The sequence below is a fragment of the Thalassophryne amazonica genome, unplaced genomic scaffold, assembly GCF_902500255.1.
Source record: "Thalassophryne amazonica unplaced genomic scaffold, fThaAma1.1, whole genome shotgun sequence".
In the NCBI taxonomy this organism is placed as follows: Eukaryota; Metazoa; Chordata; class Actinopteri; order Batrachoidiformes; family Batrachoididae; genus Thalassophryne; species Thalassophryne amazonica.
Window position 1 is genome coordinate 517550 of NW_022986238.1, and position 54364 is coordinate 571913.

Below are 54364 nucleotides of genomic sequence, written 5' to 3' on the forward strand. Positions count from 1 at the left end.
GTTTACCAGAATGTGTCCGTGTGTCTGTCCTGAGCTAAATTCCTAAAAGCGGGAATGATGAATGTCACATCATAACTTTTGGAGATTCCACGTTGCTAATTTTAATGATGTAACATTGTGAATTTCTATATATTATGAATTTGTTTACATCATCTCCAAAGCAACAGTAATCTGTATTAAGATTATTTCAGTGGGCTAAATCTGAGTTAAATTTATTTTGACTGTTTAGTCAAAAAAAAAAATGGTCAGCTGCATTTAAGACTTCATTTAACAAAGCATTTAATTTGAAAATGTCTAACTTTTGGGATTCTTGAATTAGATTTTTTTTTATTTTTACATTTTATACACAAAACACTTTTTAAATAAAAAATCATCAAATTAAGATGATGAAAACTATCTCTTTTTTTTTGGTCAAATCAAAGATTCATCTCATGGTTGGTAACTGCCTTATTTTAGTTCTTTAATTTCATGCAGTTAGATGTAATAATTTCACTAACAAATGATAAACTTGTGTTTCACCTCTGACCTGGAGGAAATGTCTCCGTTGGCTGGAGCTGAGTTGGTCCAGACTCCAGTTCAGCTTTACCGCTACCTACTCAGATGCTGCAGGAAGCTGCCAACCGCCGCCATGCGGCAGCATTATCGGCACTCCATCAGGCAGGTGAGTAACTGAATCAGAACCAGAATCGCCTTTATTCGCTAAGTACCTTCAAAGAATACAGCTCTACTGTCTCTGTACAAGGACGTATAAATTAACACTAAATAATTCACAATAAAAATGTGCAGTAAAAAAATGTGTGCAAAGGAGAAACAAACAGATTGAAGTTGTACATGAGTCTTCGCAGCTTTCTGTCAAGCTAACACCACCTACAGTCGACACGATCTTTTAAAAACTGGAGTTGAGAGGAGTATTAGAGAGGCAGCGGCTCGTTCTTTCAACATGCCGTTACACATAACAAGGGACCCCGGCTCTCTGTGGATCACCGTCCCAACGAGAAGGAAGCGGAGGCGATGCAGGGAGCACAGGCAGAAGCGTGGATGCAGGGTCAGTGGGAGAGCCAGGCTACGTACGCCACCACACAAACCACCGCTTCCCAGCATCTCCCTCTCCAGCGTAAGATCCCTCTCGAATAAAATGGATGGACTGATGCTGCAGGCGGCTTCAGATAACTTCACCACAGACGTCTGTGTCCTAGTCTTTACAAAAACCTGGCTACACTCATCCATCCCAGGCTCGGCTATTGAGTTAGCATGCTGTTCAATGCGGCGCCTCAACGGGACCAGTGACTCCGGTAAGAAGAGCGGAGGAGGGTTCTGTCTATACATCCACCACCACTGGAGTAGGAACACAGCGACGGCAGCCAGCCGCTGTTCCCAGACCTGGACTATTTGACTGTTAAACGCCGACCGTTTTCCTTCCACGGGAGTTTACTGGAGTCTTGCTAACCACTGTTTACATTCTAAAAATTTGCTGTTTACAGCATAAAAATTCAAAAAGAAAAAATAATATAGCACCTTCAACTGCACCACAGACTAAAACAGTTAAATGTGGTCTATTAAACATTAGGTCTCTCTCTTCTAAGTCCCTGTTAGTAAATGATATAATAATTGATCAACATATTGATTTATTCTGCCTTACAGAAACTTGGTTACAGCAGGATGAATATGTTAGTTTAAATGAGTCAACACCCCCGAGTCACACTAACTGTCAGAATGCTCGTAGCACGGGCCGAGGCGGAGGATTAGCAGCAATCTTCCATTCCAGCTTATTAATTAATCCAAAACCCAGACAGAGCTTTAATTCATTTGAAAGCTTGACTCTTAGTCTTGTCCATCCAAATTGGAAGTCCCAAAAACCAGTTTTATTTGTTATTATCTATCGTCCACCTGGTCGTTACTGTGAGTTTCTCTGTGAATTTTCAGACCTTTTGTCTGACTTAGTGCTTAGCTCAGATAAGATAATTATAGTGGGCGATTTTAACATCCACACAGATGCTGAGAATGACAGCCTCAACACTGCATTTAATCTATTATTAGACTCTATTGGCTTTGCTCAAAAAGTAAATGAGTCCACCCACCACTTTAATCATATCTTAGATCTTGTTCTGACTTATGGTATGGAAATAGAAGACTTAACAGTATTCCCTGATAACTCCCTTCTGTCTGATCATTTCTTAATAACATTTACATTTACTCTGGTGGACTACCCAGCAGTGGGGAATAAGTTTCATTACACTAGAAGTCTTTCAGAAAGCACTGTAACTAGGTTTAAGGATATGATTCCTTCTTTATGTTCTCTAATGCCATATACCAACACAGTGCAGAGTAGCTACCTAAACTCTGTAAGTGAGATAGAGTATCTCGTCAATAGTTTTACATCCTCATTGAAGACAATTTTGGATGCTGCAGCTCCTCTGAAAAAGAGAGCTTTAAATCAGAAGTGTCTGACTCCGTGGTATAACTCACAAACTCGTAGCTTAAAGCAGATAACCCGTAAGTTGGAGAGGAAATGGCGTCTCACTAATTTAGAAGATCTTCACTTAGCCTGGAAAAAGAGTCTGTTGCTCTATAAAAAAGCCCTCCGTAAAGCTAGGACATCTTTCTACTCATCACTAATTGAAGAAAATAAGAACAACCCCAGGTTTCTTTTCTGCACTGTAGCCAGGCTGACAAAGAGTCAGAGCTCTATTGAGCCGAGTATTCCATTAACTTTAACTAGTACTGACTTCATGACTTTCTTTGCTAACAAAATTTTAACTATTAGAGAAAAAATTCCTCATAACCATCCCAAAGACGTATCGTTATCTTTGGCTGCTTTCAGTGATGCCGGTATTTGGTTAGACTCTTTCTCTCCGATTGTTCTGTCTGAGTTATTTTCATTAGTTACTTCATCCAAACCATCAACATGTTTATTAGACCCCATTCCTACCAGGCTGCTCAAGGAAGCCCTACCATTATTTAATGCTTCGATCTTAAATATGATCAATCTATGTTTGTCAATTGGCTATGTACCACAGGCTTTTAAGGTGGCAGTAATTAAACCATTACTTAAAAAGCCATCACTTGACCCAGCTATCTTAGCTAATTATAGGCCAATCTCCAACCTTCCTTTTCTCTCAAAAATTCTTGAAAGGGTAGTTGTAAAACAGCTAACTGATCATCTGCAGAGGAATGGTCTATTTGAAGAGTTTCAGTCAGGTTTTAGAATTCATCATAATACAGAAACAGCATTAGTGAAGGTTACAAATGATCTTCTTATGGCCTCGGACAGTGGACTCATCTCTGTGCTTGTTCTGTTAGACCTCAGTGCTGCTTTTGATACTGTTGACCATAAAATTTTATTACAGAGATTAGAGCATGCCATAGGTATTAAAGGCACTGCGCTGCGGTGGTTTGAATCATATTTGTCTAATAGATTACAATTTGTTCATGTAAATGGGGAATCTTCTTCACAGACTAAAGTTAATTATGGAGTTCCACAAGGTTCTGTGCTAGGACCAATTTTATTCACTTTATACATGCTTCCCTTAGGCAGTATTATTAGACGGTATTGCTTAAATTTTCATTGTTACGCAGATGATACCCAGCTTTATCTATCCATGAAGCCAGAGGACACACACCAATTAGCTAAACTGCAGGATTGTCTTACAGACATAAAGACATGGATGACCTCTAATTTCCTGCTTTTAAACTCAGACAAAACTGAAGTTATTGTACTTGGCCCCACAAATCTTAGAAACATGGTGTCTAACCAGATCCTTACTCTGGATGGCATTACCCTGACCTCTAGTAATACTGTGAGAAATCTTGGAGTCATTTTTGATCAGGATATGTCATTCAAAGTGCATATTAAACAAATATGTAGGACTGCTTTTTTGCATTTACGCAATATCTCTAAAATTAGAAAGTGATGCTGAAAAACTAATTCATGCATTTATTTCCTCTAGGCTGGACTATTGTAATTCATTATTATCAGGTTGTCCTAAAAGTTCCCTAAAAAGCCTTCAGTTAATTCAAAATGCTGCAGCTAGAGTACTGACGGGGACTAGAAGGAGAGAGCATATCTCACCCATATTGGCCTCTCTTCATTGGCTTCCTGTTAATTCTAGAATAGAATTTAAAATTCTTCTTCTTACTTATAAGGTTTTGAATAATCAGGTCCCATCTTATCTTAGGGACCTCGTAGTACCATATCACCCCAATAGAGCGCTTCGCTCTCAGACTGCAGGCTTACTTGTAGTTCCTAGGGTTTGTAAGAGTAGAATGGGAGGCAGAGCCTTCAGCTTTCAGGCTCCTCTCCTGTGGAACCAGCTCCCAATTCAGATCAGGGAGACAGACACCCTCTCTACTTTTAAGATTAGGCTTAAAACTTTCCTTTTTGCTAAAGCTTATAGTTAGGGCTGGATCAGGTGACCCTGAACCATCCCTTAGTTATGCTGCTATAGACGTAGACTGCTGGGGGGTTCCCATGATGCACTGTTTCTTTCTCTTTTTGCTCTGTATGCACCACTCTGCATTTAATCATTAGTGATCGATCTCTGCTCCCCTCCACAGCATGTCTTTTTCCTGGTTCTCTCCCTCAGCCCCAACCAGTCCCAGCAGAAGACTGCCCCTCCCTGAGCCTGGTTCTGCTGGAGGTTTCTTCCTGTTAAAAGGGAGTTTTTCCTTCCCACTGTAGCCAAGTGCTTGCTCACAGGGGGTCGTTTTGACCGTTGGGGTTTTACATAATTATTGTATGGCCTTGCCTTACAATATAAAGCGCCTTGGGGCAACTGTTTGTTGTGATTTGGCGCTATATATAAAAAAAAATTGATTGAAATTGAATTGATTGATTCTACCGGATGCTAATGCTAGCTCGGCTTCTGGACTTTTACACAGCAACATCAGCCTCCAGCTGAACTGACACATGGACACTGTGCACATTATCACAGGCGATTTTAATCATGTTGAATTAACTCAGTCAGACTTCATCAACATGTCAAATGTGCCACAAGAGGAGAAAATGCACTGGACAAAGTTTACGCCAACGTTAAGTGATGCTACAGGGCCGGACCTGCGCCACATACAGGACAGTCAGACCACATCTCTCTGCAACTCATCCCTGCAGCTCCCCCTCTGGAAATCCACCCCCACCTCCATTAAGATGGTGAAAACAAGACCAGACGGGGTAGAACAGCTTCAACAGCACCGACTGGGACGTCTTTGAGGATGAGGACCTGGACCTGTTTACAACTGTACTGTGTTACATTAAGAACTGTGGAGATATGTTCACAGTGGAGCAACACATCTGGGTTAGAAACCCCGGATGACCAGCAGCTGCTGAAGGAGAGAATCTCCAGCTTCAGAGCTGGTAACAGGGCTCTCTACAGCACAGCCCGCGCCAACCTGAAGAGAGCCATCACAAAGACCAAGGAGAACTTCAGGAGGAGGCTCCACAACCACATGGACACCAACAACAGCAGGCAGGCATGGATGGAGGTCCAGCACCTCACCAACTACAAACCCGGCATCAGAGCTGCTGAAGGTGACACCGTGTTGGCAGAAGAGTTAAATCTCTTCTTTGCTCGTTTCTACACTGTGACACCAGGAGCAGCCACGTCGCCGCCAGTGGCCGGGAGCAACTTCACGATGGGGGATCATGAGGTGAGGCGCACGCTGAGGGGGGATCAACCAACACAAAAAGGGCCATGACGGGGTCTCTGGACAGGTGCTGACAGACTGTGCAGACCAGCTTGATGGGATTTCCACCAAAATCTTCAACCGGTCCCTGACGCAGTCTGCTGTCCCGTCATGCCTGAAGACCTCCACCGTAGTCCCCCTGCCCAAGAAACCCCTCATAACCAGCCTCAATGACTACCAGTGTCACCGACTGAACGGTCCCCTGCCTTCACTGTGTATGCGTCATTAGCCGCGCTTCACTGATTATCACCTTGTTTCTGCTTCAAACTGCCTCCAGTCATCATCTGTCTCAGCCACAGATATCTGAAGCTTTTCTGCAACAATCATTTCCACATAAATTCACCATTATTTCATCAGAAAAGCTGGAAGAAGTGATCAGAGCGCTGTGGCTACACGGGCTGCTATCTGTTGCGTTCACTGTGCATCTGTCCTTTCAAAGCGTTACTGATTATCACCTTGTTTCTGCTTAAAACTGACTTTAGAATGATTTTAGAGGTTTTACTTTGTCATCTGATGGTTAATAACCACATTAATCCATTTGATGGCTTTGGGTGAAGAGACTCCAATTCAGATGAGTTGCTGAGCTCCAAAATGACACATGTGCATTAGAGGCAGGACAGACCAGTTTTTAGGGGCGGACCGTTTGTTCTGACACTGGCCTGTTGCTTTCACACTGGTGGTGATGAAGTGTTTTGAAAGTCACATCACGTCATTCCTAACTCCCACTTCAGACCCAAACCAGTTCACTTACAAGGTCAACAGAGTACGTCATGACCTCTGCCCTCCACACAACACTGACCCACCTGGACCAACAGGGTAATTATGCCTGGCATCTCTTTGTGGATTATAGTTCAGCATTCAACACCACCCTCCCCCACTGCCTCATGAGGAACCCACTGAACCTCGGTCTCCCACATTCCACATGTCTTTGGATTAAGGACTTTCTGTCAGATGGCTCACAGAGAGTCAGGATTGGCCCCCACATATCCACAGCTCTCACACTCGGCACCGGTTCCTCTCAAGGCTGCGTGCTGAGCCCACTTCTCTTCACCCTCTACACCTTTAACTGCACCCCGTCCACACCAGCAACACCTTAATTAAGTATGCGGATGACCAGCCCAGTCTCAGGTTTTTTTTTTGTTTTTTTTTTCGTGCTCCCGTCACGAAATGAGTCAAATCTTTGTGACAGGGTTTTTTTGAACTCACTATTACTAACCTTACTCCTACCCCCAACCCTAACCTTAACCATAACCTAATCCTACTCCTTCCCCCCACCCAATCCATAACCCCCCCCACTTCACATTTAATTTCGTGCAGCCATCACGGAATGAATTAGAATGAATTTGTGCTGTTGTGATGAAAATGAGGCACTTTTCGTCACAGTATCACAAACCAATAGATTAATATATAAGTCATGCTGCTGAATTACGACTTGCTGTGAGACCAGGTTGGGATGACACCACAGTGGTAGGCAGGGCTGACCTGTGACACTAATTTGGCCCGGGACTTTTTGGTCCAGACTTGACCACCTCTACAATCCGCGTGCAGATACTGTGCCAACTTCGCCCAGGTGAAGTACATATACGAGGTCTGTGAGAAAACTACCCGACCTTTTTATTTTTTTCAAAAACCATATGGATTTGAATCATGTGCGCTTGCATCAGCCAAGCTTGAACCTTCGTGCGCATGCGTGAGTTTTTTCACACCTGTCGGTTGCGTCATTCGCCTGTGGGCAGGCTTTGAGTGAGCACTGGTCCACCCCCCTCGTTGGATTTTTATTGTCAGTGAAATGGCAGAGCAACTGCCGCTTTGCTCCATGAATTTTTTTCAGAAACTGTTAGAGACAGCCAGTTGGAAACCATTCGAAAGATTCTGATGGATTTTGGTGAAGATTCTGTCGGCGTCACACGGATTAAGGAGTGTTAAAACCTTTTTAAAGACGGCCCACAGCGGCGGAGGGTGCGCGGCGCACCGAGCGGCCATCGACAGGCTGAAAAGACCACATCATTTCTAAACTGAACGCTGTGTTGATCCGGGACATCATGTGACTACCACAGAAATGGCAAGAGAGCTGGACATCAGCACTTTTGTGGCACATTCCACTGTTACAGGAGATTTTGTAATGAAAGACGTGCGGAGGATTTCACGCATCGGCACGGAGCCGACGCACTCAACAAAAAAACGCTCAACAAAAAAACACCTCCGTGTTTGAAACCATTCATAAGATTCAGACGGCTTTCGGTGGCTTTTCAGTCGAGTGAGTATCCGAGAAATTGTTTAACAGCTGGGCATGTTCCAGTTTGTCCTGTGAGACTTCCAACACGGAGGTGTTGTTTGTCCCGCGCCTGTGAGCGGCTGCGTCTTGACGCGCGAATCCGTCCGCACGTCTTTCATTACAAAATCTCCTTTAACAGTGGAATGTGCCGATAAAGTGCTGATCCCGACCTCTTCTGAAACTTCTCTGCTAGTCACACGACGTCCTGCATCAACAGAGCCTTAAATTTGGAAGTCATCTGCTCGTTCCAACCTGTCGACGGCCGCTCGGGGCGCGGTGCGCCCTCCACCGCCGTGGGCCATTTTTAATCCAGTTTTAATGGTCCTTAATCCGTGTGATACCGACAGAATCTTCACCGAAAGCCATCTGAATCTTCCAAATGGTTTCCAGCTGGTTGTCTGGCAGAGTTTCTGAAAACATTTTCATGGAATAAAGCCGCAGTTGCTCCGCCATTCCTAAACAATAAAAATCTGACGAGGGGGGTGGACCACTGCTCACTGAAAGCCTGCCCACAGGTGAATGATGCAACCGACAGACGTGAAAAAACTCACGCATGCGCACGAAGGTTCAAGCTTGGCTGATGCAAGCGCACATGATTCAAATCCATATAGCTTTTGAAAAAAATAAAAAGGTCGAATAGTTTTCTCACAGACCTCGTAAACACACAATCCCTTAATAACACTAATATACAGTCACATTTCACAAGGTGGTCCATAAAGTGTTACATGGGCCAAAACTACTATTTTTGAAAAACATAATATGTGATTCACCTTAATAATACCTATTAAAAATAGTATGTTTCAAGCTAAAATCTGTTTTATTCAGACTAAAACCAATAAATTACACATTAAAATACAACATAAATCTGAAATTTTAAAGCTACTTTTCTGTAAAATATCTCCACATCTTAGAGGGTATTTATGCTGTTTGCTTCAAATTTACAGAATTAACTGATAAGTGGATCTACACTTTGTGTGAAAATTATGTTTGTACTTGAAAGCACAAAAAATTGGCATACAGTTACCATAGTACAAATGTTTTAAATCAGCAGTGATTAAACCATTACTTAAGAAATCTAATCTTCAATCAATCAATCAATCAATTTTTTTATATAGCGCCAAATCACAACAAACAGTTGCCCCAAGGCGCTTTATATTGTAAGGCAAGGCCATACAATAATGATGTAAAACCCCAACGGTCAAAACGACCCCCTGTGAGCAAGCACTTGGCTACAGTGGGAAGGAAAAACTCCCTTTTAACAGGAAGAAACCTCCAGCAGAACCAGGCTCAGGGAGGGGCAGTCTTCTGCTGGGACTGGTTGGGGCTGAGGGAGAGAACCAGGAAAAAGACATGCTGTGGAAGAGAACAGAGATCAATCACTAATGATTAAATGCAGAGTGGTGCATACAGAGCAAAAAGAGAAAGAAACAGTGCATCATGGGAACCCCCCAGCAGTCTAAGTCTATAGCAGCATAACTAAGGGGTGGTTCAGGGTCACCTGATCCAGCCCTAACTATAAGCTTTAGCAAAAAGGAAAGTTTTAAGCCTAATCTTAAAAGTAGAGAGGGTGTCTGTCTCCCTGATCTGAATTGGGAGCTGGTTCCACAGGAGAGGAGCCTGAAAGCTGAAGGCTCTGCCTCCCATTCTACTCTTACAAACCCTAGGAACTACAAGTAAGCCTGCAGTCTGAGAGCGAAGCGCTCTATTGGGGTGATATGGTACTACGAGGTCCCTAAGATAAGATGGGACCTGATTATTCAAAACCTTATAAGTAAGAAGAAGAATTTTAAATTCTATTCTAGAATTAACAGGAAGCCAATGAAGAGAGGCCAATATGGGTGAGATATGCTCTCTCCTTCTAGTCTTGACCCTAGTGTTATTGAAAAATTACAGGCCGATATCAAATCTATCATTCTGTTCCAAAATTTTAGAAAAGGTGGTTTCACGGCAGCTCATAGACCACCTCACTGAGAATGATCTTTTTGAACCGCTGCAGTCTGCTTTTAGAAAATATCACTCCACAGAGACAGCGCTCACTAAAGTTGTGAATGATCTGCTGCGAGCAATGGACTCAGACACCACTACGGTTTTGGTGTTGTTAGATCTAAGTGCTGCGTTTGATACCGTGGATCAACATATTTTACTCAGTAGGTTGGAGAATTTTTTTGGGATTACTGGAAGTGCTCTTGCCTGGTTGACATCATATTTGTCCAGTCGTTCTCACTGTGTCTTGTATAATGGCACTACCTCTGACCTTGCTGACATGAGATTTGGGGTTCCACAGGGATCTGTTTTAGGCCCCTTGCTTTTCTCCCTGTATGTGGCACCCCTTGGGCGTATACTGCGGAGTTTTGGGATTGCCTTTCATTGTTATGCTGATGATACTCAGTTGTACATGCCGATAACTGCGGGAAATCTCACTCCCATAAAATCCCTGGAGGACTGTCTTCTATCAGTGAGAAGTTGGATGTCTAGTAACTTCCTACTTTTCAACTTTGATAAGACTGAAACGATGGTTCTTGGTCCAGCGAGACATCGGCATCAGTTTGACCAGCTGGCGCTCAGCCTGGGTTCCTGTGTCATACATCATACGGACAAAATGAGGAACCTTGGGGTAATTTTTGATCCCACATTGTCTTTTGTCTCCACATCAGGGATGTTACTAGGACTGCTTTTTTCCATCTGAGAAATATAGCGAGGAGCCGCCCCATCCTGTCCATGGCTGATGCTGAGACCCTGATTCATGCTTTTGTTTCTTCTAGACTAGATTATTGTAATGTTCTATTTTCAGGGTTACTGCAGTCCAGCATTAGGGGTCTTCAGCTGGTTCAGAACGCTGCCGCCAGACTTCTGACACGTAGCAGAAGGTCTGAACATATCACACCCATTTTGGTATCTTTGCAGTGGCCCCCTGTCTCTGTGAGAGCAGATTTTAAGGTTTTGTTATTGACTTATTAGGTTGTTCATGGACTGGTGCCATCTTATCTGGCTGATCTGGTGGAACTCTACGTGCCGGCCCGGGCTTTCTGGTTGCAGGATGTGGGACTTCTCTGTGTTCCCAGGATGAAGAAGAAGTCAGCAGGTCAAAGAGCCTTTTTGTATCGTGCACCCACCCTATGGAACAGTCTTCCTGCGACAGTGAGGCAGTCAGAGTCTGTGGACATTTTTAAGTCAAGACTCAAAACCTATTTTTATTCTCTTTCTTATGGATAGTTTTTATTTTTATTTGTTTTATTCTTTTACTTTTGTTTTTATTTATGTATTTGAATATTTTATTCATTTTTAATTATTTATTAAACTGTATGTTGACTTGTTTTATGTAAGGCGCCTTGAGACGGCTTTTGCTTTGATTTGGCGCATTATAAGCTAATTAAATTATATTACAAATTTTTTGTCCATTACAGGAAGCCCACCTACAAAAATGTGCATCTGTGACTGTGTTGTAAATTCACTTAATTATACCAAAAAAAAAAAAATCATAAAAAAACAAACACTTTAAAACAACACAGATATTACAGTTGTATGCAAAAGTTTAGGCCCCCTGATAATTTCCATGATTTTCCTTTATAAATCATTGGTTGTCTGGAGGGCAGCACGGCATGGGTTCAATTCCCACCTGTGGCCTTTCTGTGTGGAGTTTGCATGTTCTCTCCGTGTTTGTGTGGGTTTCCTTCGGGTGCTCCGGTTTCCTCCCACATCCAAAGACGTGGGTTAGGTGGATTGGAATCTTTAAATTGTCCGTAGGTGTGCGAGTGGGTGTGACTGTGTTTGTTTGTCTGTTTGTGGCCCTGTGACAGACTGGTATCCTGTCCTGGGTGTACCCCGCCTCACGCTCTGACTGCTGGGATAGGCTCCAGCCCCCCGCGACCCTTAATTGGACTAAGCGGTTGAAGGTGTGTGTGTGTGTGTGTGTGTGTGTGTGTGTGTGTGTGTGTATGTGTGGATCATAAATTTCAGTTAAATATATCATATAGCAGACAAACACACTGATATTTGAGAAGTAAAATGAAGTTTATAGTATTTACAGAAAGTGTACAATAATTCTTTAAACAAAATTAGGTGAATAAATTTGGGCACCCTTGTCATTTTATTGATTTGAAAACATTTAGCACTAATTGTTGAAACACAAAATTGGTTTAGTAAGCTCATTGACCCTTGACCTCCTTACACAGGTGAATCTAATCATGAGAAAGATTATTTAAGGTGGCCATTTACAAATGTTTCCCCTCTATGAACTGCTATTATTTTCTGTTTTTCTTTCTTTGTATGTTTTGTTAATTGCTTGGATCCATGTGTGCCGAAATAAATTCAATAAATAAATTCAATAAATTCTTTGCATCTCTTCTAATGAGTGGCAACATGGGAGCCTCTAAAAAACTCTTACATGACCTGAAAACAAAGATTGTTCAATATCATGGTTTAGGAGAAGGATACAAAAAGCTATCTCAGAGACTTCAGTTGTTAGTTTCCACTGTGAGGAACATAGTGAGGAAATGGAAGACCACAGGCACAGTACTAGTTAAGGCCAGAAGTGGCAGGCCAAGAAAAATCTCAGATAAGTCAACCCACAGACCTGCTCCAAAGACCTACAACATGAGCTTGCTGCAGATAGTGTCTCTGTGCATCGTTCAACTATACAGTGCACTTTGCACTAAAAGATGCTGTATGATGCTGTAATGCAGAGGAAGCCTTTTTCTGCGTACACACCACAACAGTCGCTTGAGGTATGCTAAAGCACATTTGGACAAGCCAGCATCATTTTGGAGTAAGGTGCTGTGGACTGATGAAACTAAAATTGAGTTATTTGGACATAACAAGGGGCGGTATGCATGGCTGAAAAAGAACACAGCATTCCAAGAAAAACACTTGCTACCTACAGTAAAATTTGGAGGTGGTTCCATCATGCTGTGTGGCCAGTGCAGGTACTGGGAATCTTGTTAAAGTTGAGGGTCACATTGATTCCAGTCAATATCAGCAGATTCTTGAGAACAATGTTCATGAATCAGTGACAAAGTTGAAGTTGTGTCGGGGCTGGATCATTCAACAAGACAACGACCCTAAACACTGCTCAAAATCTACTAAGGCATTCATGCAGAGGAACAAGTACAATGTTCTGGAATGACCATCTCAGTCCCCAAACCTGAATATTATTGAAAATCTGTGGTGTGATTTTAAGCGGGCTGTCCATGTTCAGAAACCAACAAACCTGAGATGTTTTGTAAAGAAGAATGGTCCAAAATACCTTCTACTCTCATTGGAAGCTATAGGAAGCATTTAAAGGCTGTTATTTCTGCAAAAAGAGGATCTACTAAATATTGATGTATTTTTCTGTTGGGGTGCCCAAATTTATGCACCTGCCAAATTTTGTTTAAAGAATTATTGCACACTTTCTGTAAATATTATAAACTTCATTTCACTTCTCAAATATCACTGTGTTTGTCTGCTATATGATATATTTAACTGAAATTTCTGATCCAAACAATCAATGATTTATAAAGGAAAATCATGGAAATCATCAGGGGCCCAAACTTTTACATACAACTGTATGTCTTGGTGGTCAACATTCTTTAGAAAGTAATTACATTTCTTTCATCATGAAGTTTATGCCTACATACAGAACAGAGTCCACATGGAAATAAGCTTCTTTAAACTATTTAATTTCTTTAGGATGATTGTGACGGCCCTGCTGTCCTGTAGCGGGGCGGGCCCATAATCAGGGGCACCTGGGCCTGGTGTCCCTGTCTCTTATTTAAGTGGACCCAACTAATTCATTTTGTTCTCTCCCGCTCTCTTTTTAGGACGTCTCGCTGCGCCGACCGGTAACAGAGCGCCTTTGCACATCTTTGCACCTTTTAATTTATTGACTTAAACTATTGTAAATAAATACTTCTAGTTTTCTGATCCTCTTGTTTGTGTCTCCTCCTTGTCACTGTTCTCTGAGCCACGGGCACGTGACAAGAGTGGGGGCTCGTCCTTTAAATTTAATTTTTGTAGTCAGCGCGTTTAGTTTTTGTAAATTTATTTGGTTAAAGTTTGTTTTTAGGCCTGTTTTTTGTGTTGGGGCTTTGCCGCACGCTGATTACATGATTAGAATCTGGTGTGCACCTGCTGATTGCTCGTTCATTTGTTTGTTTGTGGGGACACGTGAGAGGTTTGAAGTTAAATTGTGTGTTTTTTGATCCGAGATGAAGGTAAGTGCTGTCTCGTGCTGCATGGTGTTTCGGAGTCCTTCGTTAGGCTTTAGTGGCTTTTCTCAGAAGGAGATTTGCCTGCTTTTATTTAGCGGTGAACGTGGCTACAAGCTTCGGCTTGGGAGCGCGTCCGTGGTGTTCTGGGGTTTGTCAGCTTGCTGGTTGCTGCTCAGACCCATCGGGATTTAGCACATAAATACCCACCATATGAGACCGCAAGAAGACTAGGTTAAGCAGGTAGATTTGGGTTAAGTAGTTCAGGGCGGGGGACTCTGAGGGACGCGCTGGCCCTCAGCCTCGGTTATGTGAGTTTGGCAGTTTGTATTCAGTTCGGTTCACATTACTTTTTTTTGTAACCATGGTTTCTGTTTCGCATTTTTCTCCACTCCTCCTGAAAGGTTTTTGGAAAACTGTCAAAAGAAACATTTATTGCAGATAGCTAAACACTACGGCATTACAGTGGGAAATAATACACACAAAGATGATGTTAGAGATATAATCACTGCTGCGCTCTTTAATAAAGGCGTCCTGAGAGGGGGAGAGCAACAGTGGGGTTTATATGTCAATTCTAAACCCGAGCTGTCTGTTTCATTTGATGGACTGAGTTTTGAGCAGCGTAAGGAATTAATGTTGCTGCAAATTGAACAAAAGAAAAGCAGAAAAGATGCTGAGCTTCAATTGGAACAAATGAGACTGAGAACTGAAGCTGAAAAAGAGGTTCAATTGGAACGTGTCAGACAAGAGCCTGAAAAAATGATATTGGAATTGAACACTATAAACTGAATTTGATTCGGGATGGTAAGGTTATAGGCGAGGTGAGTGAAGAATCATTTTCCTCTGCTGTTTGTAGGCCTGCTCCTAATGCGTTTGACGTGGGTGCTAGTCTGCACCTAATGCCAAAGTTTAATGAAAAAGATCCAGATACTTTTTTCGTTCTGTTTGAGCGCATTGCAGATGTTAAAAATTGGGCGGATTGTGATAGAGCTTTGTTGTTGCAGTCCGTATTTACAGGCTCTTGCTCAGGAGGAGGTGGATGTGAAGTGGCCTGATGACTCTATGTTGTGTGGTCGACTTAAGAACTCTGAGACCTTGAGTAAGTTGCAGTCGCTGTTCAGTCACTTGTATCCGGAGCAACGTGCTGAACTGACAGAAGTGATCGACTCCTATCCAGAGCTGTTCAGAGATACACCTTCAAGAACACACCTGATAGAGCATGACATAGATGTTGGTGAGAGCACTCCAATCAAACAGCAGTTCTATAGGTGTGCTCCTCAGAAATGTAAGGTAATGGAGGTCCAGTATATGCTGGACAACGGCATAGCTGTCCCCTCATCCTCCAGTTGGGCCTCTCCAAGCCTGTTGGTGGATAAGTCAGACAAATCACCACGTTTTTGTACTGACTATGGAAAAGTAAATAAAGTGACAAAACCAGATTCGTATCCGTTACCATGAACGGAAGATTGCATTGACCAAATTGGTTCTGCTAAATTTGTGAGCAAATTTGATTTACTAAAGGGATATTGGCAGGTTGGGTTGTCTGCCCGTGCAAGAGAGATTTCTGCTTTCGTTACTCCATTTGGTTTATTTGAATACGCTGTGATGAGTTTTGGCCTGTGAAGTGCACCAGCAATGTTTCAAAGGTTAATGAACATGGTGACATCTGGGCTGGAAGGTTGTGCGGTCTATCTTGACGACATAGTAGTGTTTAGTGACACTTGGAATGACCATGTCCAGTGTATTCGTGCCTTATTTGATCGCCTTTCCTCTCGCGCCTGACAGTCAATCTGGCGAAGTGTGAGTTCGCTCGTGCAACTGTTACTTATTTGGGGCATGTAGTGGGGCAGGGGGAAGTGCGGCCAGTTGATGCAAAGGTACAAGCAATTTTGGATTATCTGCCTCCCGACTACTAAGGAGTTGATGCGTTTCTTAGGGTTGGTTGGCTATTATAGAAGTTTTTGTCCAAATTTTTCAACAGTTTTTGCTCCGCTTACAAATTTGTTGAAAAGTACTGTTGGTTTTCAGTGGTCTACCGTTTGTCAGACCGCTTTCAAGAATGTCAAGTTGCTGTTATGTGTTGAGCCAGTTCTGATTGCTTCTGTGATGGATCGGGAGCTGGTGCTGTTTTGCTCCAAGAGCACGATGGAGATGACAAACCAGTCTGTTACTTTTCTAAAAAGTTTAACTCGTATCAGTTAAATTATTCGACAATTGCGAAGGAAACTCTCGCACTTATCTTGGCTCTTCAACATTTTTGAGATTTATGTGACTTGCGGTGATGGTCCTTTAATCATCTATACCGACCATAATCCACTCACGTTCTTAAGTACTCTGAAAAGTCCAAATCAACGTCTAATTCGATGGGCGCTGTTTTTACAGGCGTTCAGTTTAGACATTCGTCATATTAAAGGTTCTGATAACTTGTTGGCTGATGCTTTGTCACGTGCGCCAGTTTAAAAAAGGAAAAAGCAAAGTTGCCTTAATTTTTGTGCCTGTCTCTCTTCTGCCTCTCCTCAGTTTCAGGCGCCGGAACTCAGGAGGTGCAGCAGAGGACATGTGTGCTAAGTTTGTGACTTTACTAATTGGTGTCATCTTTAGCCTTGTATAGCTAAGTCTAATTTGATTCCTTGTAAATGGTAGAATTTCTCTTGTTTGACAATGTAAAATAGAAAAAAAAAAACTTAATCCTATCAGATTTTAAAGTAGTTTGTAAAGAAAAAAATATGGCTTAATATAGGTAAGCTGTAAATAATATTGTAATTTTGGTGCAAAAAAAAAAAAAAAAAAAAAAAAAAAATATATATATATATATATATATATATATATATATATATATATATATATATATATATATATATATATATATATATATATATATATATATATATCTATCATGTAGTACAACTAACAGAAAAAGAAAAAAATTGTGCTGTTTTGCAATTGTTTTGGACAGTCCTTAGGTGGACTTCGGTTTTTGAGGGGGGGTGGGTGTGACTGTCCCTGCTGTCCTGTAGCAGGGTGGGCCCATAATCAGGGGCACCTGGGCCCGGTGTCCCTGTCTCTTATTTAAGTGGGCCCAACTAATTCATTTTGTTCTCTCCCTCTCTTTTTAGGACGTCTCGCTGCGCCGACTGGTAACAGAGCACCTTTTTGCACAGCGGCACATTTTTGCACTTTTTAACTTATTGCTTTAAACTATTGTAAATAAATACTTATATTTTTCTAATCCTCTCATTTGTGTCTCCTCCTTGTCACTGTCCTGTGAGCCACCGGCACGTGACAATAATCAAAAAGTGACCTCTAAACACAGTTGAACCTTTGGAAAATAGTGTCACTGTGTCATCCGTTGCATCATCTCCCTAAAAAGCCTTCAGTTGGTTCAGAATGCTGCAGCTAGAGTACTGATGGGGACTAGCAGGAGAGAGCATATCTCACCCATATTGGCCTCTCTTCATTGGCTTCCTGTTAATTCTAGAATAGAATTTAAAATTCTTCTTCTTACTTATAAGGTTTTGAATAATCAGGTCCCATCTTATCTTAGGGACCTCGTAGTACCATATCACCCTAATAGAGCGCTTCGCTCTCAGACTGCGGGCTTACTTGTAGTTCCTAGGGTTTGTAAGAGTAGAATGGGAGGCAGAGCCTTCAGCTTTCAGGCTCCTCTCCTGTGGAACCAGCTCCCAATTCAGATCAGGGAGACAGATACCCTCTCTACTTTTAAGATTAGGCTTAAAACTTTCCTTTTCGCTAAGGCTTATAGTTAGGGCTGGATCGGGTGACCCTGGACCATCCCTTGGTTATGTTGCTTTACACGTAGACTGTGGGGGGTTCCCATGATGCACTGTTTTTCTTTTTTTGCTCCGTATGCATCACTCTGCATTTAATCATTAGTGATCGATCTCTGCTCCCCTCCACAGCATGTCTTTTTCCTGGTTCTCTCCCTCAGCCCCAACCAGTCTCAGCAGAAGACTGCCCCTCCCTGAGCCTGGTTCTGCTGGAGGTTTCTTCCTGTTAAAAGGGAGTTTTTCCTTCCCACTGTGGCCAAGTGCTTGCTCATAGGGGGTCGTTTTGACCGTTGGGGTTTTTCATGGTTATTGTATGGCCTTGCCTTGCAATATGGAGCGCCTTGGGGCAACCGTTTGTTGTGATTTGGCGCTATATAAGAAAAAAGTTGATTGATTGATTGATCATCTGGCAAGAGAACAGAATGTGCACATGTGACTTTGAACAAGAAACATCGACTTCTTCTTTGTAGGACAAACTCCTATTATACTGTCCTCCATTCCTTCCAGTTAGATCTTTTTTTTTTCTCCCTGTGTCCTCTGACTCTCAGTGGTTTTACTGACTTTCTGAACTTGAGGTTACTTTACATTTGACTGTAGCAGTTTTGGCTTTTGCTTTCTTCGCTCTTACCTTGACTCAACGTTCTTCCTTTTGCTTTTCATAATCCAAGTTGTTCTCTTCCCTCTTTTTTCAGCTTTCATTTGTCTCCACACCTCTATCCTAGATGTCGTAGCACTCATTTTAAATAGATACCCTCAAAAGAATCACAATAACTCGTAAAAAATAAATATTAACTTCAATATTTTACAAAACTACTTTTAGATCTGTATTAAACTGCAGTGTCACAAAAGTTTAAGATTATTTAAGGTACTTAAACTAAGTCTATATTTTATTTCAATCATAACATATTATACACCAAAACAAAGCTTATGTAATGCGCATTTGGCTCACATCCTTGTATGAACCCTAATATGCTTTGTAAAGCAAAGAGGAATTAAAGTAAACTGAAACACTGCTTAAAGTTTGGTAAAGATGTACAGCGTTACACAGGTTTAAGATGAAATGAAGAGCCTGCTGCAGACAGATGCCTTTGCAGAATCCACTACTTCATACATCCATCAAAGCTAACTGCTATGAGCATTTATGCAGTAGAATAAAAAAGCAACACTGTAATTGTATTGTGAATAACAATGACATTAGAATATTTAGTTTTTCAAATAACAAAAACAGGACAGCCGTACCTTGTGTGGTACAGTGAGGCAAATAAGTATTTGAGCCACTTGATTTTTCAAGTTTTCCCACCTACAAAGAATGTAGAGGTCTTTTTATCGTAGGTACACTTCAACTGTGAAAGACAGAATCTAAAAAAAAAAAAAAAAATCCAGAAAATCACATTGTATGATTTTTAAATAATTAATTCATTTTATTGCATGAAATAAGTATTTGACCCCCTACCAACCAGCACGAATTCTGTCTCTCACAGACCTGTTAATTTTTCTTTAAGAAGCCCTCTTATTCTGCACTCTTTACCTGTATTAATTGCACCTGTTTGAACTTGTTACCTGTATAAAAGACACCTGTTCACACACTCAATCAATCACACTCCAACCTGTCCACCATAGCCAAGACCAAAGAGCTGTCTAAGGACACCAGGGACAAAACTGTAGACTGTTAAGATTATTTATTAGAAAGTGGAAGAAACACAAGATGACTGTCAATCTCCCTCGGTCTGGGATTCCATGCAAGATCTGACTTTGTGGGTTAAGGATGATTCTGAGAAAGCTCACAACTACACAGGAGGACCTGGTCAATGACCTGAAGAGAGCTGGGACCACAGTTACAAAGATTACATTAGTAACACATGATGCTGTCATGGTTTAAAATCCTGCAGGGCAGCAAGGTCCCCCTGCTCAAGCCAGCACATGTCCAGGCCCGTTTGAAGTTCACCAGTGACCATCTGGATGATCCAGAGGAGGCATGGGAGAAGGTCATGTGGTCAGATGAGACCAGAATAGAGCTTTTTGGAAACAACTCCACTTACCATGTGTAGAGCATGAGAACAACCCCAAGAAAACCATCCCAACCGTGAAGCATGGGGGTGGAAACATCATACTCTGGGGGTGCTCTTCTGCAAAGGGGACAGGACGACTGCACCGTATTGAAGGGAGGATGGATGGGGTCATGTTGTCCATTTGGCTGCTCCTGTTTTGTGTTTGGGGTCGCCACAGCGGATGAGATTTGATGGGATCAGGCTGACACAGAGCAGATCGGCTGCTAAACCTCACCACCATGTTTAACTTAAATTAACCGAAATCTCATGACAATGTTTACTTAACCTTTAAACTAACCTAAACGTCACCACAATGTTTACCTAACCGTTAAACTAGCCTAAACCTCACTACGATGTTCAACTAACCTTGACCTCACCACGTTTACGTGACCTTTAAACGAACCTAAACCTCACAACGATGCTTACGTGACCTTTAAACTAACCTAAATCTCACCATGATGTTTACCTCATGGTTAAACATCGTAGTGAGGTTTAGGCTAGTTTAACTAACCTAGACCTCACCACAATGTTTACCTCACCATTAAACTAGCCTAAATCTCACCACGATGTTTACCTAACCTAGACCTCACCACAATGTATATCTGTTAAACTAACCTAAATCTCACCACGATGTTTACCTCACCTTTAAACTAACCTAAACCTCACCACATTGTTTACCTCACGGTTAAACATCGTAGTGAGGTTTAGGCTAGTTTAACTAACCTAGACCTCACCACAATGTTTACCTCACCGTTAAACTAGCCTAAATCTCACCACGATGTTTAACTAACCTAGACCTCACCACAATGTTTACCTCACCGTTAAACTAACCTAAATCTCACCACGATGTTTACCTAACCTTTAAACTAACCTAAACCTCACCACAATGTTTAACTAACCTAGACCTCACCACAATGTATATCTAATCAATCAATCAATCAATCAATTTTTTTTATATAGCGCCAAATCACAACAAACAGTTGCCCCAAGGCGCTTTATATTGTAAGGCAAGGCCATACAATAATTATGTAAAACCCCAACGGTCAAAACGACCCCCTGTGAGCAAGCACTTGGCTACAGTGGGAAGGAAAAACTCCCTTTTAACAGGAAGAAACCTCCAGCAGAACCAGGCTCAGGGAGGGGCAGTCTTCTGCTGGGACTGGTTGGGGCTGAGGGAGAGAACCAGGAAAAAGACATGCTGTGGAGGGGAGCAGAGATCGATCACTAATGATTAAATGCAGAGTGGTGCATACAGAGCAAAAAGAGAAAGAAACAGTGCATCATGGGAACCCCCCAGCAGTCTACGTCTATAGCAGCATAACTAAGGGATGGTTCAGGGTCACCTGATCCAGCCCTAACTATAAGCTTTAGCAAAAAGGAAAGTTTTAAGCCTAATCTTAAAAGTAGAGAGGGTGTCTGTCTCCCTGATCTGAATTGGGAGCTGGTTCCACAGGAGAGGAGCCTGAAAGCTGAAGGCTCTGCCTCCCATTCTACTCTTACAAACCCTAGGAACTACAAGTAAGCCTGCAGTCTGAGAGCGAAGCGCTCTATTGGGGTGATATGGTACTACGAGGTCCCTAAGATAAGATGGGACCTGATTATTCAAAACCTTATAAGTAAGAAGAAGAATTTTAAATTCTATTCTAGAATTAACAGGAAGCCAATGAAGAGAGGCCAATATAGGTGAGATATGCTCTCTCCTTCTAGTCCCCGTCAGTACTCTAGCTGCAGCATTTTGAATTAACTGAAGGCTTTTTAGGGAACTTTTAGGACAACCTGATAATAATGAATTACAATAGTCCAGCCTAGAGGAAATAAATGCATGAATTAGTTTTTCAGCATCACTCTGAGACAAGACCTTTCTGATTTTAGAGATATTGCGTAAATGCAAAAAAAGCAGTCCTACATATTTGTTTAATATGCGCTTTGAATGACATATCCTGATCAAAAATGACTCCAAGATTTCTCACAGTATTACTAGAGGTCAGGGTAATGCCATCCAGAGTAAGGATCTGGTTAGACACCATGTTTCTAAGATTTGTGGGGCCAAGTACAATAACTTCAGTTTTATCTGAGTTTAAAAGCAGGAAATTAGAGGTCATCCATGTCTTTATGTCTGTAAGACAATCCTGCAGTTTAGCTAATTGGTGTGTGTCCTCTGGCTTCATGGATAGATAAAGCTGGGTATCATCTGCGTAACAATGAAAATTTAAGCAATACCGTCTAATAATACTGCCTAAGGGAAGCATATATAAAGTGAATAAAATTGGTCCTAGCACAGAACCTTGTGGAACTCCATAATTAACTTTAGTCTGTGAAGAAGATTCCCCATTTACATGAACAAATTGTAATCTATTAGACAAATATGATTCAAACCACCGCAGCGCAGTGCCTTTAATACCTATGGCATGCTCTAATCTCTGTAATAAAATTTTATGGTCAACAGTATCAAAAGCAGCACTGAGGTCTAACAGAACAAGCACAGAGATGAGTCCACTGTCCAAGGCCATAAGAAGATCATTTGTAACCTTCACTAATGCTGTTTCTGTACTATGATGAATTCTAAAACCTGACTGAAACTCTTCAAATAGACCATTCCTCTGCAGATGATCAGTTAGCTGTTTTACAACTACCCTTTCAAGAATTTTTGAGAGAAAAGGAAGGTTGGAGATTGGCCTATAATTAGCTAAGATAGCTGGGTCAAGTGATGGCTTTTTAAGTAATGGTTTAATTACTGCCACCTTAAAAGCCTGTGGTACATAGCCAACTAACAAAGATAGATTGATCATATTTAAGATCGAAGCATTAAATAATGGTAGGGCTTCCTTGAGCAGCCTGGTAGGAATGGGGTCTAATAAACATGTTGATGGTTTGGATGAAGTAACTAATGAAAATAACTCAGACAGAACAATCGGAGAGAAAGAGTCTAACCAAATACCGGCATCACTGAAAGCAGCCAAAGATAACGATACGTCTTTGGGATGGTTATGAGTAATTTTTTCTCTAATAGTTAAAATTTTGTTAGCAAAGAAAGTCATGAAGTCATTACTAGTTAAAGTTAATGGAATACTCAGCTCAATAGAGCTCTGACTCTTTGTCAGCCTGGCTACAGTGCTGAAAAGAAACCTGGGGTTGTTCTTATTTTCTTCAATTAGTGATGAGTAGAAAGATGTCCTAGCTTTACGGAGGGCTTTTTTATAGAGCAACAGACTCTTTTTCCAGGCTAAGTGAAGATCTTCTAAATTAGTGAGACGCCATTTCCTCTCCAACTTACGGGTTATCTGCTTTAAGCTACGAGTTTGTGAGTTATACCACGGAGTCAGACACTTCTGATTTAAAGCTCTCTTTTTCAGAGGAGCTACAGCATCCAAAGTTGTCTTCAATGAGGATGTAAAACTATTGACGAGATACTCACAGGGGCCTTTATATTGTATGGCCTTGCCTTACAATATAAAGCGCCTTGGGGCAACTGTTTGTTGTGATTTGGCGCTATATAAAAAAATTGATTGATTGATTGATACTCTATCTCCATTACAGAGTTTAGGTAGCTACTCTGCTCTGTGTTGGTATATGGCATTAGAGAACATAAAGAAGGAATCATATCCTTAAACCTAGTTACAGCGCTTTCTGAAAGACTTCTAGTGTAATGAAACTTATTCCCCACTGCTGGGTAGTCCATCAGAGTAAATGTAAATGTTATTAAGAAATGATCAGACAGAAGGGAGTTTTCAGGGAATACTGTTAAGTCTTCTATTTCCATACCATAAGTCAGAACAAGATCTAAGATATGATTAAAGTGGTGGGTGGACTCATTTACTTTTTGAGCAAAGCCAATAAAGTCTAATAATAGATTAAATGCAGTGTTGAGGCTGTCATTCTCAGCATCTGTGTGGATGTTAAAATCGCCCACTATAATTATCTTATCTGAGCTAAGCACTAAGTCAGACAAAAGGTCTGAAAATTCACAGAGAAACTCACAGTAACGACCAGGTGGACGATAGATAATAACAAATAAAACTGGTTTTTGGGACTTCCAATTTGGATGGAAAAGACTAAGAGACAAGCTTTCAAATGAATTAAAGCTCTGTCTGGGTTTTTGATTAATTAATAAGCTGGAATGGAAGATTGCTGCTAATCCTCCGCCCCGGCCCGTGCTACGAGCATTCTGACAGTTAGTGTGACTCGGGGGAGTTGACTCATTTAAACTAACATATTCATCCTGCTGTAACCAGGTTTCTGTTAGGCAGAATAAATCAATATGTTGATCAATTATTATATCATTTACCAACAGGGACTTAGAAGAGAGAGACCTAATGTTTAATAGACCACATTTAACTGTTTTAGTCTGTGGTGCAGTTGAAGGTGCTATATTATTTTTTCTTTTTGAATTTTTATGATTAAATAGATTTTTGCTGGTTATTGGTAGTCTGGGAGCAGGCACCGTCTCTACGGGGATGGGGTAATGAGGGGATGGCAGGGGGAGAGAAGCTGCAGAGAGGTGTGTAAGACTACAACTCTGCTTCCTGGTCCCAACCCTGGATAGTCACGGTTTGGAGGATTTAAGAAAATTGGCCAGATTTCTAGAAATGAGAGCTGCTCCATCCAAAGTGGGATGGATGCCGTCTCTCCTAACAAGACCAGGTTTTCCCCAGAAGCTTTGCCAATTATCTATGAAGCCCACCTCATTTTTTGGACACCACTCAGACAGCCAGCAATTCAAGGAGAACATGCGGCTAAACATGTCACTCCCGGTCCGATTGGGGAGGGGCCCAGAGAAAACTACAGAGTCCGACATTGTTTTTGCAAAGTTACACACCGATTTAATGTTAATTTTAGTGACCTCCGATTGGCGTAACCGGGTGTCATTACTGCCGACGTGAATTACAATCTTACCAAATTTACGCTTAGCCTTAGCCAGCAGTTTCAAATTTCCTTCAATGTCGCCTGCTCTGGCCCCCGGAAGACAATTGACTATGGTTGCTGGTGTCGCTAACTTCACATTTCTCAAAACAGAGTCGCCAATAACCAGAGTTTGATCCTCGGCGGGTGTGTCGTCGAGTGGGGAAAAACGGTTAGAGATGTGAACGGGTTGACGGTGTACACGGGGCTTCTGTTTAGGGCTGCGCTTCCTCCTCACAGTCACCCAGTCAGCCTGCTTTCCCGGCTGCTCGGGATCTGCCAGGGGGGAACTAACGGCGGTTAAGCTACCTTGGTCTGCACCGACTACAGGGGCCTGGCTAACTGTAGAATTTTCCACGGTGCGGAGCCGAGTCTCCAATTCGCCCAGCCTGGCCTCCAAAGCTACGAATAAGCTACACTTATTACAAGTACCGTTACTGCTAAAGGAGGCCGAGGAATAACTAAACATTTCACACCCAGAGCAGAAAAGTGCGGGAGAGACAGGAGAAGCCGCCATGCTAAATCGGCTAAGAGCTAGTAGCTACGCTAAGCTAGCGGATTCCTAAAAACACGCAAAGTGAATAATGTGTAAATAATTTATAGGTGATTCAGCAGAAGGAGTGCTTTAGTTAAGGCACGTAAAGATTACACTGGGAAACAAATCGTAATCTAGATAACTAGATCAATCTAACTGCGCAGATTAAACAGCTAACAGATACAGAAAAACACCGCTGTGCTGTTAACTGTTAAACTAACCTACATGTCACAACAATGTTTACCTACCTTTAAAATAAGGGCCCCTTCACACATAGTGCTAAGTTTGGACGAAGTGCACACTTAGTGCGGGATGGGGTCATGTATTGCGAGATTTTGGCAAACAACCTCCTTCCCTCAGTAAGAGCATTGAAGATGGGTCGTGGCTGGGTCTTCCAGCATGACAATGACCCCAAACACGCAGCCAGTGTAACTAAGGAGGGGCTCCGTAAGAAGCATTCCAAGGTCCTAGAGTGGCCTGGCCAGTCTCCAAACCTGAACTCAATAGAAAATCTTTGGAGGGAGCTGAAACTCCAAACCTGAAAGATTTGGAGAAGATCTGTATGGAGGAGTGGACCAAAATCCCTGCTGCAGTGTGTGAAAACCTGGTGAAAAACTACAGGAAACATTTGACCTCTGTAATTACAAACAAAGGCTACTGTACCAAATATTAAGGTCTGTTTTTCTATTGGATCAAATATTTATTTCATGCAATAAAATGCAAATCAATTATTTAAAAATCATACAATGTAGCTGATAGCTTTCAAATGATGTATATTGTTGTAGCACAAAAAATGAAGCTAGAACTACCATTTTAAAGAAAGTAAACCAGGAATTTTCAAAAATGGACCACCTTGTGAAATCATTCATACTGAACAATATCCCTTTTTATTATATGTCTGCGACACTACGCGTGCTCTCATTGGGTGATTACGGGTTGGATATTTTAACATATCGGACCGGTTACCATGGCACTCGGTCACCAAAGCATATTTTCATTACAAACCAGGAAGCTAAAAACACGAATACAAAAACCTAGTCGGACATAAACATACTCCATATATCAGGTGTGGTGGACAGGAATGGCTGGACACAATTGCCAGACTCAACCACTAAGCTCAGTTTAATGAGATACTTCACTGGGGTTGGTACACAGTAAGGCAGTCCAAGAGAAGCAACAGTACAAAAATCAGGCAAGAGCGTGGTCAAACAAACAGGCAGGTGATCCAAAAACACAGTGAGACTGGCAGGTTGAGAAAACACAAGAACAGCTGCAGAGAAGGCACAAAGTACATCAGTTTGGTGAGGAATAAGTGCAACCACTGGAACTTATATACACCCAGGTGATGAGCTACAGATTAGGAACAGGTGTGTGGAAAGCACCAGAACAGGGTGTGGCCAGACAGAGTGAAACGCCCACCACCGAGCACCAAGAGACAGACAAGAGAGATGGGGACAGAGAAAGCCCAAGCTGTCAAGATTCATGGTGAGGAACGAACAGAATGCAGACTCACAGAAACTGGAGATGGAGTAATAAAAGGCTTTATCTGGAAAAACTGGCACAGATTCAGTACGCAGGTAATCACTCAGCATGGTGGAGGTAATTGGTAGACGTGAGGCTGAGGCGTGGTCAAAGCAAGCTGGGTTCAGTGGCACAGAGTAACAATGTTGTCAGGACTGAGACAGAATCAGTCAAAAAACAACAGTTCAACAAAGCACAGTGGGGCCAAATACAAGGGCTGAGGCACAAGCAGGGTCTTACAGGGTTGAGCAAAACAAGGCTGGAACGTAGACAAGGTAAAAAACAAACTGGCAAAGAACAGAGAAACATGCAAGGTTTAAATAACGGTGTGATTAAGGAAAGTGAAAACGGGTGAGTGAGAAAGTTCAGGAAGGAGACAAAGCTGAGGGAAGCAGGAGCAAGAGAGTGCAGTAAAACAAACACTAAGCAGACAGAAACAAAGGCATGGAAGAAAGATAAAAATGAAGCAAACAGGTGCAAAAGAGTGGAGTAAAGTAAACACTAAGCAGATAGAAATAAAGTAGAAGGTGAGTCCCAAACATAATGCAACAAAAATCTACACATGAAAGGAGCAAAGGAGCAAACCAGGAAAACAAAGGTGAGAACTGAAAAGTGATCAACAAGAGAATTAAGGACTGGGGCTGAAACTAGAACACAACTAACGTGGCAAAAATATAGCGCACAGAAATTACAAGCAATGACTACAGCAGTAAAAATGCAAAATGAAACCAGTGACTAAAGTAATCCTAAAATGAAAATCAAAGACAGGGGACTGAGACTGGGGACATGGACACAGACAAAACCAAGATGAAAACCCAGACATGGGGCATATCATGACACAAGCAAGAAATAGACCAACAAGAGAATAAACACATACAGAAAACAATGACATAAGATAACTAAAATCAAACCCAAGACTCCGTGCTACCATGTCTCCTGCAAGTCACCAACCACCTACAACCACCTCTGCTCTGAGTTACAGACAAGGAGCCAAGCTGGTTCGATGGGGTGGTAGATGCTGCCAAGTGCAAAACCAACACCTGCTCTGAGACCTGACTCAACCTAACCTGGACACTGAAAGTCCTCAAAGAGATAAACTTACTTTGATACCTGCAGCTCGTACCTTTTCTGGAAGGTGCTGGACTCAGTCTGGGTTGTTCTTTGTCACCAATACTTTCCCCAAAGGTTGGAGAAAGAATTGTGTTACAAATAATGTAGTTGCCCTGATTTCAGGTCATGAGTAAGTTAGATTAGATTAGATAGAACTTTATTAATCCCTTGGGAAGATGATGCCCTCAGGGAAATTGAGGTTCCAGCAGGATTGTATAGCAGCACACAGAGTATCAAAAGTGAAAGTAACTCTGACTGGGACTGTAAAGCAGCTGGAATCAGGCTCAGTGTTGTGGTTCTGCCCTGTCCTGGCTCCTGTTATGGTTACATCCATTTTCTTTGATCCACTGTCTGCCTGAAAGCTCTTGTTTTCTTTAGTCAGTGGTTTTATTTTCTGTTTCTCATACATTTGCCATGTGTTGAGCTCCATTCTAGTTTCTGTTTCAGCCTTTATCGCCTTGGTGTTCGCCTTTCAGATTTTCCTTTTGTTCTTTTTGTAAGGATGTTTTATTTGACTTTTGGTTTTGCTATCTGTGTTTTTGGTATGTTTTGTTGGTTTTAGGTCATGTCACTGTCATGCCCCTTTTGTCACTGTACGCTCTTTCCTCATCTCTGTTTGGGTCGTCCACGCCCCCGTTTTTGTTAGTGTCACTAACGCCTGCACTCTGTTGCACCAGTCTTCACTCATCTTTGTTTCTTCCAGCCATGCCCCCTTCCTGAAGGCTCTCCACACCTGTGTCTCATTTCCCTTAATCACTACTTGTTATTTAAGCCTCGTGTGATTTGGCAGTCTCTGCCAGTTCCTTCATTCTCTAGTCCTCATTCCAGCCTTTTGTCATTGCCTTGCCATGTTTTGACCGTGTTCAGTTTTTTGACCTTGCTCTTGCCTCAGCCCATGAACTTTGTTTCCCTGTGTATTGAACTGTGCTTGTTTTTGACCACGCCTCTGCCTGACACCTGCCTGTTCCTCCGTCTCTCTGATTGACAAACTGTGTACCGAACCCCAGCCTGATTCCCAAATAAAGCCTTTTATTACTCCTACGCCACTGTCTGAGTTTTGCATTTGCATCCATCTACCTTCTGCGCCTCCTCGAATCATGACACTCAGTACCTCAAAATCTGAGACTGTGGTACTCTGCTGAAATCTGTTGCTTGTTACCACCTGAGACCACATTTGGAGTTTTCTTCAATTTTGGGAGATGAACAGGCAGATTGGTTGGTGTCAGTGTGACAGAGGCCAGCAGGATTCGTTGTGCAGTAGAAGTCAGTGAACTGCAGTCCCCAACAGCTAAAAGGGGTCTCTGGCCACAAGGCCAGAATCCTGGGTTTTAGCCTTCTGGTTATACAACCCCTGGCAAAAATTATGGAATCACCGGCCTCAGAGGATGTTCATTCAGTTGTTTAATTTTGTAGAAAAAAAGCAGATCACAGACATGACACAAAACTAAAGTCATTTCAAATGGCAACTTTCTGGCTTTAAGAAACACTATAAGAAATCAGGAAAAAAAATTGTGGCAATCAGTAACGGTTACTTTTTTAGACCAAGCAGAGGGAAAAAATATGGAATCACTCAATTCTGAGGAATAAATTATGGAATCACCCTGTAAATTTTCATCCCCAAAACTAACACCTGCATCAAATCAGATCTGCTCGTTAGTCTGCATCTAAAAGGAGTGATCACACCTTGGAGAGCTGTTGCACCAAGTGGACTGACATGAATCATGGCTCCAACACGAGAGATGTCAATTGAAACAAAGGAGAGGATTATCAAACTCTTAAAAGAGGGTAAATCATCACGCAATGTTGCAAAAGATGTTGGTTGTTCACAGTCAGCTGTGTCTAAACTCTGGACCAAATACAAACAACATGGGAAGGTTGTTAAAGGCAAACATACTGGTAGACCAAGGAAGACTTTTCCCCTCTGCTCTTCTCCCTCCACTAACTGCTGCACCTCCAGCCACGACTCTGTAAAGCTCATCAAGTTTGCGGACGACACCACCCTCATTGGACTCATTTTGGATGGGGATGAGTCTGCCTACAAGAGGGAGGTGGACCGGCTGGTGACCTGGTGCAGCAGCAACAACTTGGAGCTCAACGCCCAGAAAACAGTGGAGATGATCGTGGACTTCAGGAAAGCCACAGCCCCCCCGCTCTCCCTCGCCCTCACCAACAGCCCCATCACCACTGTGGTCTGTCACCGCTTCCTCTGCACCACCATCACCCAGGACCTCGAGTGGGAGTCAACCATCAGCTCCCTCATCAAGAAGGCCCAGCAGAGGATGTACTTCCTGCGGCAGCTGAAGAAGGCCAAGCTGCCTGTCCAGCTGATGGTGCAGTTCTACACGGCCATCATCGAGTCCATCCTCTGCTCCTCCATCACGGTGTGGTACGCCGGGGCCACAGCCAGGGACAGACACAGACTGCAGCACATTGTGGCCTCTGCTGAGAAGGTCATCGGCTGTAGCCTTCCATCTCTCCACGACTTACACGTCTCCAGGACTCTGGGCCAAGCAGGTCGGATCACAGCTGACCCTTCTCACCCTGCACACGGTCTATTCAAACCACTCCCCTCGGGCAGGAGGCTACGGTCCATCCGGACCAGAACCTCCCGCCATAAGAACAGTTTCTTCCCCTCTGCCGTTAGACTCATGAACTCCTCATAACTCAGTCACCTTAAGCTTAACTCTGTCACTTTATCATTTTATCACGGGTCACTTTAGACAGTGTACTTTGGTTTTTAATTGCACTCCTCCCACTGCACTGTTTTTCTGTTTCTCTGTTTTTCTGTTGCACACAGCCTTTCATATTTATTTTTTTTTATCCTATATTTTATCTTATTTTGACACATATGTTATATTTTATCTTAGCATTTTATCTCTTCTTAATGTTGCACCATTGTACCGAAGCAAATTCCTAGTCTGTGAATCCTGTTCACTGGCAATGGCAATAAACTTCTTCTGATTCTGAAGACATCAAAGCGTCAAGACAGAAAACCTAAAGCAATACGAGGTCTGTCCATAAAGTATAGGTCCTTTTTAATTTTTTCAAAACTATATGGATTTCATTCATATGTTTTAACGTCAGACATGCTTGAACCCTCGTGCGCATGCGTGAGTTTTTCCACGCCTGTCGGTGACGTCATTCGCCTCTGAGCACTCCTTGCGGGAGGAGTCGTCCAGCCCCTCGTCGGAATTCCTTTGTCTGAGAAGTTGCTGAGAGACTGGCGCTTTGTTTGATCAAAATTTTTTCTAAACCTGTTTGACACATCGAAGTGGACATGGTTCGAAAAATTAAGCTGGTTTTCGGTGAATATTTTAACGGCTGATGAGAGATTTTGAGGTGATACTGTCGCTTTAAGGACTTCCCACGGAGCGAGACGTCGTGCAGCGCTCTCAGGCGCCATCATCAGCCTGTTTCAAGCTGAAAACCTCCACATTTCAGTCTCTATTGATCCAGGACGTCGTGAGAGAACAGAGAAGTTTCAGAAGAAGTCAGTTTCAGCATTTTATCCAGATATTCCACTGTTAAAGGAGATTTTTTTAATGAAAGACGTGTGGACGGGTCCGCACGTTGGGACGCAGCCGGTGCGGTAGAACAGGAAAAACACCTCCGTGTTGATAACCATTTGTAAAATCCAGGCAGCTTTTGATGGCTTTCAGTGGAGTGAGTATATGAGAAATTGTTTAACAGCTGGACATGTTCCAACTTGTCCTTAAGGCTTCCAACAGAGGTGTTTTTCCTGTGGCGGAGCGTCGCGGCGGCTGCGAGTCGACGCTGCAATTCGCCTGCACGTCTTTCATTAAAAAAATCTCCTTTAACAGTGGAATATCCGGATAAAATGCTGAAACCGACTTCTTCTGAAACTTCTCTGTTCTCTCATGACGTCCTGGATCAATAGAGCCTGAAATGTGGAGGTTTTCAGCTTGAAACAGGCTGACGACGGCACCTGAGAGCGCTGCACAACGTCTCACACCGTGGGAAGTCCTTAAAGCGACAGAATCACCTCAAAATCTCTCATCAGCCGTTAAAATTTTCACTGAAAACCAGCTTAATTTTTCGAACCGTGTCCACTTCGATGTGTCTCACAGGTTTAGAAAAAATTTTGATCAAACAAAGCGCCAGTCTCTCAGCAACTTCTCAGACAAAGGAATTCCGACGAGGGGCTGGACGACTCCTCCCACAAGGAGTGCTCACAGGCGAATGACGTCACCGACAGGCGTGGAAAAACTCACGCATGCGCACGAGGGTTCAAGCATGTCTGACGTAAAAACATATGAATGAAATCCATATAGTTTTTGAAAAAAATAAAAAGGACCGTTACTTTATTGACAGACCTCGTATGTCTCAAAAATTGAAAATGCACAACAAAACAAATGAGGAACGAATGGGAGGAAACTGGAGTCAACGTCTGTGACTGAACTGTAAGAAACCACCTAAAGGAAATGGGATTCACATACAGAAAAGCTAAACGAAAGCCATCATTAACACCTAAACAGAAAAAAACAAGGTTACAATGGGCTAAGGAAAAGCAATCATGGACTGTGGATGACTGGATGAAAGTCATATTCAGTGATGAATCTCGAATCTGCATTGGGCAAGGTGATGATGCTGGAACTTTTGTTTGGTGCTGTTCCAGTGAGATTTATAAAGATGACTGCCTGAAGAGAACATGTAAATTTACACAGTCATTGATGATATGGGGCTGCATGTCAGGTAAAGGCACTGGGGAGATGGCTGTCATTACATCATCAATAAATGTTCCGGAGCACAGCGGTGTTTTGCTGTATCTGTTAATTTTGGCTCTCTGTTGGGACTGTTTACACAGAGACTGCTACCTGCTGCTTTGGACTTTGAACTAATAGTCTTTTTCAAGACTTTTTTACTTTTTTACCTTTTTATTTTTTTATTTTTTTTTTTTTTTTTACTTTTTACTTGACTCTACTGGTGGTCGGCTCTCACTGCGGTATTGTATCACTTCTTGTTCCGGAGCACAGCGGTGTTTTTCTGTATCTGTTAGCTGTTTGAATCTGCGCAGTTAGATTGATCTAGTTATCTAGATTACGATTTGTTTCCCAGTGTAATCTTTACGTGCCTTAACTAAAGCACTCATTCTGCTGAATCACCTCTAAATTATTTACACATTATTCGCTTTGCGTGTTTTTAGGAATCCGCTAGCTTAGCGTAGCTACTAGCTCTTAGCCGATTTAGCATGGCGGCTTCTCCTGTCTCTCCCGCACTTTTCTGCTCTGGGTGTGAAATGTTTAGTTATTCCTCGGCCTCCTTTAGCAGTAATGGTACTTGTAATAAGTGTAGCTTATTCGTAGCTTTGGAGGCCAGGCTGGGCGAATTGGAGACTCGGCTCCGCACCGTGGAAAATTCTACAGCTAGCCAGGCCCCTGTAGTCGGTGCGGACCAAGGTAGCTTAGCCGCCGTTAGTTCCCCTCTGGCAGATCCCGAGCAGCCGGGAAAGCAGGCTGACTGGGTGACTGTGAGGAGGAAGCGTAGCCCTAAACAGAAGCCCCGTGTACACCGCCAACCCGTTCACATTTCTAACCGTTTTTCCCCTCTCGACGACACACCCGCCGAGGATCAAACTCTGGTTATTGGCGACTCTGTTTTGAGAAATGTGAAGTTAGCGACACCAGCAACCATAGTCAATTGTCTTCCGGGGGCCAGAGCAGGCGACATTGAAGGAAATTTGAAACTGCTGGTTAAGGCTAAGCGTAAATTTGGTAAGATTGTAATTCACGTCGGCAGTAATGACACCCGGTTACGCCAATCGGAGGTCACTAAAATTAACATTAAATCGGTGTGTAACTTTGCAAAAACAATGTCGGACTCTGTAGTTTTCTCTGGGCCCCTCCCCAATCAGACCGGGAGTGACATGTTTAGCCGCATGTTCTCCTTGAATTGCTGGCTGTCTGAGTGGTGTCCAAAAAATGAGGTGGGCTTCATAGATAATTGGCAAAGCTTCTGGGGAAAACCTGGTCTTGTTAGGAGAGACGGCATCCATCCCACTTTGGATGGAGCAGCTCTCATTTCTAGAAATCTGGCTAATTTTCTTAAATCCTCCAAACCGTGACTATCCAGGGTTGGGACCAGGAAGCAGAGTTGTAGTCTTACACACCTCTCTGCAGCTTCTCTCCCCCTGCCATCCCCTCATTACCCCATCCCCGTAGAGACGGTGCCTGCTCCCAGACTACCAATAACCAGCAAAAATCTATTTAAGCATAAAAATTCAAAAAGAAAAAATAATATAGCACCTTCTACTGCACCACAGACCAAAACAGTTAAATGTGGTCTATTAAACATTAGGTCTCTCTCTTCTAAGTCCCTGTTGGTAAATGATATAATAATTGATCAACATATTGATTTATTCTGCCTAACAGAAACCTGGTTACAGCAGGATGAATATGTTAGTTTAAATGAGTCAACACCCCCGAGTCACACTAACTGTCAGAATGCTCGTAGCACGGGCCGGGGCGGTGGATTAGCAGCAATCTTCCATTCCAGCTTATTAATTAATCAAAAACCCAGACAGAGCTTTAATTCATTTGAAAGCTTGTCTCTTAGTCTTGTCCATCCAAATTGGAAGTCCCAAAAACCAGTTTTATTTGTTATTATCTATCGTCCACCTGGTCGTTACTGTGAGTTTCTCTGTGAATTTTCAGACCTTTTGTCTGACTTAGTGCTTAGCTCAGATAAGATAATTATAGTGGGCGATTTTAACATCCACACAGATGCTGAGAATGACAGCCTCAACACTGCATTTAATCTATTATTAGACTCTATTGGCTTTGCTCAAAAAGTAAATGAGTCCACCCACCACTTTAATCATATCTTAGATCTTGTTCTGACTTATGGTATGGAAATAGAAGACTTAACAGTATTCCCTGAAAACTCCCTTCTGTCTGATCATTTTTTAATAACATTTACATTTACTCTGATGGACTACCCAGCAGTAGGGAATAAGTTTCATTACACTAGAAGTCTTTCAGAAAGCGCTGTAACTAGGTTTAAGGATATGATTCCTTCTTTATGTTCTCTAATGCCATATAACAACACAGTGCAGAGTAGCTACCTAAACTCTGTAAGGGAGATAGAGTATCTCGTCAATAGTTTTACATCCTCATTGAAGACAACTTTGGATGCTGTAGCTCCTCTGAAAAAGAGAGCTTTAAATCAGAAGTGTCTGACTCCATGGTATAACTCTCAAACTCGTAGCTTAAAGCAGATAACCCGTAAGTTGGAGAGGAAATGGCGTCTCACTAATTTAGAAGATCTTCACTTAGCCTGGAAAAAGAGTCTGTTGCTCTATAAAAAAGCCCTCCGTAAAGCTAGGACATCTTTCTACTCATCACTAATTGAAGAAAATAAGAACAACCCCAGGTTTCTTTTCAGCACTGTAGCCAGGCTGACAAAGAGTCAGAGCTCTATTGAGCTGAGTATTCCATTATCTTTAACTAGTAATGAGTTCATGACTTTCTTTGCTAACAAAATTTTAACTATTAGAGAAAAAATTACTCATAACCATCCCAAAGACGTATCGTTATCTTTGGCTGCTTTCAGTGATGCCGGTATTTGGTTAGACTCTTTCTCTCCGATTGTTCTGTCTGAGTTATTTTCATTAGTTACTTCATCCAAACCATCAACATGTTTATTAGACCCCATTCCTACCAGGCTGCTCAAGGAAGCCCTACCATTATTTAATGCTTCGATCTTAAATATGATCAATCTATCTTTGTTAGTTGGCTATGTACCACAGGCTTTTAAGGTGGCAGTAATTAAACCATTACTTAAAAAGCCATCACTTGACCCAGCTATCTTAGCTAATTATAGGCCAATCTCCAACCTTCCTTTTCTCTCAAAAATTCTTGAAAGGGTAGTTGTAAAACAGCTAACTGATCATCTGCAGAGGAATGGTCTATTTGAAGAGTTTCAGTCAGGTTTTAGAATTCATCATAGTACAGAAACAGCATTAGTGAAGGTTACAAATGATCTTCTTATGGCCTCGGACAGTGGACTCATCTCTGTGCTTGTTGTTAGACCTCAGTGCTGCTTTTGATACTGTTGACCATAAAATTTTATTACAGAGATTAGAGCATGCCATAGGTATTAAAGGCACTGCGCTGCGGTGGTTTGAATCATATTTGTCTAATAGATTACAATTTGTTCATGTAAATGGGGAATCTTCTTCACAGACTAAAGTTAATTATGGAGTTCCACAAGGTTCTGTGCTAGGACCAATTTTATTCACTTTATATATGCTTCCCTTAGGCAGTATTATTAGACGGTATTGCTTAAATTTTCATTGTTACGCAGATGATACCCAGCTTTATCTATCCATGAAGCCAGAGGACACACACCAATTAGCTAAACTGCAGGATTGTCTTACAGACATAAAGACATGGATGACCTCTAATTTCCTGCTTTTAAACTCAGATAAAACTGAAGTTATTGTTCTTGGCCCCACAAATCTTAGAAACATGGTGTCTAACCAGATCCTTACTCTGGATGGCATTACCCTGACCTCTAGTAATACTGTGAGAAATCTTGGAGTCATTTTTGATCAGGATATGTCATTCAAAGCGCATATTAAACAAATATGTAGGACTGCTTTTTTGCATTTACGCAATATCTCTAAAATCAGAAAGGTCTTGTCTCAGAGTGATGCTGAAAAACTAATTCATGCATTTATTTCCTCTAGGCTGGACTATTGTAATTCATTATTATCAGGTTGTCCTAAAAGTTCCCTAAAAAGCCTTCAGTTAATTCAAAATGCTGCAGCTAGAGTGCTGACGGGGACTAGAAGGAGAGAGCATATCTCACCCATATTGGCCTCTCTTCATTGGCTTCCTGTTAATTCTAGAATAGAATTTAAAATTCTTCTTCTTACTTATAAGGTTTTGAATAATCAGGTCCCATCTTATCTTAGGGACCTCATAGTACCATATCACCCCAATAGAGCGCTTCGCTCTCAGACTGCAGGCTTACTTGTAGTTCCTAGGGTTTGTAAGAGTAGAATGGGAGGCAGAGCCTTCAGCTTTCAGGCTCCTCTCCTGTGGAACCAGCTCCCAATTCAGATCAGGGAGACAGACACCCTCTCTACTTTTAAGATTAGGCTTAAAACTTTCCTTTTTGCTAAAGCTTATAGTTAGGGCTGGATCAGGTGACCCTGAACCATCCCTTAGTTATGCTGCTATAGACGTAGACTGCTGGGGGGTTCCCAAGATGCACTGTTTCTTTCTCTTTTTGCTCTGTATGCACCACTCTGCATTTAATCATTAGTGATCGATCTCTGCTCCCCTCCACAGCATGTCTTTTTCCTGGTTCTCTCCCTCAGCCCCAACCAGTCCCAGCAGAAGACTGCCCCTCCCTGAGCCTGGTTCTGCTGGAGGTTTCTTCCTGTTAAAAGGGAGTTTTTCCTTCCCACTGTAGCCAAGTGCTTGCTCACAGGGGGTCGTTTTGACCGTTGGGGTTTTACATCATTATTGTATGGCCTTGCCTTACAATATAAAGCGCCTTGGGGCAACTGTTTGTTGTGATTTGGCGCTATATAAAAAAAAAATTGATTGAATTGATTGATTGATTGATTAAAGTGGTGGGTGGACTCATTTACTTTTTGAGCAAAGCCGATAGAGTCTAATAATAGATTAAATGCAGTGTTGAGGCTGTCATTCTCAGCATCTGTGTGGATGTTAAAATCGCCCACTATAATTATCTTATCTGAGCTAAGCACTAAGTCAGACAAAAGGTCTGAAAATTCACAGAGAAACTCACAGTAACGACCAGGTGGACGATAGATAATAACAAATAAAACTGGTTTTTGGGACTTCCAATTTGGATGGACAAGACTAAGAGTCAAGCTTTCAAATGAATTAAAGCTCTGTCTGGGTTTTTGATTAATTAATAAGCTGGAATGGAAGATTGCTGCTAATCCTCCGCCCCGGCCCGTACTACGAGCATTCTGACAGTTAGTGTGACTCGGGGGTGTTGACTCATTTAAACTAACATATTCATCCTGCTGTAACCAAGTTTCTGTTAGGCAGAATAAATCAATACGTTGATCAATTATTATATCATTTACCAACAGGGACTTAGAAGAAAGAGACCTAATGTTTAACAGACCACATTTAACTGTTTTAGTCTGTGGTGCAGTTGAAGGTGCTATATTATTTTTTCTTTTTGAATTTTTTTGCTTAAATAGATTTTTGCTGGTTATTGGTGGTCTGGGAGCAGGCACCGTCTCTACGGGGATGGGGTAATGAGGGGATGGCAGGGGGAGAGAAGCTGCAGAGAGGTGTATAAGACCACAGCTCTGCCTCCTGGTCCCAACGCTGGACAGTCACAGTTTGGAGGATCCAAGAAAATTGGCCAGATTTCTAGAAATGAGAGCTGCTCCATCTAAAGTGGGATGGATGCCGTCTCTCCTAACAAGACCAGGTTTTCCCCAGAAGCTTTGCCAATTATCAATGAAGCCCACCTCATTTTTTGGACACCACTCAGACAGCCAGCAATTCCAGGAGAACATGCGGCTAAACATGTCACTCCCGGTCTGATTGGGGAGGGGCCCAGAGAAAACAACAGAGTCTGACATTGTTTTTGCAAAGTTACACACCGATTTAATGTTAATTTTAGTGACCTCCGATTGGCATAACCGAGTGTCATTACTGCCGACGTGAATTACAATCTTACCAAATTTACGCTTAGCCTTAGCCAGCAATTTCAAATGTCCTTCGATGTCGCCTGCTCTGGCCCCCGGAAGACAATTGACAATGGTTGCTGATGTCGCTAACTTCACATTTCTCAAAACAGAGTCGCCAATAACCAGAGTTTGATCCTCGGCGAGTGTATCGTCGAGTGGGGAAAAACGGTTAGAGATGTGAACGGGTTGACGGTGTACACGGGGCTTCTGTTTAGGGCTACGCTTCCTCCTCACAGTCACCCAGTCAGCCTGCTTTCCCGACTGCCCGGGATCTGCCAGGGGGGAACTAGCGGCGGCTAAGCTACCTTGGTCCGCACCGACTACAGGGGCCTGGCTAGCTGTAGAATTTTCCACGGTGCGGAGCCGAGTCTCCAATTCGCCCAGCCTGGCCTCCAAAGCTACGAATAAGCTGCACTTATTACAAGTACCGTTACTGCTAAAGGAGGCCGAGGAATAACTAAACATTTCACACCCAGAGCAGAAAAGTACGGGTGAGACAGGAGAAGCCGCCATGCTAAATCGGCTAAGAGCTAGTAGCTACGCAACCTAGCGGATTCCCAAAAACACACAAAGTGAATAATGTGTAAATAATTTAAAGGTGATTCAGCAGAAGGAGTGCCCCAATCAAGGCACCAAACAGGCCATGAAGCAGCACAGGCAACGCACGACAACAGCGAACGCACGACAACAGTGCTAAAAGAGAAAAAAATAAAAAAATAAAATAAAATAAAAAAAATAAAACGAAAGCGTTAGCAAGCTAGTTAGCTTGCCAACGCTGATGAAAGTTAGCTGATAAAAGTGCTCCGTCGCGATGTTTTGACCGTTAGAGGTCTTCCTTAGGCGTTGGAGCACAGTAAAAAAGTTAAAAAAAAAAAAGTAAAAAGGTAAAAAAGTAAAAAAGTCTTGAAAAAGACTGTTAATTCAAGTCCAAAGCAGCAGGTAGCAGTTTCTGTGTAAACAGTCCCAACAGAGAGCCAAAATTCTGATGCAAACACGTAAATCAACCAATCAATTATGAAAACAAATCTGAGCCAATAATGAGCAAGTGGGAGGAGTCAAAAAACAGAGCAAGCCACTACATCAGCAGTAATGTGGGCTTTGCTGTTCTCATGGAGAGACAACTGGTCAAAGAGATTTGGGTACAGATATGTGAAAATAGTTTTCTTGATGGGATTGATGGCATCACCCTTCAGGGTCAGGTCAGTACCTTTGGACTCACCCTCAGAGACAGGGTGAGAGCTTTTTGCACGAGATGCTACTTCAAATTGTGCAGTTTGGAGGGTAGCAGAAACATGTCAAGTGACGGGTTTACAACAGCATGAGAACCAAGTACAGTTTCACAGGGTCTTAAAGTAAACAACCCACCTTTTGATTCTTTTTGGTCTGCTGAGACCAGTGATTTTTTTTTTCTTTTTTTTTTTTTTGCACTGTGCACAAATTTGACCTTGACCTCTGAGAAAATAGGTCAGTATTAAAATATTAAAAACAACTTGTACGTGACGTATTAGTGGACTTTGTTTTTTTTTTTTATCATTGTTGATATTTTGCCTCATTTTAGGGTTCTGGATTTTCCAGAGAACAAATCAATTTATATGCCCAAAAAATGGCTCGCATTCAACCACTTATTCCAACGATTATGGGTCACAGGGGGCTGCACCCTGTCCCAGCAGTCACAGGGTGTTTGGCGTGTTCACCCTGGACAGGACACCAGTCTGTCACAGGGTCACATACAGACAAACACATTCACACCTACAGACAATTTAAAGCAGTGGTGTCCAAACTATTCCAGAAAGGGCCAAGAGGGTGCAGGTTTTCTTTGCAGCCACTGACTTCAGCAGGTGATTTCACTGATTAACATCACTTTGAGCAGGTGGGATGAGTTCATCAGTGAAATCACCTGCTGAAGTCAGTGGCTGCAAAGAAAACCTGCACCCTCTTGGCCCTTTCTGGAATAGTTTGGACACCACTGATTTAAAGTCTCCAGTCCATCCAACCTGCATGTCTTTGGATGTGGGAGGAAGCCGGAGCACTTGGAGGAAACCCACACAAACACGGGAAGAACACACAAACTCCACACAGAAAGGCCACAGGTGGAAATCAAACCCATGACCTTCTTGTTGTGAGGCAACAGTGCTAACCACTAATCCACTATGCTGCCCCCCCCCCCCAAAAAAATACACACATTTGTTATTATTAACAATAATAATAATAATCATATTTATATCAGACTTCTCCAGGAATCTATGCATGAAACAAAATCTACTCTAATAATACACTAATAAATGCTAATGAATAAAAAGTACATTACAACAATTCCAAATTAAAGAGCTGATAACAGAAAAAAGATGTGATTTATAATCTGGAAAAATAGGATAAAAACCTTCAGTAAGATTTTGTATGTTTGTTGTTTGTGAAGGAATAATTGTGTTTCCATTCGCTGTTAAATGGCAACATTCCCGGCATTCCTGGTTTTCCTTTGCAGAGTTACAACAGTCACTCAGATGAAGATGATCCACAGAGGATACAGATGATCATCCACAGAGCCATCGCTGATGCTGACTGGATCCTCCTCAAAGTAAATGTCCTTTCAGTTCCTTAGACGGGTTTCCAATGCTGTGACTTGTCCCTCACAATGTCCTCTTTAACTTCCAGTACACCAAGAACTCTGGTTCATAAACCATCAGTGTGTGGGGTCGGTGCTCTGAGAACGAAGAGAAGAAGCATGATGAGACGAGCTGTGACGAGCAGCTCAGAGGAGACGATCCAGCTTCAAACTGCGGGTCACAGATCTTTCTCTTATCATGCCCCTGTTCTGTGGAATGATCTCCCTGCTTCAATAAAACACTCAGATTCTGTGGAGACTTTCAAGTCCAGACTTAAGATGAATTTATTTGTAAATAATAATATGTCTGTATCATGGCCCAAGCAGAGGGTCACCCCTTTGAGTCTGGTCTGCTTGAGGTTTCTTCCTCAGAGGGAGTGTTTCCTTACCACTGTTACTCTGGGGGTTGATAAGGTTAGACCTGTGTGAAGCGCCTTGAGGCAACCTTGTTGTGATTTGGCACAATATAAATGAAAATAAATTGAAATTGCGATGATTGTTGACCAAAAAGCATCAGTACGTTAAAAGACACAAACCTTGCCCTCTGCACGGGATGGTCTCATGAGGAGCTCCAGCTTGGTCTTGTGTTGTGCAGCTGATCAAAGATCTGCACCTTTATTTTTGACCGATGTTTGCAACATAATTATGTTAATGAGGTGGGCTTCATAGATAATTGGCAAACCTTCTGGGGAAAACCTGGTCTTGTTAGGAGAGACGGCATCCATCCCACTTTGGATGGAGCGGCTCTCATTTCTAGAAATCTGGCCAATTTTCTTAAATCCTCCAAACCGTGACTATCCAGGGTTGGGACCAGGAAGCAGAGTTGTAGTCTTACACACCTCTCTGCAGCTTCTCTCCCCCTGCCATCCCCTCATTACCCCATCCCCGTAGAGACGGTGTCTGCTCCCAGACTACCAATAACTAGCAAAAATCTATTTAAGCATAAAAATTCAAAAAGAAAAAATAATATAGCACCTTCAACTGCACCACAGACTAAAACAGTTAAATATGGTCTATTAAACATTAGGTCTCTCTCTTCTAAGTCCCTGTTAGTAAATGATATAATAATTGATCAACATATTGATTTATTCTGCCTTACAGAAACCTGGTTACAGCAGGATGAATATGTTAGTTTAAATGAGTCAACACCCCCGAGTCACACTAACTGTCAGAATGCTCGTAGCACGGGCCGGGGCGGAGGATTAGCAGCAATCTTCCATTCCAGCTTATTAATTAATCAAAAACCCAGACAGAACTTTAATTCATTTGAAAGCTTGACTCTTAGTCTTGTCCATCCAAATTGGAAGTCCCAAAAACCAGTTTTATTTGTTATTATCTATCGTCCACCTGGTCGTTACTGTGAGTTTCTCTGTGAATTTTCAGACCTTTTGTCTGACTTAGTGCTTAGCTCAGATAAGATAATTATAGTGGGCGATTTTAACATCCACACAGATGCTGAGAATGACAGCCTCAACACTGCATTTAATCTATTGTTAGACTCTATCGGCTTTGCTCAAAAAGTAAATGAGTCCACCCATCACTTTAATCATATTTTAGATCTTGTTCTGACTTATGGTATGGAAATAGAAGACTTAACAGTATTCCCTGAAAACTCCCTTCTGTCTGATCATTTCTTCATAACATTTACATTTACTCTGATGGACTACCCAGCAGTGGGGAATAAGTTTCATTACACTAGAAGTCTTTCAGAAAGCACTGTAACTAGGTTTAAGGATATGATTCCTTCTTTATGTTCTCTAATGTCATATACCAACACAGAGCAGAGTAGCTACCTAAACTCTGTAAGGGAGTTAGAGTATCTTGTCAATAGTTTTACATCCTCATTGAAGACAACTTTGGATGCTGTAGCTCCTCTGAAAAAGAGAGCTTTAAATCAGAAGTGTCTGACTCCGTGGTATAACTCACAAACTCGTAGCTTAAAGCAGATAACCCGTAAGTTGGAGAGGAAATGGCGTCTCACTAATTTAGAAGATCTTCACTTAGCCTGGAAAAAGAGTTTGTTGCTCTATAAGAAAGCCCTTCGTGAAGCTAGGACATCTTTCTACTCATCACTAATTGAAGAAAATAAGAACAACCCCAGGTTTCTTTTCAGCACTGTAGCCAGGCTGACAAAGAGTCAGAGCTCTATTGAGCTGAGTATTCCATTAACTTTAACTAGTAATGACTTCATGACTTTCTTTGCTAACAAAATTTTGACTATTAGAGAAAAAAATACTCATAACCATCCCAAAGATGTATCGTTATCTTTGGCTGCTTTCAGTGATGCCGGTATTTGGTTAGACTCTTTCTCTCCGATTGTTCTGTCTGAGTTATTTTCATTAGTTACTTCATCCAAACCATCAACATGCTTATTAGACCCCATTCCTGCCAGGCTGCTCAAGGAAGTCCTACCATTATTTAATGCTTCAATCTTAAATATGATCAATCTATCTTTGTTAGTTGGTTATGTACCACAGGCCTTTAAGGTGGCAGTAATTAAACCATTACTTAAAAAGCCATCACTTGACCCAGCTATCTTAGCTAATTATAGGCCAATCTCCAACCTTCCTTTTCTCTCAAAGATTCTTGAGAGGGTAGTTGTAAAACAGCTAACTGATCACCTGCAGAGGAATGGTCTATTTGAAGAGTTTCAGTCAGGTTTTAGAATTCATCATAGTACAGAAACAGCATTAGTGAAGGTTACAAATGATCTTCTTATGGCTTCGGACAGTGGACTTATCTCTGTGCTTGTTCTGTTGGACCTCAGTGCTGCTTTTGATACTGTTGACCATAAAATTTTATTACAGAGATTAGAGCATGTCATAGGTATTAAAGGCATTGCGCTGCGGTGGTTTGAATCATATTTGTCTAATAGATTACAGTTTGTTCATGTAAATGGGGAATCTTCTTCACAGACTAAAGTTAATTATGGAGTTCCACAAGGTTCTGTGCTAGGACCAATTTTATTCACTTTATACATGCTTCCCTTGGGCAGTATTATTAGACGGTATTGCTTAAATTTTCATTGTTACGCAGATGATACCCAGCTTTATCTATCCATGAAGCCAGAGGATACGCACCAATTAGCTAAACTGCAGGATTGTCTTACAGACATAAAGACATGGATGACCTCTAATTTCCTGCTTTTAAACTCAGATAAAACTGAAGTTATTGTACTTGGCCCCACAAATCTTAGAAGCATGGTGTCTAACCAGATCGTTACTCTGGATGGCATTTCCCTGATCTCTAGTAATACTGTGAGAAATCTTGGAGTTATTTTTGATCAGGATATGTCATTCAAAGCGCATATTAAACAAATATGTAGGACTGCCTTTTTGCATTTACGCAATATCTCTAAAATCAGAAAGGTCTTGTCTCAGAGTGATGCTGAAAAACTAATTCATGCATTTGTTTCCTCTAGGCTGGACTATTGTAATTCATTATTATCAGGTTGTCCTAAAAGTTCCCTAAAAAGCCTTCAGTTGGTTCAGAATGCTGCAGCTAGAGTACTGACGGGGACTAGCAGGAGAGAGCATATCTCACCCGTGTTGGCCTCCCTTCATTGGCTTCCTGTTAATGCTAGAATAGAATTTAAAATTCTTCTTCTTACTTATAAGGTTTTGAATAATCAGGTCCCATCTTATCTTAGGGACCTCATAGTACCATATTACCCCATTAGAGCGCTTCGCTCTCAGACTGCGGGCTTACTTGTAGTTCCTAGGGTTTGTAAGAGTAGAATGGGAGGCAGAGCCTTCAGCTTTCAGGCTCCTCTCCTGTGGAACCAGCTCCCAATTCAGATCAGGGAGACAGATACCCTCTCTACTTTTAAGATTAGGCTTAAAACTTTCCTTTTCGCTAAGGCTTATAGTTAGGGCTGGATCGGGTGACCCTGGACCATCCCTTGGTTATGTTGCTTTAGACGTAGACTGTGTTTCATAATTATTGTATGGCCTTGCCTTGCAATGTGGAGCACCTTGGGGCAACTGTTTGTTGTGATTTGGCGCTATACAAGAAAAAAGTTGATTGATTGATTGATTGATCACTAATTGAAGAAAATAAGAACAACCCCAGGTTTCTTTTCAGCACTGTAGCCAGGCTGACAAAGAGTCAGAGCTCTATTGAGCCGAGTATTCCTTTAACTTTAACTAGTAATGACTTCATGACTTTCTTTGCTAATAAAATTTTAACTATTAGAGAAAAAATTACTCATAACCATCCCAAAGACGTATCGTTATCTTTGGCTGCTTTCAGTGATGCCGGTATTTGGTTAGACTCTTTCTCTCCGATTGTTCTGAGTTATTTTCATTAGTTACTTCCTCCAAACCATCAACATGTCTATTAGACCCCATTCTTACCAGGCTGCTCAAGGAAGCCCTACCATTATTTAATGCTTCGATCTTAAATATGATCAATCTATCTTTGTTAGTTGGCTATGTACCGCAGGCTTTTAAGGTGGCAGTAATTAAACCATTACTTAAAAATCCATCACTTGACCCAGCTATCTTAGCTAATTATAGGCCAATCTCCAACCTTCCTTTTCTCTCAAAAATTCTTGAAAGGGTAGTTGTAAAACAGCTAACTGATCATCTGCAGAGGAATGGTCTATTTGATGAGTTTCAGTCAGGTTTTAGAATTCATCATAGTACAGAAACAGCATTAGTGAAGGTTACAAATGATCTTCTTATGGCCTTGGACAGTGGACTCATCTCTGTGCTTGTCCTGTTAGACCTCAGTGCTGCTTTTGATACTGTTGACCATAAAATTTTATTACAGAGATTAGAGCATGCCATAGGTATTAAAGGCACTGCGCTGCGGTGGTTTGAATCATATTTGTCTAATAGATTACAATTTGTTCATGTAAATGGGGAGTCTTCTTCACAGACTAAGGTTAATTATGGAGTTCCACAAGGTTCTGTGCTAGGACCAATTTTATTCACTTTATACATGCTTCCCTTAGGCAGTATTATTAGAAAGCATTGCTTAAATCTTCATTGTTACGCAGATGATACCCAGCTTTATCTATCCATGAAGCCAGAGGACACACACCAATTAGCTAAACTGCAGGATTGTCTTACAGACATAAAGACATGGATGACCTCTAATTTCCTGCTTTTAAACTCAGATAAAACTGAAGTTATTGTACTTGGCCCCACAAATCTTAGAAACATGGTGTCTAACCAGATCCTTACTCTGGATGGCATTACCCTGACCTCTAGTAATACTGTGAGAAATCTTGGAGTCATTTTTGATCAGGATATGTCATTCAATGCGCATATTAAACAAATATGTAGGACTGCTTTTTTGCATTTGCGCAATATCTCTAAAATTAGAAAGGTCTTGTCTCGGAGTGATGCTGAAAAACTAATTCATGCATTTATTTCCTCTAGGCTGGACTATTGTAATTCATTATTATCAGGTTGTCCTAAAAGTTCCCTGAAAAGCCTTCAGTTAATTCAAAATGCTGCAGCTAGAGTACTGACAGGGACTAGAAGGAGAGAGCATATCTCACCCATATTGGCCTCTCTTCATTGGCTTCCTGTTAATTCTAGAATAGAATTTAAAATTCTTCTTATAAGGTTTTGAATAATCAGGTCCCATCTTATCTTAGGGACCTCATAGTACCATATCACCCCAATACAGCGCTTCGCTCTCAGACTGCAGGCTTACTTGTAGTTCCTAGGGTTTGTAAGAGTAGAATGGGAGGCAGAGCCTTCAGCTTTCAGGCTCCTCTCCTGTGGAACCAGCTCCCAATTCAGATCAGGGAGACAGACACCCTCTCTACTTTTAAGATTAGGCTTAAAACTTTCCTTTTTGCTAAAGCTTATAGTTAGGGCTGGATCAGGTGACCCTGAACCATCTCTTAGTTATGCTGCTATAGACGTAGACTGCTGGGGGGTTCCCATGATGCACTGTTTCTTTCTCTTTCTGCTCTGTATGCACCACTCTGCATTTAATCATTCGTGATTGATCTCTGCTCCCCTCCACAGCATGTCTTTTTCCTGGTTCTCTCCCTCAGCCCCAGCAGAAGACTACCCCTCCCTGAGCCTGGTTCTGCTGGAGGCTTCTTCCTGTTAAAAGGGAGTTTTTCCTTCCCACTGTCGCCATGTGCTTGCTCACAGGGGGTCATTTTGACCGTTGGGGTTTTTCCTGTAATTATTGTATGGCTTTGACTTACAATATAAAGCGCCTTGGGGCAACTGTTTGTTGTGATTTGGCACTATATAAATAAAAAATGATATGATTTGATTTAATATGAAAAAGGATCAAAGGTGGTTTTCGTGGAGGTGGTCTTGTGTTGTCTGTGCTTCCTGGATGTGGTCTTACGCTGCACCCAGGGAGTTTAGGAGGTTGACATATGGGTCGTGACTTTTAGCTTTTATAAAGCACCACAGTTAAATGTGTAGTTTGTAGATTCTGAGGGAGTAACTCTGCTGGAGGGGAGCACATGGGGGGGGGCATATTTGGAGTTTTTGTCTACTGTATGGTGGCTTCCAGGTCCAAACCTCAAGTAGCTCATGTGGGTTTGCACCTGGAGCATTTGTGGTGAGGACCATGTGCTGCTGCTGTCCAGGAAGAACTCTGAGGTCTGTTAGGGTACTGTAGGGTGGATGAGGGGCTACGACTCCCCCCAGAGGACACCAGTCTGACCGCTTTTACTTCTCCGGCACACGGGTGCCTCAGTGACGAGGACCCCAGGAGCTGGAGAAGGTCATGGACACACCCACCTTTCACCTGGTCAGGGACATGGTGCCAGACCGGAGGTTCATTGATCACAGACGTTTGCTATTCTCAGGATTGCAAACCCAAACCAAAGGGTTGTGGGTTCAATCCCAGTTCTTCCAGGTCATCTCGAGTGGATATTTGTGGTATGGATGACTTTGGATCAAACAATCTGACTTAACAATTTAAAAGTTGTATTTAATATGGAATCATTTGTCACAGGAAGCAGAAACGTTAAAAAAATAAAATAAAATAAATAAATAAAATCAGGACATGGACAAAAAAAGACAAACATTTTCTAAATGTTTTTACAGATATACATCATACAAAGTCATAAAACTCACCATACACAGTAATCCTGCAGTATAAATACTATAAATATTCCTTTGGACATAAATATCTCTGTCTTTGTCCACAGGTGTCAACGTTGGACATTTGACTTCAGTCTGGACTCATTCGTTCTATATTTTTCTTAAAGTTGGTGAAAGTTTTCTCGGTGAAATAACTCTGAGCTGGATCCAAACACAGAAACAGACAATTAAAAATAATTAACAAACTTAAATAGGATGTTTTACTAACAAACACGCCCCCTACAGGTCAGGTTGATTCAGAGACAAACCAGTCCTCTTACTGTGGATGAGCAGCGGACTGGAATCAGTCCTCTGTGTGTGTTTCTCTGCCAGTAACCTGATGGGAAGTTGTTTTTACATTTCTTTTCATTGTGTTTGATGTGATGGAGGTAAAACCGTTCTGGCCTCAACGCAGAACCCGAGCGGTCAGTTCCTTCTGGTTCCGCTGGAACCACAGTCAGGATAAATGTGCTTAAATCTTTCGGGGTCAGTTTCCTGCAGCTGCACTTTTCCATTTTATCAAACGGGATAAAGAGGGGTTATTTTAAAAATAAATATTTTATCTGATAAAACATACTAAAACATTAATTTCCCACCGTTCCGAAAAGTTGTTTTGTTTTTGATAATTAATAAATCAATAAAAGAAGAAATGATAAAGAATACATCTGATTGGTCAGATTTTATGACATGCGTGTGGGGACTGAGCTCCGGCCTTCATGTGTCCGCATTTAATTCTGTGTGCAATACAGGGAAAATGTTAAGACAAACTGACAAAAGTTTCACCAAGTTCAGGTGCGATCAGTGCAACAGTCACCATCAGCGTCTGACTTGGCCGGCGGTTTATACACTCTAATAGTCTAATAGCACAAGTCCAACTCATCACTTATAGACGCAGCCACTAACGTGATGGCAACTCACAATTCCTCACTTGTCCCACTGAGAATGGGTTATTTATTTATCAGTCCAGCTGAGGATATGACATATATTCAAATATATAAAGAAGTCGTCCCTCTGTGTTTTCAGCCTGAACCAGAGAACGCCAGAGTTTTGTTCCACAACAAGAAAATTAACTTGTTTCAATTTATTTTCATTTATATAGCGCCAAATCACAAAGATGCCTCAAGGCACTTCAAACAAGTAAGGTCTAAACTTACTAACCCCCAGAGCAAGAACACAGGTGACAAAACTCCCTCTGATGACTTCAATCAATCAATCAATCAACTTTTTTCTTATATAGCGCCAAATCACAACAAACAGTTGCCCCAAGGCGCTCCATATTGCAAGGCAAGGCCATACAATAACCATGAAAAACCCCAACGGTCAAAACGACCCCCTATGAGCAAGCACTTGGCCACAGTGGGAAGGAAAAACTCCCTTTTAACAGGAAGAAACCTCCAGCAGAACCAGGCTCAGGGAGGGGCAGTCTTCTGCTGAGACTGGTTGGGGCTGAGGGAAAGAACCAGGAAAAAGACATGCCGAGAAGGGGGGCAGAGATCGATCACTAATGATTAAATGCAGAGTGATGCATACGGAGCAAAAAAAGAAAGAAACAGTGCATCATGGGAACCCCCCACAGTCTACGTCTAAAGCAACATAACCAAGGGATGGTCCAGGGTCACCCGATCCAGCCCCAACTATAAGCCTTAGCGAAAAGGAAAGTTTTAAGCCTAATCTTAAAAGTAGAGAGGGTATCTGTCTCCCTGATCTGAATTGGGAGCTGGTTCCACAGGAGAGGAGCCTGAAAGCTGAAGGCTCTGCCTCCCATTCTACTCTTACAAACCCTAGGAACCACAAGTAAGCCAGCAGTCTGAGAGCGAAGCGCTCTAATGGGGTAATATGGTACTACGAGGTCCCTAAGATAAGATGGGACCTGATTATTCAAAACCTTATAAGTAAGAAGAAGAATTTTAAATTCTATTCTAGAATTAACAGGAAGCCAATGAAGAGAGGCCAACACAGGTGAGATATGCTCTCTCCTGCTAGTCCCCGTCAGCACTCTAGCTGCAGCATTCTGAACCAACTGAAGGCTTTTTAGGGAACTTTTAGGACAACCTGATAATAATGAATTACAATAGTCCAGCCTAGAGGAAATAAATGCATGAATTAGTTTTTCAGCATCACTCTGAGACAAGACCTTTCTGATTTTAGAAATATTGCGTAAATGCAAAAAGGCAGTCCTACATATTTGTTTAATATGCGCTTTGAATGACATATCCTGATCAAAAATAACTCCAAGATTTCTCACAGTATTACTAGAGATCAGGGAAATGCCATCCAGAGTAACGATCTGGTTAGACACCATGCTTCTAAGATTTGTGGGGCCAAGTACAATAACTTCAGTTTTATCTGAGTTTAAAAGCAGGAAATTAGAGGTCATCCATGTCTTTATGTCTGTAAGACAATCCTGCAGTTTAGCTAATTGGTGTGTATCCTCTGGCTTCATGGATAGATAAAGCTGGGTATCATCTGCGTAACAATGAAAATTTAAGCAATACCGTCTAATAATACTGCCCAAGGGAAGCATGTATAAAGTGAATAAAATTGGTCCTAGCACAGAACCTTGTGGAACTCCATAATTAACTTTAGTCTGTGAAGAAGATTCCCCATTTACATGAACAAACTGTAATCTATTAGACAAATATGATTCAAACCACCGCAGCGCAATGCCTTTAATACCTATGACATGCTCTAATCTCTGTAATAAAATTTTATGGTCAACAGTATCAAAAGCAGCACTGAGGTCCAACAGAACAAGCACAGAGATGAGTCCACTGTCCGAAGCCATAAGAAGATCATTTGTAACCTTCACTAATGCTGTTTCTGTACTATGATGAATTCTAAAACCTGACTGAAACTCTTCAAATAGACCATTCCTCTGCAGGTGATCAGTTAGCTGTTTTACAACTACCCTCTCAAGAATCTTTGAGAGAAAAGGAAGGTTGGAGATTGGCCTATAATTAGCTAAGATAGCTGGGTCAAGTGATGGCTTTTTAAGTAATGGTTTAATTACTGCCACCTTAAAGGCCTGTGGTACATAACCAACTAACAAAGATAGATTGATCATATTTAAGATTGAAGCATTAAATAATGGTAGGACTTCCTTGAGCAGCCTGGCAGGAATGGGGTCTAATAAGCATGTTGATGGTTTGGATGAAGTAACTAATGAAAATAACTCAGGCAGAACAATCGGAGAGAAAGAGTCTAACCAAATACCGGCATCACTGAAAGCAGCCAAAGATAACGATACATCTTTGGTATGGTTATGAGTAATTTTTTCTCTAATAGTCAAAATTTTGTTAGCAAAGAAAGTCATGAAGTCATCACTAGTTAAAGTTAATGGAATACTCAGCTCAATAGAGCTCTGACTCTTTGTCAGCCTGGCTACAGTGCTGAAAAGAAACCTGGGGTTGTTCTTATTTTCTTCAATTAGTGATGAGTAGAAAGATGTCCTAGCTTCACGGAGGGCTTTCTTATAGAGCAACAAACTCTTTTTCCAGGCTAAGTGAAGATCTTCTAAATTAGTGAGACGCCATTTCCTCTCCAACTTACGGGTTATCTGCTTTAAGCTACGAGTTTGTGAGTTATACCACGGAGTCAGACACTTCTGATTTAAAGCTCTCTTTTTCAGAGGAGCTACAGCATCCAAAGTTGTCTTCAATGAGGATGTAAAACTATTGACGAGATACTCTAGCTCCCTTACAGAGTTTAGGTAGCTACTCTGCTCTGTGTTGGTATATGACATTAGAGAACATAACGAAGGAATCATATCCTTAAACCTAGTTACAGCGCTTTCTGAAAGACTTCTAGTGTAATGAAACTTATTCCCCACTGCTGGGTAGTCCATCAGGGTAAATGTAAATGTTATTAAAAAATGATCAGACAGAAGGGAGTTTTCAGGGAATACTGTTAAGTCTTCAATTTCCATACCATAAGTCAGAACAAGATCTAAAATATGATTAAAGTGGTGGGTGGACTCATTTACTTTTTGAGCAAAGCCAATAGAGTCTAATAATAGATTAAATGCAGTGTTGAGGCTGTCATTCTCAGCATCTGTGTGGATGTTAAAATCGCCCACTATAATTATCTTATCTGAGCTAAGCACTAAGTCAGACAAAAGGTCTGAAAATTCACAGAGAAACTCACAGTAACGACCAGGTGGACGATAGATAATAACAAATAAAACTGGTTTTTGGGACTTCCAATTTGGATGGACAAGACTAAGAGACAAGCTTTCAAATGAATTAAAGCTCTGTCTGGGTTTTTGATTAATTAATAAGCTGGAATGGAAGATTGCTGCTAATCCTCCGCCCCGGCCCGTACTACGAGCATTCTGACAGTTAGTGTGACTCGGGGGTGTTGACTCATTTAAACTAACATATTCATCCTGCTGTAACCAAGTTTCTGTTAGGCAGAATAAATCAATACGTTGATCAATTATTATATCATTTACCAACAGGGACTTAGAAGAAAGAGACCTAATGTTTAATAGACCACATTTAACTGTTTTAGCCTGTGGTGCAATTGAAGGTGCTATATTATTTTTTCTTTTTGAATTTTTATGCTTAAATAGATTTTTGCTAGTTATTGGTGGTCTGGGAGCAGGCACCGTCTCTACGGGGATGGGGTAATAAGGGGATGGCAGGGGGAGAGAAGCTGCAGAGAGGTGTATAAGACCACAGCTCTGCCTCCTGGTCCCAACGCTAGACAGTCACAGTTTGGAGGATCCAAAAAAATTGGCCAGATTTCTAGAAATGAGAGCTGCTCCCTCTAAAGTGGGATGGATGCCGTCTCTCCTAACTTGAGGAAGAAAGCTCAAGGAGACCAGACTCAAAGGGGTGACCCTCTGCTTGGGCCATGATACAGACACAATTGACAAAAACAAATATACAGGAAATTTTGCTGGTGGACAGGACAGGAGGGTCAGTCAACTCTTCCCACGATGAAAATACATCCCATGATCCACCAAGACAAAAATAAAATCAAATCTAAAAAATGTTAATTACTCTGTTTGGTGTCCGTGTAAGAAGTGAAAGAGGTGTAGAGCTTCTGGCTTCCAGCAGTATATAAACTCATGACCCCACACACTGACGTTCACGACCCGTCTGAATGCAGCGCCTCTTGTGGTCATTTGTTTTTACCAGATATGTTAATTGTGATCATTATTTATAGAAAATGCTCATTTTGAAGATAACTGTCAATATTAGTTTTATTTACCATTTAGAACGACACTATTATACCAAAGAAGGTCCCTTCTTAAGTCAGCAATGTTTGTTCCTGCGTCTGACTTTCTTTCTCTTGAAACACTGAAGATTTCAGAAATTGATTTAAACACTTTTTAAAGTGTCCGAGTGACTATAATTGCTGTGTTTGGGGGTAATTTGGTTGACTTTTTTTTGGGGGGGGGGGGGGGGGGGGGTCATGGTGATGGAATGCTCTCTTCAACCTGGACAATGTCACATTTTTTATCAGGAAAACTGCTAACATGCCATTGAGTAAGGTCCTTAATTCCGAGTTGGTCCTGGTGAACAGGAGCACGCTGACGTCGCATTTATGGTCCTGAGGTTCTGTTGGACCTTCAGAATATTAGTTCTGTGGTCAGGGTGTGAGGTCATCAGTTCTCTTCTGGTCTTATTCCCAGTTATTGTTTGAAATTCTGAATTCCGACTCGGAGTTACCGGCCTGCAGGCCTCCGATTTAAAAAAAAGACAGGTGCCAGGAAAACCAGGTTTGCTGAGCTCTGGATTTCTTCTCTGGAGGAGTTTGGTCATACAGTAGTGTTCAGAACAATATTAGTGCTATGTGACTAAAAAGATTAATCCAGGTTTTGAGTATATTTCTTATTGTTACATGAGAAACAAGGTACCAGTAGATTCTCACAAATCCAACAAGACCAAGCATTCATGATATTCACACTCTTAAGGCTATGAAATTGGGCTATTAGTAAAAA

The 54364-nt window shown here is 41.8% G+C and overlaps 1 protein-coding gene across 1 annotated transcript; it reads left to right on the top strand.

Moving 5' to 3' along the window:
- Positions 1–441: 441 nt before the first annotated feature.
- Positions 442–41645, top strand: lyrm9 (LYR motif containing 9). Its single transcript, XM_034165282.1, has 3 exons — positions 442–661; positions 41228–41320; positions 41398–41645. The coding sequence occupies exons 1-3, from the start codon at positions 500–502 to the stop codon at positions 41419–41421; spliced, it is 279 nt and encodes a 92-aa protein (XP_034021173.1). The 5' UTR covers positions 442–499; the 3' UTR covers positions 41422–41645.
- The last annotated feature ends 12719 nt before the right edge of the window (positions 41646–54364 follow it).

Excerpts from the sequence above, each read along its gene's own strand:
- lyrm9 (XM_034165282.1), top strand. The coding sequence starts at position 500 with ATGATAAACTTGTGTTTCACCTCTGACCTGGAGGAAATGTCTCCGTTG. Across the intron at positions 662-41,227 it reads ATCGGCACTCCATCAGGCAG|AGTTACAACAGTCACTCAGA; the intron begins GTGAGTAACTGA and ends TTTCCTTTGCAG. Across the intron at positions 41,321-41,397 it reads CTGACTGGATCCTCCTCAAA|TACACCAAGAACTCTGGTTC; the intron begins GTAAATGTCCTT and ends TTTAACTTCCAG.